The sequence below is a fragment of the Trachypithecus francoisi genome, unplaced genomic scaffold (genome assembly GCF_009764315.1).
Source record: "Trachypithecus francoisi isolate TF-2019V2 unplaced genomic scaffold, Tfra_2.0 Lachesis_group3, whole genome shotgun sequence".
Classification (NCBI taxonomy): domain Eukaryota; kingdom Metazoa; phylum Chordata; class Mammalia; order Primates; family Cercopithecidae; genus Trachypithecus; species Trachypithecus francoisi.
Window position 1 is genome coordinate 32,316,311 of NW_022681468.1, and position 70,205 is coordinate 32,386,515.

General features: G+C 48.5%; 2 protein-coding genes, 1 long non-coding RNA gene and 1 pseudogene across 4 annotated transcripts in view; 1 reads left to right on the plus strand and 3 right to left on the minus strand.

The window, feature by feature from the left end:
* Positions 1-2,030, minus strand: part of LOC117069325 — an 8,252-nt gene extending 6,222 nt beyond the window's left edge. The window contains exon 1 of the long non-coding RNA XR_004431504.1: positions 1,995-2,030. This is a non-coding gene — a long non-coding RNA (uncharacterized LOC117069325). The remainder of the gene's footprint in view (positions 1-1,994) is intronic.
* A 13,412-nt stretch (positions 2,031-15,442) lies between these two features.
* RPS6KL1 (ribosomal protein S6 kinase like 1) lies at positions 15,443-34,386 on the plus strand. Of its 2 annotated transcripts, XM_033187418.1 has the most exons (12): positions 15,443-15,657; positions 16,347-16,490; positions 17,260-17,544; positions 18,792-18,916; positions 20,159-20,251; positions 27,367-27,414; positions 27,818-27,950; positions 29,325-29,930; positions 30,267-30,356; positions 30,524-30,606; positions 31,927-32,022; positions 32,338-34,386. In XM_033187418.1, the coding sequence occupies exons 3-12, from the start codon at positions 17,280-17,282 to the stop codon at positions 32,446-32,448; spliced, it is 1,650 nt and encodes a 549-aa protein (XP_033043309.1). In that variant the 5' UTR covers positions 15,443-15,657; positions 16,347-16,490; positions 17,260-17,279; the 3' UTR covers positions 32,449-34,386. The 2 variants fall into 2 exon arrangements, with proteins under 2 accessions (XP_033043309.1, XP_033043310.1); XM_033187419.1 differs by lacking the exon at positions 20,159-20,251.
* Positions 34,387-35,979: 1,593 nt separating this feature from the next.
* Positions 35,980-59,097, minus strand: DLST (dihydrolipoamide S-succinyltransferase). Its single transcript, XM_033187420.1, has 15 exons — positions 58,949-59,097; positions 58,321-58,354; positions 54,667-54,715; positions 51,190-51,245; positions 50,994-51,068; positions 50,439-50,494; positions 49,218-49,329; positions 47,380-47,532; positions 46,941-47,017; positions 45,958-46,055; positions 41,551-41,681; positions 39,738-39,811; positions 39,363-39,446; positions 38,510-38,677; positions 35,980-37,549 (listed from the first exon to the last, which is right to left on the minus strand). Exons 1-15 carry the CDS (start codon positions 59,009-59,011, stop codon positions 37,415-37,417), a joined length of 1,365 nt encoding a protein of 454 aa, XP_033043311.1. The 5' UTR covers positions 59,012-59,097; the 3' UTR covers positions 35,980-37,414.
* Positions 59,098-66,265: 7,168 nt separating this feature from the next.
* On the minus strand, positions 66,266-67,439 carry LOC117069516 (annotated as a pseudogene).
* Positions 67,440-70,205: the final 2,766 nt, after the last annotated feature.

Genomic DNA, 70,205 nt, shown 5'->3' on the forward strand with positions numbered 1-70,205 from the left:
CACTGTGCCGTTTGATTTCCTTGACGCACAGAATCATGAAATACTATAATAACAAATTGTTTTGAGGTAGTTTGTTGTGCAGCGATAGGAAACCAGAACAGAAAATAAGGAAAGGTGAAGAGAGAGCATTGCGGGGAAGGTACTCTAGGTCAGGAGGTTGTGGATAGTATATCTGTAGAGATGACATTGATGGTAAAGTTTGAAGGACAAGAAGGAGTTGATCATGTGAAGATCAGGAATAAGAGCACTCCAGAGGGCACAGCTGGTGGAAAGTGCTGGAAGGAACCCCAGTGTGGCTGGAGCATGATGGGCAGGGAGCCGGGATATGGGATGTGATGTTGGAAGTAACCAGGGGCCAGACAGTAAAGGGCTTTTGCAAGTCAGAGTAAGGAGTTCAAATGTTGTTATAATGTGAGATAAACCACTGCAGAGTTTCAAACAGGGGAATTAAATGACATTAGGTACATTTTTTTCTTTTTGAGACAGGGTCTCACTCTGTCACCCATGCTGGAGTGCAGTTGCACAATCTCCGCTCACTGCAGCCTCCACCTGCTGGGTTCAAGCAATTCTCATGCCTCAGCCTCCTGAGTAGCCAGGACTAAAGGTGCACACCACCACACCCGGCTAATTTTTGTATTTTTAGTAGAGACAGGGTTTTGCCATGTTGGCCAGGCTGGTCTCGAACTCCTGACCTCAAGTGATCCACCCATCTCAGCCTCCCAAAGTGTTGGGATTACAGGTATGAGCCACCACACCCAGTCATTAGGTACATTTTTGAACACTCACTCTGCCCACTATGTGGAAAATGGTCTGTAAGAGTGCAAAACTCAGAGTACAAATACCACTTTGAAGGCTGTGGAGAAGCCAGGCAACCAATTTATGGTGGTTTGGTCTAGGGAGAAGTAATGATGATAGAGTGAAGTAGATTGTTTGGTCTTAATTATGCATGTGGGCTGGTAACCCTGATCGTTTATTCACTCGAGCATTTTTTGAGCCTACAAGGCCTGGGTATTTTGTAGAAAACACATGTATGACAGGGCAAAGTATATTAGCATGCAAAAGTCTTCCCTACCTACTAAAGAAAATTCTATTCTGCAATAAATAAGGAGAATAAGGAGAGAGATCATAGCTGGAGAGGCTAAGATGGTCTACCTAAGAGCTAGGAAAGAGAAAGCAAGCAGGCAGGCAGAGGGAAACAAAAGGCCTTGGGGCTGGGACTAGAGAAGGAGTTTGGGGCTTTGCTGTGGAGTCTATATAAGACAGTTTGGGGAGTGGAAGAAGGGCTTTGAGGATGCACTGTCATGCTCCCTAACATTGCAGGCCTGAATGTTCTTTGAGATATGCCCACTCAGTGAGACACTAGGCAGAGACTGAACCCAGGGGAGCACCTCAATTAGCTAAGGTTACACAGAGAGAAATAAGACATTGTCGCTGACCTTAAAAAGTTTGTCAGCAGAATCGGATATACACAGGTGATTAGAATAGAAGGAAAGCAGGCCATGTAGTTAAACGAATGCAGCTGAAGCGCTGCTAAAGACACCTGAGATGACCTGCAGCTGGGGAAAATCAGAACTGGCTTTGCAAAGCTGGTGGCATTTAAGCTGTGACTTGAAGAGTAGGCAAGATTTGGATATGGGAAGATGACTGGGGAAGCCATTTAGGTGGAGGCAACCCGTTAGCAAAGACCCCAGAGCTGGCAAAACCCCAACCTGTACAGGGACTCTCCCACGGTTCAGTTTGGCTGATGCTTAAGGCAGGCAAAGCAGAGGGTGACGGTTAAGGCTGGGAGGCAGGCTGGGCCCCAGGTGCCATGCTGGGGAGTTAGGGCTGTGCTAGGCTGAAAGAGGCATATTTTTTAAACAATAATGTGGCCAGGCACAGTGGCTCACGCCTGTAATCTCAACATTTTGGGAGGCCAAAGCAAGAGGATTGCTTTGGCAATCGAGGTCTTTACAAAAAAATTTAAAATTATGGCTGAGCATGGTGGCTCACACCTGTAATCCCAGCACTTTGGGAGGCCGAGGCAGGTGAATCACTTGAGCCCTGGAGTTTCAGACCGGCCTGGGGAACATGGTGAAATTCCTTCTCTACAAGAAATACAAAAATTAGCTAGGCGTGGTGGCACAGGCCTGTAGTCCCAGCTACTCAGGAGGCTGAGGCTGGAGAATCTCTTGAGCCTGGGAGGTGGAGGTTGCACTGAGCTGAGATCGCACCACTACACTCTGGCTTGGGTGACAGAGTGAGACTCCATCTTAAAATTAAAAAAAAAAATTAGCCAGGTATGGTGGTGCACACCTGTAGTCCCAGCTGCTTGGGAGACTGAGGCAGGAGGATTGCTTGATCCCAGGAATTTGAGGCTGCAGAGAGCTATGATCATGCCACTGCACTCCAGCCTGGGCAACAGAGTAAGACCCTGTCTCTCAAAAAAAAAAAAAAAATTAGAAATTAAACAATAATGTGATATGATCATGGAATTTAGGGTTGAAAGAAAATTTACAAATAATCCATTCCACCTTTTCATCTTATAAATGAAGGAGCTGAGGCCCAGGCTGGTCCAAAGTCATGTAAGTTAAGTGAGTCAGAATTTTAAAATGTACCACAAGTGACTGGGGTGGAATTGAATCTGAAGCCTGTGCTCACTGGCCATCAGCACCTCACCTCCTCCTGAGGATGGAGGGCGAGAAGGGGAGGTGGGGCGGTAGGGAAGTGAGCTGGGGCCGCTCCCAGTCTGAGAGGCAGGCCAGACCATCTGCGGGTGGATTGGGTGGGTCAGCAGAAGAGGCCCCTCTGAAAACTCTGGTGGGAACTCAAGGCTCCAGACAGGGCGGTGACAGGCCAGAGCCTTGGTGTGGAAAGATGGCCGTCTGTCAGGACCAGATCCCAGCAGCTGTTTCCCTAAAGAAGCCGGACCCTTCCTTTTCCTGAGGGAAGCCTGGGGCGCTCTCCTTCCCCCGACCTTGGCTGTGACTGAGGCCGAGGATGCCCCACCTCAGAGGCTCCAGGCCAAAAAGATGGTTCTTTTCTAGTCCCTGAGGTAACCTTGTGACCTTGGAAACCCTCAGGCAGGCAGGTCAGGCCGGGAGGAAGTTGAGGGCTCCCTCGCAGAGGTGGGTTCCCCGAGAGGTGTCGCCTGGGTGGCGGGGGAGAGTTCTGCCATTCTAGTAACCTCCCCGCACCGCTCTGTGCAAGATTGTTCCACTCCCTGTCCTCAGTGGCCTCTCCACTGCCACCCCCAGCCCTCAGTCTTCCCCTTCTCCTCCTCTCTTCTCTGAGGCCCTGCCCCCGCACGCCCAGCCCGGGCCACCCAGGAGTCACCACGTGGGCCACACGCTGGCTGTTTCCAGACATGGGCCACCTGACGCCCACAGCGGGGGGGCTGAGGCTCAGGCTGGAACAGCGATATCCTCCCTCCTCCTCTCCCTTTCAAAGCCCTCTCTGCCACAAGCCTCTCCTGGGGCCTGTGAAGCCCTCTCACTTGCCAGACCTGCTGGAAGGAAGTCCTGCGAGGGTGAGAAATCTGCCCGAGGAATTCCAGCATCTGGGAGGAGGTGGCGGCTGACAGCTGGCCACGGCTGTCGTGCAGAGAAGCCGAAGTTGAGGTCTTGGGTTCACAAGTGATGTCAGGCACATCAAGGTCCGACCCAGGGGGTCATGCAGGTCCCCAAGTCAGAACCCAGGGTGCACCCTGGAGCTGTCGCTCCTGGATTAGCTGGAAATACAACTTCTCTCCAGACATGGGGGAGGAAAAGGAGGTCACAGGACTTTCCTCTCACATCCAAACCCAGGAGGCTCAGGGTGCCTGTGGGATCCTTCCTAGGAACCAGTCCTGACCAGTCAAGATGAGCTCCAGCAGCGGAGGAGACACATGGGCTGCTTTGCTGAGACGGTCCTCTTTGTGTGTGTGTAGAGCTATCTGACTTCCCCTTCTTCCCCCTAGAATAAAACATGCCCACCCTCTCAGGAAAAGACTAATTGGTATGTGGCTGTGATACCAAGTGACTCTTAGAACCAATTATAAACCTGGTTGATATGGCCATGTGTTTCAGTAACTGTGCTGCTGAAACCATGCACTCAGTCAGGACTAGCCCCACACTTCTGAAAATAACCAGTCGGCAGCAGCCGCATGCCAATGACTGTGCCAAAGATCAACCAGCACACGCTGACCCATCCTTGAACCCCACACTTCCCAAACCTATATGGGATCAATCCTCTGCTTTGCTCAGAGATGCTGTGCCTTGCAAGTACAGCTCTCCCTTGCTTAAGCATGCAATAAATTCAGCCTCTTGTTTCAGATAATGAGTGGTTACACCTTTCTTCAATACCCCCCAAAAAACTTTCTTATAATCTGTCACAAATTTTCCAAAATCCAAAGAATGAGCAACACTTTTTTCCAGGTTTGGTACAAAATTGGGACCGGAAACTCCTTCCCCAGTCTCCCTGTCTCTGATCCCTCTGCCCTCCTCCCAGGACCCAGCTCGCTCCTGGGAGATTGTGGTGGACCCTCGTGTGTCCCCACGTGGTGCACCTACAAAACAATACAATTCCCTTTTGATAAAGTGGATCACATCTCTTGGCATAATTTTTATTACGGTGCATTATTTCCAAAGACCCCACTACCACCATCACCACCAGGGATAAGGACAGGGAAGAAAGGAAGAGGTGAAGGAGACACCCTGTTACATATACTCAGCTTCCCATACCAAAATGAGATCGTAATAGATTTGTTATTTTATAACTTGCTTTCTAAACTTAATACATGGTACACTGGCCGGGTGCGGTGGCTCATGCCTGTAATCCCAGCACTTTGGGAGGCCGAGGTGGGTGGATTACCTGAGGTCAGGAGTTCAAGACCAGCCTGGCCAACATGGTGAGACCCCCCCCCGCCAAATCTCTACTAAAAAAAAAAAAAATTAGCCGGGCGTGGCGGCAGGTGCCTGTAATCCCAGCTACTCGGGAGGCTGAGGCAGGAGAGTCGCTTGAACCTGGGACTCGGAGGTTGCAGTGAGTTGAAATTGCGCCACTGCACTCCAGCCTGGGCAAGAAGAGCCAAATTCTGTCTCATACATATGGAGTCGTATTTCCCTTCTGCTACAATATGATTTTTAAGTCTTGAGTTGTACGGCATCATTTGGATATTCCATAATTTGATTAAAGGATCTATTGTTGGATATGTAGGTCCTCTTTTTTTGTGTTGTTTTAATAAATAATGCTGTGATAAACATCCTCGTGGATATGTCTCTGTGTGAAGAGGTTTTTCCCATCACAGAAATAGGAACGGTAGCAAAAAAATCAAACCCATCCTTCGATTGCACATTCTCCGTCCAGGTGCCTCTCTATCCAGGGCTTGTGCTTTAGAGCAACACGTTTTGAAAGAGATGTGTACACTTTTAGTCTCTTTGTTGGCAGCTCCAGTCCCTACTGTAACACAGCCCCTCCTAAAGTGACTCTAGGGACCTCCCTGGTGCTGATCAGCATTTTCCGTTTTCATCTTACTCAGCAGCACGTGTGGCTCTTAGAATATGCTCCCAGTCCTTTCCTCAGCCTGGAAGACTCCATGAAGTCTGGTCCCTGTCCTCCTTTGCAGCCCCGTCTCTTGCCATGCCCCCTCTTTCACTAAGGGCCAACACATTTGTCTTTTTCTCAGTTTCTGGAATCTGTAGTGCCCCTCAGGACCTTTGCTCACACTGTTTCCTCTGCCCGGAAATCCCTTCCCCCTCCCACACCCAATCCCTCAACTCTGTTGACTAACAGACACACATCATCTGGAACTCAACTAAAAGGTGCTTCCTCAGGAAAGCCTCCCTAACATTCCTCCGTGTCACGGTGGGTCTGCTCCACCACTAGAGACTCAGGGAACTCTGTCTACTCCCGTACAGCTCTCCTCAGTATATCATGAAAAATAAGTATATAATCCCAAAAATATATTCGATTTTTTTAAAAAAAGAAAACAAGGTTTTACAGGCTGGGCGTGGTGGCTCACGCCTGTAAACCCAGCACTTTGGGAGGCCGAGGCGGGTGGATCACTTCAGATCAGGAGTTCGAGACCAGCCTGGCCAACATGGCAAAATCCTGTTTCTACTAAAAATACAAAAATCAGCCAGGTGTGGTGTCACGTACCTGTAATCCCAGCTACTGGGGAGGCTGAGGCAGGAGAATTGCTTGAACTCAGGAAGCAAAGGTTCCAGTGAGCCGAGATCACACCACTGCACTCCAGCCTGGGTGACAGAGTGAGATTCTGTCAAAAAGAAAGAAAGAAAAAGAAATAAAGAAAGAAAGATAAAGAGAGAGAGAAAGAAAGAAGAGAGAGAGAGAGAGAAAGGAGGGAGGGAGGGAGAGAGAGAGAGAGAAAGAAAGAAAGAAAGAAAGAAAGAAAAAGAAAGAAAGAAAGAAGAAAGAAAGAAAGAAAGAAAGAAAGAAAGAAAGAAAGAAAAACAAGGGCTTGCTACATTGCCCAAGCTGAATTCAAACTCCTGGACTCAAGAGATCCTCCCACCTCAGCCTCTCCCCTCAGCCTCCCACCTCAGCCTCTCGCCTCAACCTCCCGCCTCAGCCTGTCACCTCAACCTCCTGCCTCAGCCTCTTGCCTCAGTCTCCCACCTCAGCCTCTTGCCTCGTCCTCCCGCCTCAGCCTCTCAAGTAGCTGAGACTACAGGTTTGAGTCACCATACCTAGCTATTCCATGTATAATTTTTAAAAAGTGATTTAAACATTACGAATTTCATGCCAGTATATTTCTTGTTTAAGAGCATAGAACAACTACAGGTGTTATAAAGCTCTGTTTGACCGCTGCCCACTCTCTTCCCCAAGAGGTCCCTTCCCCTACTCCCTGCAGAACTCCACTGTTAGGGGCTTAATGTAATCAGTATAGCAGTCCGAACTTGGGTTCCGCAGCCAAACTGCCAGGGTTAGATTCCTAGCGCTCCCAATTCCTAGCTGTGTAAGCTTAAGCAAGTTACTTAATCTCCCAGTGCCTCAGTTTTATCATCTGTAAAGATTAATAATAATAACTAATAGGCCGGGCGCGGTGGCTCAAGCCTGTAATCCCAGCACTTTGGGAGGCCGAGGCGGGCGGATCACAAGGTCAGGAGATCGAGACCATCCTGGCTAACACGGTGAAACCCCGTCTCTACTAAAAAGTACAAAAAACTAGCCGGGCGAGCTGGCGGGCGCCTGTAGTCCCAGCTACTGGGGAGGCTGAGGCAGGAGAATGGCGTGAACCGGGAGGCGGAGCTTGCAGTGAGCTGAGATCCGGCCACTGCACTCCAGCTTGGGCGACAGAGCGAGACTCCGTCTCAAAAAAAAAAAAAAAAAGAAAAAAAAAAAATAACTAATAGTGTGGTTTTAGGATTTCAGTAAAGCCAGGCACTGTGGCTCACGTCTGTAATCCCAGCACTTTAGGGGGCTGAGGCGAGTGGATTGCTTGAGGCCAGGAGCTTGAGACCAGCCTGGGCAACATGGCAAAACCCTGTCTCTACTAAAACTACAAAAATTAGCCGGGCGTGGTGGCACATGCCTGTAATCCCAGCTACTCAGGAGGCTGAGGCAGGAGAATCTCTTAAACCTGGGAGGCAGAGGTTACAGTGAGCCGAGATCATGCCACTGCACTCCAGCCTGGGCAAACAAAGACTCCAGACTCTGTCTCAAACAAAGCAAAACAAAATACACACCCAGAACGTCTGAAGTGGCTATTAAAATACTCCTCCCTTATCCAGCCACATCTCTGTGTGAGGCCAGATTTTCTTCACCTACTTCAACCAGAACAACTCATCATAGCAGACTGAACACAGAAGCAGACATGAGGGCACAGCAGTCTTCTATCCCTAAGGTCAGCATTAAAGAGGTTTTCAAAAAGGAAAACAATTCTACTCCTGTCACCAAATACTTTAAAAATATTTTCATAAAACATTTATGTTACCATATATTGGATGTCTTGTTCTTTTTTAATAATGAAATATCCTTAAGTGTCTTTTATAATTTCTAATACAGTAAATATCAATACTAAAAATACAAAATTTAGCAGGGTGTGGCGGCCCATGCCTGTAATCCCAGCTGCTCAGGAGACTGAGGCAGGAGAATGGCGGGAACCCGGGAGGCGGAGCTCGCAGTGAGCCGAGATCGTGCCACTGCACTCCAGCCTGGGCGACAGAGCGAGACTCTGTCTCAAAAAAAAAAAAAAAAGAGTGGTAAACGTCTCAGAATCTTACTAGATGGGACCATGGTTTTCTGCCAGTCCCTGTCACAAAGCTCTCTGTGACACGGGGAAAGAAATTCCTCGTGAGTTATCAGGGTTGTGCCGTGGTGCCCACAGTGTGCAATGGCTCACTGAGTCTTAGGCCAGTTAGGCTATGAATTTGTAGATCCTTTTAGGTTGTCCTTCAAATTTAATTATTAGATTTTTTAAACATTCTGCCTTCCTTTCATGAAGTTTTCTAAAAACCATGAAGCATTTTAAGCTTCATTTGATTTTGACAATTCTTCTATTACCCGGACACTAAGAAAGGGGGCCATGGAATGTTTAAGATCACTTAGTCAGAAAGTCTGTTTAAAATTCTGGTGTCAAGTAAGTACTTTGTAAAGAAAAGAGAAATGGTGAAATTATTTTCAGCTGTTCTAGTAGGATATGCAAATGCAGCGGCAACACAGCTGCATGAACATTAGTGCTGCACTGTCCTGACAGCCAGTCCAACCGGCAGATCAGAAACATGAAAATGTGAATGGCGGCCAGGTACAGTGGCTCACGCCTGTCATCTCACCACTTTAGGAGGCTGAGTGAGGAGGATCACTTGAGCCCGGGAGTGTGAGACCAGCTTGGGTACATCATGAGACCCCCATCTATACTAAGAAGTTTAAAAACTAGCTGAGCATAGTCCCAGCTACACTGGAGGCTGAGGTGGGAGGATGACTTGAGCCCAGGAGGTTGAGGCTGCAATGAACTGAGATTGTGCCATTGCACTCCAGCCTGGACGACAAAGCAAGAACTTGTCTCAAAAACAAAACAAAACAAAACCAAAACCCACAAATCCTGCATTTCTGGACCTAACACCCACACGCTCACACACGCTTCCTGCACCCACAGACACGGGGCACTTGCTCTTCCTGCTGCTTCCACGCCCTGCAGTTGTGCTGGGGCATGAGATACAGCTTTATTTCCTGTCATCTCTGTGGTTTCCTGAGTTTTCAACACACATCGTATGTTTCACTGACACAGTTTGGATTTGTTGCCATTGAGCATACAAGTTTCCTTTGGGTAGATATATTGTTTAATGAGAAAAAGCAAGGTTCAACACAGTGTATAATATGCCCAGGAAAAATGGGAAGAATTCATTGAGTGAGCCCCAGTAAACTGATAACTGCACCTGGTAGTGGGTCCTGAAGGCACAGAATAGAATACAGACTTTCCTGCACACCCTTTAGAGGGTCTGGATATTTTTAACTTACATTTATTCTCCTTTTTAGTTTGTTTTGTTATGAAATATTTCATATATATAAAATAATACAGGCCGGGTGCGGTGGCTCAGGTCTGTAATCCCAGCACTTTGGGAGGCTGAGGCGGATGGATCACCAGAGGTCAGGAGTTTGAGACCAGCCTGGCCAATATGGTGAAACCCCATCTCTACTAAAAATAATACAAAACTTAGCTGGGCATGGTGGTGGGAGCCTGTAATCCCAGCTACTTGGGAGGCTGAGGCAGGAGAATCGCTTGAACCCGGGAGGCAGAGGTTGTAGTGAGCTGAGATCACGCCATTGCACTCTAGCCTGGGCGACAAGAGCAAGACTCTGTCTCAAAAATAATAAAATAATAATAATAATACGATGTTTACATCGGCATAATGATTAATAAAATAATAAAACAATTTTTAAAGTATAGATATAAATATAAATGGCATCATATTGTAGGTAGCACTTAGGAACTGACTGTTTTTACTCGGGAATATGCTTTTGAGATCTGTATATATTCATGCACATAGATTTGATTCAGTTTCATTCTTTTAAAATGCTGAAAATAATAATTTAATATATGAATTTCCCACGTTATTCATTTCATATTGATATTACTTATGGTATTGTATTAGGAATTTATTCCATTTCTTAATATTGCTAGCAATGTTGCCATAAATATCCACATATATTCTTATGTATCTGGGCAAGCATTTTCCTAGATTAAATATCTAGAAATAGAATTGATAGATTATGTGTACAGGTTGAGCATCCCTAATCTGAAAATCCAAAACCCAAAATGCTCAAAAATCTGAAATATTTTGAGCACAGACATGACACCACCAGTGAAGAATTCCACACTTAACCTTATGTGATGGTTGCAGTCAAAACACTTAAGGACCACCTGTAATCCCAGCACTTTGGGAGGCCAAGGCAGGAGAATCGCTGGCCTCACCAGTTGTTGCTGTTGAGTTTTCCAGGTGGATGATCACATCACCAGAAGCTATGACAATTTGGCTTCTTCCTTTCCAATGCTTAAACCTCTTGTTTGTCTTTAAAGTTTTATTGCATTAGTTGTAACTTCCAGTACATTGCAGAAGAGTAGAAGCATTGGTTCATTTCTGACTACATTGGATGTAAATTCAGGATAGGTCAAGGTATATTACAGTAACAAACGATCCCAAAATCTAGTGGCTTAACACAATAGAAATTTATTTCTCATTCACATTTCGTGTCCAACATAAGTTATAGGGCTGAGGAGGAGTCCCCTTATTGTTGTTTCTCAGGGATCCAGCCTAATTGAGGCTCTGCGCCTCCATGGCCAGCTGCTTCCAGGATCACTAAGGCAGGAGGAAGGAGCGAGATGAATTATGCACTGGCTTTGGAAGCTTCCACCCTAAAGCAACACTTATTCTTCTGTTTACTAGCATTTCAAAGAAAGGGCCATGGCCAAGCCTAACTTCTAAAGGGGTAGAGGAGCAGGATCCTTCTAGACACCAGAAAAATAGTTGGACTGTGGCAATGTTTCCAATGCTGCACCATTACATATGGTGTTTGCTTTAAGTTTCTGGTAGATAACACTTTATCAAGTTAAGAAGTACATTCATGAGCTTGTTTAGTTTGTTAAGCAAGTTAAGAGGTTGTCTTTATCACGAACGCATGTTGACTTTTATCAAATGACTTTATGCCATCTGTTTGATGAGCAAATGTTATTTTTTTCTCCTTTAGTTTATTAAAACATTTATACATACTGTTTCACCTCCCTGAACATTTCCTTCCACTGCCCTCTGTAACCACTTTTCCTGGTTAATTCCTTCTCATTCTTTAGTGTTCACTCACTCATTCAGCAAATATTTATTGAATAATACTATGTGCCAGATGCTGTTCCAGGCACTTGGGATACAGTGATGAACAAAGCAGACAAAAAAACCCCTTGCCCATGTGGATCTTACACTGGGGGTAGGAAATGAAAGAAACATAAAAACAGGCCGGGCGTGGCGGATCATTCCTGTCATGCTAGCACTATGGGAGGCCAAAGCAGGAGGATTGCTTGAGCCCAGGACTTCAAGACCAGCCTGGGCAACATAGTGAGACTCCCATCTCTACCAAAAAATAAAAATAAATAAATAAAAATAAATTAGCTGACACGATGGCATGTGCCCATACTCCCAGCTACTCAAGAGGCTGAGGTGGAAGGATTACTTGAGCCCAGGAGGTTGAGACTGCAGTGAGCTGTGATTGTACCACCGTATTCCAACTGGGTAAAAGACTGAGACACTGTGTCAAAGAAAAAAACAAATAAGTTATATAGCATCAATAGTAAGTTATGTAGCTAACAGTGTTAAGTGCAATGGAAAAGAAGCAGAGCAGAGGGAACGAGGGGGAATGAAGGTGTGGTGGGTGATGTATGGTCAGAGTAGGTCTCACAAGAAAGTCACATCAGGGCAACGCCTCAGAACAGGGGCCAGGCGTGGTGGCTCATGCCCATAATCCCAGTACTTTGGGATGCCTACACGGGTGGATTACTTGAGGTCAGGAGTTCGAGACCAGCCTGGCCAACGTGGTGGAACTCCATCTCTACTAAAAATACAAGAATTAGCCAGGCGTGATGGTGGGCGCCTGTAATACCAGCTACCTGGGATGCTGAGGCAGGAGAATCGCTTGAACCTGTCAGGTGAAGGTTGCAGTGAACCGATATCGCACCGTTGCACTCCAGTCTGGGCAAAAGAGCGAGACTTGGTCTCGAAAAAAGAACAACATAAAAAAAAGCCAGGGGCGGGGAAAACCAGACAGATACCTGGTGGCAGACGATTTCAGCCAGAAGGCAGCTGCTGGGCAAAGCCCTTGGGGTGAGAGCTGCCTGGTGTATCCCAGGAGTTGCAGTGGAGTGAGTGAGGTTGGTGAAAAAGAATGGAGAGGGGCAACGGGCTGTGCGAGAAAATAAGAGAAATAGGGATGGTTCCAAAATGTTCGGCCTGAGCAACAACAGGATGGGCAGATTATCAGAATGGGCTAGGAAAGGCTTCAGGTGGAAAAGGTTTCGGGGCAGGATCAAGAGTTCAGGCATTGTTTTTTCTTTCTTTTTTATTGTAATTTTTTTATTGAGATATAATTCACATACCATAAAATTTACCATTTTATTTTTATTTTTATTTTTTTGTTTTTGAGACGGAGTTTCGCTCTTGTTGCCCAGGCTGGAGTGCAATGGGCGCGATCTCAGCTCACTGCAACCTCCACCTCCCGGGTTCAAGCAATTCTCCTGCCTCAGCCTCCTGTGTAGCTGGGATTATAGGCATGCACCACCACGCCCAGCTAATTTTTTGTATTTTTAGTAGAGACAGGATTTATCCATGTTGGTCAGGCTGGTCTCCAGCTCCGGAGACTTCAGGTGATCCACCTGCCTCAGCCTCCCAAAGTGCTGGGATTACAGGCATGAGCCACCGCACCTGGCCAAAATTTACTTTTTAAAAATATACAATTTAGTGGTCCTTAGTATTATTCACTAAGTTGTACAACTCTTACCACTGTCTAATTCTATAACATTTGATGACCCCAAAAAGAAACCCCATATACATTGTCCCCTCTCTGACGTGAATTTTCTGTCTCTGGAAACTTCATATAAATGGAAGTATACAATATGTGTCCTTTTGTGATTGGCTTCTTTCATTTAGTATAATGTTTTAAAGGTTCACCTGTGTTGTAGCATGTATCAGCACTTCACTCTTTTTTATGACTGAATAATATTCCATTATACAGATACATCACGTTTTATGCATGCATCAGGTGATGGACATTGGGTTGCTGCCACTTTTTGGCTATTATGAATAATGCTGCTATCAACATTCATATGCAAGTTTTTATGTGAACATATGTGTTCAATACTCTTAAGTATACACCTAGAAGTAGATTGCTGGGTTATGCGGTAACTCTATGTTTAACTTTTTGAGGAACTGCCAAATTGCTTTCCAAAGCATCTGTTCCATTTTACATTCTCATCAGCAATATGCAATTTTCTCCAGATCCTTGCCAACACTTGTTATTATTGTCTTTTTTGTTGTGGTCATCCCAGTGGGTGAGAAGTGGTCTCTCCTTGTGATTTTAATTTGTATTCCTGTAATGACTAATGATGTAGAGCATCTTCTCGTGTGCTTATGGCATGCATTTGCATATTTTCTTTGGAGAAATATCTATTCAAATTACTTGCCCATTTTTAAAATGCGTTGTCATTTTATTGCTGAATTTAAGAGTCCTTTATATATTCTAGATACTAGACCCTTATCAGATATATGATTTCCAAGTATTTTTCTCCCATTCTATAGGATACATTTTAAAAGTTTACTTTTGGGCCAGGTGTCATGGCTCACGTTTGTAATCTCAACACTTTGAGAGGCTAAGGTGGGTGGATCACCTGAGCTCAGGAGTTTGAGACCAGCCTGGGTGATATGGTGAAACCCCATCTCTACTTAAAAAAAAAAAGAAAGAAAGAAAATTAGGCGTACTGCAACCTAGGGTGGTAGATAAAGGAAGAAGTGAGGCCTAGAGTGTATTTTGATTTGTTTTCTTGTTTTTTTTTTTTTTTTTTTTTTTGAGACGGAGTCTCGCTCTGTCGCCCAGGCTGGAGTGCAGTGGCGCAATCTCGGCTCACTGCAAGCTCCGCCTCCTGGGTTCCCGCCATTCTCCAGCCTCAGCCTCCCGAGTAGCTGGGACTACAGTCGCCCGCCACCGCGCCCGGCTAGTTTTTTTTTTTTTTTGTATTTTTAGTAGAGACGGGGTTTCACCGTGTTAGCCAGGAGGGTCTCGATCTCCTGACCTCGTAATCCACCCGCCTCGGCCTCCCAAAGTGCTGGGATTACAGGCTTGAGCCACCGCGCCCGGCCTTGTTTTGTTTTTAAGAGGGGAGAAACAGCATTATGTTTGTATCAGAAGGGAATGATCTAGTGGGAGAGACGGGAGAATCGCTGGAGTGGTGTCGCTAAGGTGATGGCATGGGACTGATGCCCACCTGGAAGGGTGGCCTTCCATGGGGCACAGACAGTGACCTGTGGAAAAAGGTTGGAAGCAGAGTGTGGGCACAGCCCCGCCCGCGAGCCCAGAGCAAGCCTGTGGGAGTCTGTGCGCCACTGTTGTCAAGGGAAGGATGAAGCAACAGCGCTGGCTGAGAGTGAGGATGTGGGCATGGGTGGGAGCCAGAGGGGGAAAGTATGAAAGGGTGTCTAGGGTAGAGCAAGTGCATCCGGGGGACAGGGTGAAACCAGTCAGCACTGAACCTGCAGGTGAGATCTGTGTCACAGGGTCTTGCCCCATCACCCAGCCTGGAGTGCTGTGGCATGATCTCGGCTCACTGCAGCCTCAACCTCCTGAACTCAATCCATCCTCCCACCTCAGTCTCCTGAGTAACTGGGAACACAGGCACACGCCACCATGCCCGGCTAAATTTTGTAATTTGTATAGAGATTGGGTCTACCTATGTTGCCCAGGCTGGTCTTGAACTCCTGGGTTCAAATGATCCTCCCACCTCAGCCTTCCATACTGCAGAGATTACAGGCACGAGCCACCGCACCCGGCCTATGTCTTGAATTTTCAGCTCGGTTCCAACATCAAAAGCCTTCTATTGCTGGGTTCTTTACTCTCGGTAGCCCTCACTAGACTGTAAGCTCCATGCAGATGTGAACAGAGCTGTCTAGTTCACGGCTGTATCTCAACACCCAGCTCCTCATGCATGGTAGACTCTCAATACATAGCATTGAATCGTTGAATAAAGGAATGAAGTAATGAATGAGAAAAGTACTAGAAGTGGCACGGTCTAGATTTCTGAAGCAGCCCCTTCCGCATCCCTGGATGATTCTAGACCTGCTCTCCCCACCCACCCCACATCCCATCCCACCCTCCCCCCTCTAAGCCGCCTCCCCCGCACCCCCCCGCTATCCTCCCCATCCCCGTCCCGCCCCCTCCCAGCCCCCTCCCAGCCCCCTCCCCGCCCCCGACAGCCCCGCAGTGCAGACCCTGTGGCTTTAAGGCCGGCAGGAGCCGAGCCGGGCGGTGATTGGTGGTTTATTCTAAGGCTCAAGGATGAGCTCATCCGCAGCCAATGGCCGCGCTGCACCGGCTGGCCCCGCACGCTGGATGCCGGAAAGCCTTGGCGGCGGCGCGCTCTGGCGTGAAGGGCCAGTGGCGTCAGGGGGAGGCCTGGCCCGCGGACCGGGCTCCCAGCTCGGGCAGGTACGGTGTTTTGTCCGGCCCCTCCTCTACCCTCCCAGGCGAGGGGCCCCCTCGGCCGTCCCTCCACCCTGGGACCGTGCACCTTGCGGTTGAGGCCCCGCGGGTTGCACGCGCCGCTTTCTGTGTCCAGGCGGGGACAGCGGCTCTGCCCAGCAGGACCCGGGCCGGCGGGGTGGCCCCTGAAGCCAGTCCCACCCGGGCACCCCCGAGAGCAAGGTCTCATAGCCTCAAGTTCCCCCTGGGCTTGGCCGAGCAGAGATGGTGCGGCCTCCCTCCGCCTCCTGGCCGCATCCTGGCCCGGGTTCAGCTCCCCGCCGGCTGAGGCTATGGGTCTCCCTCCCCGCCCCACCGCCCATCCTTCTCTCTCTCTCTCCAAAAGACCTCAGGTTGTAAGTTCCGGGCCGTGCCCATTCCCAGTGAGACCTGGGAGAGCAAAGGCGGGGCAGCTCCGTGGGCCTCTCTCTGAGCCCATTCCTTTCCCGCAGCCACGGCTCTCATCCCTTTGGCCGCCTGGGTCACACATTGCTCAGGGAGAAGCTGCTGTCAGATCCTTGGAGGCCACATGGCCTTCTCAAAAGTAAAGCCGGGAGGACAGAGAGACCCTCCCTGGGGTTGGGTCACCCTGCCCTCTTCTATCCCCATCCAACGTGGCACCGAGTCTGCCATTCAGTCATTCCGTCTGCCAACAGGTCTTACAGCCCAGCGCTGTGCTTAGCTCTCTGCTGGCTCCAGGAGGGGTCCTCACTCGCTGACCACACCGACCTCAGGACCAACGGAACAAACACAGCAGGGGCAATCCATCCTGTCCACGGAGAAGTGCTAAACCCCAAAGGGTAAATTAGATTCCCACAGGAGGAGCAGGGAGGGGAGAACAGGCAGGGTGGAGGGAACAGCATAAGGAACAGCATTTGAGATCAGCGTGTGTGACCTCCATGTGCTGAATGCCTACTAGATACCAGGCTTGCTCCATGGAGGCCCTGTGAAGGTGGCTGTGGATCACAGATATCCTCAGCTCTCTCCAGAGCTCAACACAGTACCGGATACTCCAGAAATGTTTGCTGAACTGAATTTGATTGGAAAGGAAAACAGAACCCCAGGCGCACGCAGTGGCTCACGCCTGTAATCTCAGCACGGTGGGAGGCCGAGGCAGGCAGATCACTTGAGGTCAGGAGTTCAAGATCAGCCTGGCCAACATGGTGAAACCCTTTCTCTACTAAAAATACAAAAAATAACCGGGTGTGGTAGGCGAGTGCCTGTAATCCCAGCTACTTGGGATGCTGAGGCAGGAGAATTGCTTGAACCCGGGAAGTGGAGGTTGCAGTGAGCCAAGATCACACCACTGCAATCCAGCCTGGGTGACAGAGCGAGACTCCGACTCAAAAAAAAAGGAAGAAAACAGAGTCCCAAGCTGGTTATGATTCTATCATTACCACCACTTATGAAGGACCTGGATCCATGAAAAGACCTTACCCACTTTAGCTCTGACCCCTTCAGTCTTTGGAGGTGAATATTAGTCTCCCTGATATTCAGTGGAGGAAACTGGGGTGCGGATAGGGGTGTTGCGCCCAGCTAGGTCCTCCCTAATGCATTTGCCCATTCCAGGTCCCAGCTGCAGGGCAGCCATGAGCCTGGTGGCCTACGAGTGCCTGCCCAGCCCCGGCCTGGAGCCTGAGCCTTGCTCACGAGCACGGTCCCAGGCTCGCGTGTACCTAGAGCAGATTCGCAACAGGGTGGCTCTGGGGGCATCTGACATGACAAAACGTGACTATCTGGTGGATGCGGCCACGCAGATCCGGCTGGCCCTGGAGCGTGACGTTGGTGAGGACTATGAGGCGGCCTTCAACCACTATCAGAATGGCGTGGACGTGCTGCTCCGTGGCATACACGGTGAGGACTGGGGCTGGGCAGGGCTGGGGTGAGTGGGGAAGGGCCAGTGCAGGGCTCCTCCTGTCATCCATCTGTCCTGTCCTCTGTCCATTTGTACTGGGTGAGCAGGGCACTATGCTGGCCTGCAGGGCCTCTGTGAAGGACAGTGATAGTTGGCACTTATTAAGCTGTTTCTACGTGCCAGGCACCATTCTAAGGGACTTCATGTAGATTCATTCATCTGAGCGTCAGAGTAATAGAAATTACCGTATATGTTGTTGTATGTCGTTCCAAGTACACGGAACCATTTTTTAAATTCTCGTGTTCCAGATGAGGAAGCTGAGGCATGGGGCAGTTCAATAGCTCGCTCGAGGTTCCACAGCTATCAAGTGGCAGAGCTGGGGTTTGACTTCACAGGCTGTGTACTTGGCCTTCCACATCTGTCTGTCCCTGGAGCTGGGCTAGGCTCCTGCCCTCTGGGAGTTTGCATTCTAGTGGGGGGAGACTGATGAGTTGATTTGGACCATTATAGTCTCAGGTAGGAAGAGGATTAGGGGGGAAGTGAAGAGAGGAAAGAGGGAAACTGAGGTCAGACTGGGCTGGTCTAGAGCATTTTCTAGATGTTAGATCTCTAATCTGAGCACTGGAGAATGGTAGGTGCATTATCCAGCTGAAGGACTGGCTAGAGTTCCAGAGAGAGAACAGTCAAGGCCTAGAGGTGAGAGGGGAGGTCCTTCCAGGGCCGCATGAGGAACTTCCATGCCAGGGGAGAGGCTGGTGCTGAGGCCAGTTCGAGACGCCTGTAGGCCCTGGTGGCCAGCCTGGGCTTCCAGTCTGTCCAGTCCATTCCTTTTTCCTGGTCCCCACCCTAGCCTTCTTCACACTGGGCATCAGAGATGGAAGAAGCAATGTTCTCTGGAATCTTCTGTCCCCTCCTCTGAAAAAAATGGATGGGGAAATCCCCACCCTGTCCCTTTCCAGGGCGTGACAGCTGCCAGCAAGGCGGTGGGTGCTAACGGTGAAGTGTTGTCTGCTGAGGAGTGACCCTGGTTCCTAACCTCCTCCTGCCAGTTCCCTTCCTCCTCCTTCCTGGCTGGTCCCCCACCCCAGAGGAGGGGCTCACGAAGCAATCTGGGAACAGAATCTGCCAAACCAGGCTTAGAAACAGAAGCTCCCTCCTTGGGAGAGCAGAGGGCAGGCAATGGGAGCTGGAACTCCAGTTCTCCGAGGCCGTGGCTGGGGACCCTGGTGACCCTCGTCCCCCACAGTTGACCCCAACAAGGAGCGACGTGAGGCTGTGAAGCTGAAAATTACCAAGTACCTGCGGCGGGCAGAGGAGATCTTCAACTGCCACCTGCAGCGGCCACTGGGCAGTGGAGCCAGCCCCAGCACGGTGAGGAGACCCCCCCGCCCAAAGGCCTGAGCAGGAGAAGGGCTCTGAGGGGAGACTGCGGAGGCCCCGACACCCACAGGCCCGCCCTGGGCTGCAGGGCAGAGGCTGGCAGTGGAGATCGTTAGTTGGGCTGGAGTGTGCCAGGGAGGCCCATCATCTTCTCCTCCTGGCTTCCTCTCTCTCCCATGCCTCATGGCTCATTCATTGTCAAACAACTCACTGAGTCATCTCCAGTCCAGTCTGCCTCCCTCACAGAGCACTTGCAATGCGTGCACATATACATCTGCCAGCCTTGCACACAGTTCAATTTACACGCTTATGTGTGTCCACACTCAGAGTCTCCTGATTCTGTCTCTTGTGAACTGGTGTGCAATTTGGAACAGACCCTGACACCCATGTGTGCACACACACACGTCTGTGTTGTGTGTATGTGCACACACACTCTCCCCACATGGCTTTCTCTAAAGCAGTAAGTGCTCAGTGAGGGTGGAAAATGCATGCGCGCTTCTTACCCCATGGACGCTTGCACTCACACAACCCTCCTTGGCTCACTGCATCTCGTACGGCTGCCTTTCCCCAAAGTAGGTGCTTGGTCTACAAGGCATGTTCTGTGAGGCTCACAAGTTCCCAAGTTATTTCCCTACCCCCTCCTTGGGAGCTTCTGCATTTTTTGAGATGGAGTCTCGCTTTGTCATCCAGGCTGTAGTACGGTGGCATGATCTTTGCTCACTGCAAACCTCCACCTCCTGGGTTCAAGCGATTCTCCTGCTCAGCCTCCCAAGTAGCTGGGATTACAGGCAGGCGCCACCACGCCCGGCTAACTTTTGTATTTTTAGTAGAGATGGGGTTTCACCATGTTGGCCAGGCTGATCTCAAACTCCTGACCTCAAGTGATCTGCCTGCCTCGGCCTCCCAAAGTGTTGGGATTACAGTTGGGAGCCACTGCGCCTGGCCTAGATGGGGCTTTTGAGAGGGGACTTCTGAAGCCCAGAGAACTTCATGGCCCTTGGGCGGGCTGAGCAGGGAAGTCGGCTTGACCACCCTGGACCAGTAGGGGTACCTGTTAGTTGAGGCCAGCTTTCCCACCCAGCCTGCCCCTGTGGGGTGGGGCCTGCCTGTACCCCTGCCCTCCCTACTGCTCTCCTTGCATCCAGAAGCTCCTGCTTGATGCCTGGTGAGAAGGCCATGGCCAAGGAGGGCTCGGCCCTGAGGCTGCGTGTGGCCTGTCTCCCTCCTCTGCAGGGTTTCAGCAGCCTGAGGCTCCGGCCCATCCGCACGCTGAGCTCTGCTGTGGAGCAGCTGAGGGGCTACAGGGTGGTCGGGGTCATGGAGAAGGTGAGTGAGTGACACTCGCCCTGCAGGAGGGAAACGGGGTATGCAATTTGGGGTGGTAGTGGGGAGAGATGTGACGTGCTGAAAGCAGGTTGTAGCAGTGGCCCCCACTCCTCCAGAGGAGGTGGGCAGGGTCAGAGGGGAGTGCAGTTGTGTCCAGCAGTTCCCACCTCTCCCCTATCCCCAACACACATGACTCTGGTCCTGGGTCCTGGAGAGGAAAATACAGGGAACGAGAAGAGGCCAATTGGCCAGGCACAGTGGCTCACACCTTGAATCCCAGCACTTTGGGAGGCCAAGGCAAGAGGACTGCTTGAGCCCAGGAGTTAGAGGCCAGCCAGGGCACCATAACAAGACCCCATCTCAAATAAAATAAAATATGAAATTAAAATAAAATAAAATATAAAAAGAGGCAGACAGGCCCTTTCCACAGCCCTGCAGCTCAGACCCAGAAAACCTGCTCCTTGGGAGAGTTGGGACAGAAACTGCAGGAGGAGCGAGGAGCTGTGCCCAGGGCGCTCTGCCAGCCCTCGAGGCCGTGCTCACACCCACTTCCCGCTTCCCACAGCACCCCCACCACACTCACCCTGAACCCCAGGGCTGCAGCCAAGGCACTCCACTGAGCACAGCTGGGGACTTCCTGCAGCTGGGACGTGCTCAACTCCAGAAACCTGTCCAGAGAGGGCCCGCACTAGCCCTTCCTTGCCCAGGGCCTTGGCAAGTCTACCCTTTTTTACTCTCCTGACCTAACTGTAACTTTACCCTGTCTCAATCCCATCTCGCATGCTTTGTCTTATTCAGGGCAGACAAGAGGATAGGAGGCGACGTCTCAACCCTTACTCGGGACACTCATTGTTAGAGTGAGGAAATCAGAAGGACAGAGAATGAGGTCAAATGAGAGTCCAGCCAGTATGAGGTTCCCCTCTTCCCTGAACCCTGGAATAGTCACCCAAGAAGTTCTTTACCAAGCTGGCTAAATGGAGAGCTTCCTAAAAATACAGATGCCCAAGAATCTGTTATTTAACATACTCTCTGGGTGATTTTGGTGGATCTAGGGGCCCGTAGAGAAAAGGAGACAGTCCTGTGCTTCCCACAGGCAAGAGGATGACATGCTGCCTGCGGGAAGGCCCCATGCTGGCCACCACCCCGGGTGGCCACAGGCAAGCCCCCTGCTCTCTGAGCTGTGGTTTCATCCTCTGGAAAGTGAGATGAGAATTCTCTGTCTATGGGGTGATCTGGGAGGTAAAACAATTTTGGGGAAAGACCTGGCACATGCTATGACACTGATTACATGTTTGATGGCTCTAAATACAAGTGACAGGAGTGAGCTGGGAGGCATGCACGCCCCTGTTCCCAGGCCTTACTCCGGCTGCTTCTCCTGGGTCCCTGGGGCAGGCCCCAGACTGTCAGTGCAGGCCCTGCCAGCTTCCATCTGCCACGGTCCCCTCCCCAGTGCTCGAGTGTCAGTGGCCACGACCCAGCCTTGGCTGAGCACAGCCGCTCCCAGGGACTGGCTGGGAGGTGACTGACACCATGCCTCCCAGTAAGATCCTGCTGAACCATACGTGTTACGGCAAGAGGGGTTCTGAGCTGAGTATGACAGGAAAACAATGAGTTAAAGTTATGTTGCTTTGTTTTTTTAATGATAGGAGTTCTTAGAGTTTGTAGATGCAGATGTACACTATGACACAGAATTCCCCAAACTTGTTTAGCCTCGGGAAAGTGGTTTAGGAATCTGGTGTTTCGAGGCCCCTGCAGATGGAAAGCACAAATTAAGGCCAAGCCCAACCATTCTTTTTTTTTTTTTTTTTTTTTTGACAGAGGGTCTCACTCTGTAGCTCAGGCTGGAGTGCAGTGGCGTGATCTCAGCTCACTGCAGCCTCGACCTACCACCTCAGCCTCCTGAGTAGCTGGGACCACAGTCTCAAGCCCTGCTAATTTATTCTATTTTTTGTAGAGCGATCTCGCTGTGTTGCCCAGGCTGGTCTCAAACTCCTTGCCTCAGGTGATCCTCCATCTCCGTTTAGGCCTCCCAAAGCGCTCGGGATTACAGGCATGAGCCACTAGCCCGCCCCATTCTATTTCAGGACTGCCCTTCTGTTTTTTCTTTTTTATCCTGTCTCAGGTACTCAACTTAAGGACTTCACGTCCCCCCTGAGATCCTACTTCCTTTCCCTGTGTCATGCCCAAGCCATCACTTTCCCCAAATTAGGAAAAGTGTTACTGCCCCTGGGCCTGGGTCCCTGCAGCCAGACTTGGATGTACTGTCACCCTTGTTCCATTCCACAGCTCTGCCCAGACAGATCCGCGGAGGTGGGCAGTGCCAGCCTGCAGCAGCCCTCAGGCCCAGGGAGGAAGCAAAGGGCTTGCTCGGGATAATGCTTGAGTGATCCCTAACGTGTCCGGCTGTTGGGATAACTATAGGGGCTGAAGAGATGGTGGCAGGGAGCAATGAGGTGGGTGGGTCTGGACTTGGTAAGCAGCCAGAATACCCGAGGGCCTGGCCTCAGAGCCTGGGGGCCAGGGAGACATCACCAGTGTTTGCTGAGCCTCGTGCAGGAGCCAGGCTCTGAGATGGGGTGGAGGAAGAAAAAGAAGGTCATCCAAGTCACTTCTTTTATTTGACTTAAACACAGGGTGTTTTTTTGTTTGTTTGTTTTTAGTTGTTACCAACATTTAAAAATGTGCAGATTCTTATAAAAGTCCAGATTTCCTGCTTCTCTTGAAAAAATCAGATCTGGAAATGCTGGCCTCCCATTCCCCTGTGGCAGCAGGGAATGAAGGAGGATATGCTTGCTTTAGACGGGGCACCAGCCCTCCCGTCTGTGCCTCCACCCTGCCCATTTGCTCACATGCCTGGCCCATGTGGGCCTTTGAGTTTAAGAACTTGTTTGAAATCTTTAGGCTTGTTTGTTCCATGGGAGATTCCTCCTGGGATTTTGATACTTTGTGCATATTTAAAGAAGAGAGAATTCAGTGGGTCTGTTTATTTACAACAATTGCTCTTTTTTAAAAGGTGAGAGAAAGCACTCAGAACTGCCTTCCATCTTCCCAAATGGAAGGCTCACCCAACAGTTGTACGGAACCTTCTCATTTACAGAGCTGTGGCCTCACAGTCACCATGGGGGAGCGAAGCCTTATATGGTGCTGTTCGACACGGTAGTCACTAGCCACATAAGCCTCTCTGCATTCATAGTCATTAAAATGAAGTCATCTGTGTCTTAGTTGCACCAGTCACATTTCAAGTGTTCAATGGCCTCATGTGGCTACTGGCTTCCATATTGGACAGTGCAGACATATAATCCTGCCATCATGATAAGAAGTTCAATTGAACAGTGCTGTATTTTAATAATTGTCCTACAGAGAATTAAACTGAGGTTCAAAGAAGTCAACGGGGCTGGGCTCTGTGGCACACACCTGTAATCCCAACACTTTGGGGAGCTAAGGTGGGTGGATCACCAGAGGTCAGGAGTTCGAGACCAGCCTGACCAACATGGTGAAACCCCGTCTTTACTGAAAATACAAAATTAGTTGGGCGTGTTGGCGCATGCCTGTAATCCCAGCTACTCGGGAGGCTGTGGCAGGAGAATCGCTTGAACCTGGGAGGCGGAGATTGCGATGAGCTGAGATCATACCACTGCACTCCAGCCTGGGCAACGACAGTGAAACTCCGTCTCAAAAATAAATAAATAAACAAACAAAGAAGTAGACTGGGTGTGGTGGCTCATGCCTGTAATCCCAGTACTTTGGGAAGCTGAGGCAGGTGGATCACCTGAGGTCAGGAGTTTGAGACCAGCCTGGCCAACATGGCGAAACCCCGTCTCTACTAAAAATACAAAATTTAGCTGGGCTCGGTGGTGCATGCCTGTAATCCCAGCTACTAGGGGGCTGAGGCAGGAGAATTGCTTGAACCTGGGAGGTGGAGGTTACAGTGACCTGAGATCACGCCACTGCACTCCAGCCTGGACAACAGAGTGAGACTCCATCTCAAAAAGAAATAAATAAATAAAAATAAATAAATAAGTCAAGGGACTAGACAGTCCTCCATCCCCCAAACCCCTGAGTAAAAGGGGTTTCTTGTTTGGTTGAATGAATGGGAAAATGCCCCCTACTTTGCTGCCCTTTTGAAATATAATGAAAGAAAAAGGAGAAGAAAAAAAATCCCCTGAATCCTACCTAACTCCAAGATAATCACTGTTAATGTTTTAGTCTAATTCTTTCTGGATACTGAGGTTGGTTTTAGTATGTTTTTAGCAGAAATCTTTCAATGTATGGATCGAGGTTTATTTCTGGCTTCCTCAGCCTTCCCTCCTTCGCTGGGTTTTTTGGACTCTGTCAATTGGAGGCCCTTGCCCGGGACAAGGTGGTGGGGAATCCCACTTGGCAAAGGACGGTGGGGAATTATCCAGGGTGTCAGGATTTGTGGGAAACTCTGTTCTCCTAAATGACTCCAGAGTTTTCTTCCTTGCTTTTTCAAATATTGCACAAGTTTGGTCAGGGAGCCAAGCCCAGGCTGGACTCAGTCTCTGGCTGTTGGAGGAGAGACCTCTGGTGGTCGGAGAGGACACCTTGCTCCTGCTGCTAAAAGGATCCTGGGCGCTCATGTAGCCCACTGCCTTCCTTTCACTGGTGATGGAGAAACAGGCTCAGGAGAGAAGGCCCTTGCCAAGGTCACTTGGTTGTGCCCCCAGTTCCAGTAAAGTCTGCAGGGCTCTGGGATCAACCTGCCTGGGTTCAAGTCCTGACTTGACCACTTTTTAGCAGTGGGACAGTAGGCCACATAACCTCTCTGAGGCTCAGGCCTGAATTTTGGCAGGATTGTGGGGATAAAGTTAACCTATGTAAAGTGCTTGGCACAGAATAAGCACTTTATAGCCAGGGTGGGCTTCCCCTCCGATGACACTGGTAATGATCACGACAGGTTGTCAAAGGTGTGCTCTGTGGCAGGCACAGGCTGCTGCTGTGCCTGAATCGCCTGCTTTAACAGACTCCTCTTCATGACCCCCTGAAGGAAGTGCTGCTATGACCCCATTTTGTACTTAAAAGGAGCAAGGTTCAGAGAGGCCATGTGACTTGGCACATGTGATCCCTGACATTCTCACAGCCTTTCCATTCACCAAGGGCTTTCTTGGTTTTTTGTTTTTTGTTTTGTTTTGTTTTGTTTTTGAGGTGGAGTCTCTCTCCGTTGCCCAGACTAGAGTGCAGTGGCATGATCTAGGCTCACTGCAACTCCACCTCCCGAATTCAAGTGATTCTCCTACTTCAGCTTCCCAGGTAGCTGGGATTATAGGTGGGCACCACCACGCCCAGCTAATTTTTGTATTTTTAGCAGAGATGAGGTTTCACCATGTTGGCCAGACTGGTTTTGAACTCCTGACCTCAGGTGATCCACCCGCCTTGGCCTCCCAAATTGCAGGGATTACAGGCCTGAGCCACCACACCCGGCCCTCACCAAGGGCTTTCTGTATGGTTTCAACAATCCAGAGATGTAGGGAAGGTGGGCATTTGGAATTCCTGGTTGGTAGATGAGAAAATCAATTCAATTTGCCCAAGATCGAAGCCACTGCAGTGCCCCTTCCCCTACCCTGATCCCAAGCTATGGCCTTCCTCACTGCCCAGTAGCCTGGCCTCAGGGCCCAGTTCCCACCCCCCATCGTGGCTGGCCACAGCCTCCCTGGGGAATGTCCGCAGGGCAGGTCAGCAGCCAAGGAGTCACAACCCCAGGGTGCAGGCCTTGCCTCCACACGCCCTCACCTGGGCTGAATCCTCTGTTCCCGCCCTCGACGTACCTGTGTGCCTGCTCCTCCTGCTGGGGCCCGCCCCTGCCCACCACGCAGATGAGAAAATGGCCCAACTCCAAACACGGCCCTGACCTTGCAATTGACAGCCTCTGCCTCTAATGGAGACCAACACAAGAAGGAGAGGCTGCTCTCCAAGGAAAGCCTCCCGAGAGGACTTTACTTATTTGTTTATAATTTTTATTTGCAGTCAGGAGTACATATGCAGGTTTTCACATAGATAAACTTGCATCGTGGGGGTCTGTGTAAATGAAGGGGGTGGAGTGGAGTGGGGAAGAGGCCTGAACGCAGCATGCCAAGCCCACACAACTTGGCTGCGCTGGGGAGACCTGGAGTCACCTCAGAGCTGTGGCTTCCTCAATTGTAAAGCAAGAGATCAGAGGCCGGGTGCGGTGGCTCATGTCTGTAATCCCAACACTTTGGGAGGCCGAGGCCGGCGGATCACAAAGTCAGGAGATCAAGACCATCCTGGCTAATACAGTGAAACCCCGTCTCTACTAAAAAATACAAAAAATTAGCTGGGCGAGGTGGCGGGCGCCTGTAGTCCCAGCTGCTTGGGAGGCTGAGGCAGGAGAATGGCGTGAACCCAGGAGGCGGAGCTTACAGTGAGCCGAGATTGCGCCACTGCACTCCAGCCTAGGCGACAGAGCGAGACTCCGTCTCCAAAAAAAAAAAAGAGAGCAATCAGAGGAAGTAACTGGCTCTGAGGTCCCTTCCAGCCGTGACACCTCAGACCCTGCAGGATGGTGGGGCTCTGGCCAAGGCCTTGGGTGAGGGGTTGATCTCTGGGGGTCCAGGTGGAACAGGGCTTCTCAGCCCTCCCCTTAGGTGGTGTGAGGCTTGGCTCAGCATGGGCAGGGAGAGGGCAGGGCGTTCTTCTCGCATGCCCACCACACACACAGTGAGCCGAGGCTCGGGCTGCTTGCAGTGTGTGTGTCCAGCACCTACTACATCCCTGCACTGTGCAGGGCTCCAGGAATACAGAGCCCACAGTCCAGTGGGGAGACAGATTAGACAGTGTGAAGATGCTCTCCTGAGGGTGAACTATGAGAGCGTTGGAGACTGATTAGGGACCCCAGCCCCTGTAATCTTGGGAAGGCTTCCTGGAGGAGGCAGCATCTGAGACCACAGGTCTAGCAGGGGTGGATGAGCAGGATAGGATCGATGTCCGCTTCAGGAGTGCCACCAAAGCCCGCCCTCCCTGCCCTGCCACTGGAGTGAGCCAGCCTCAGTGGAGGAACCTGGAAGAGGGTCAGGCTGGGGTCACGGAGCCCCAGGAGCTAGCACATGCCTTAACCAGTGCCTCTTGGACTTTGGCAGGTGCAGCTGGTCCAGGACCCGGCAACCAGAGAGACCTTCGTGGTGAAGGCAGGTGCCACCCTGCCCCTGCCACTCTGCATTCCCCTTGGATCGTTCTCAGGGCTCTTGGAAACTCCTACCCAGAACCTGCATTAGAAGCCTGCACTCCCTCCCCCAAAAGCTGCTTGTTCTACCCGAACATGCCCGGCTTTCCAGATGGACACACATGCACATACACACAAATACACAAACACACACACGCACACACACACGCACACACTGCCCCCTCTTTGGCTAGAGGGTGGAGGACCCGGATTCTACAGGGGCAATGGGGGTAGGGACAGGTCAGGAACTGAGGGAGGCATTTGCTCCACTCTCATTCGGGTGCCCCTGAAGCCAGGGCTAGGAGGTCCCCTAACAGCAGCAGTCTCTGGCCTGTCCCTGGCTGATCTGCCTGCCCTGCCCCTCCCAGAGCCTACCCAGGTGCCACATGGTGAGCCGGGAGCGGCTGACCATCATCCCACATGGAGTCCCCTACATGACGAAGCTGCTCAGGTACTTTGTGAGCGAGGACTCTATCTTCCTGCACCTGGAGCATGTGCAAGGTGAGCAGGCCTGGGGACCCCTGTCAGCTCCCCAGGCCTTTGGGATATGTTGTCAACTCTTAAAAGGCTGAGCCCTGGCAGGGCGTGGTGGCTCATGCCTATAATCCCAGCACTTTGGGAGGCCGAGGCAGGCGGACCAACTGAGGTCAGGAGCTCCAAACCAGCCTGGCCAACATGGTGAAACCCTGTCTTTACTAAAAATACAAAAACTAGCCAGGTGTGCTTCTGCGTGCCTGTAATCCCAGCTGCTTGGGAGACGGAGGCAGGAGAATGGCTTGAACCTAGGAGGTGGAGGTTGCAGTGAGCCAAGATCATGCAACTGCACTCTAGCCTGGGCAACAAAGCAAGACTCTGCCTCAAAAAAAAAAAAAAAAGCTGAGACCTGGAGAGGGGCGGAACTTGCACCAGATGTACAGCACAGACCAGGGGACCCGGCCTTTCTGGAGGCCAGTCAGGCTGTTGTGGGCCTGTGTGCGGTGCCAAGGGGGCAGGGGACATCCTGGGGAGGATGCCCACATCGTGGGTGGGCGTGAGAATTGAAGCTGTCTCCTCTGTCGCTGTTTCCTCCCGCGTTGGCTCTTTTCATTTTTCTGGACTGTGCCGATCCCTTGGGAGTGGCCAGACAGGGTGGTGGTGACTGAAGTTATGATTGTATTGATGACTTTTTAAAGTGAGGTGCACATCTGGGGTCATGACACATAGTCATCATCAGTCTCTGCCTGGCCTTCTTTAAATTTCTTTATATCAGTCTCCCTAAAAACAGTGTTCACGGCCGGGCACGGTGGCTCAAGCCTGTAATCCCAGCACTTTGGGAGGCCGAGACGGGCGGATCACGAGGTCAGGAGATCGAGACCATCCTGGCTAACACTGTGAAACCCCGTCTCTACTAAAAAATACAAAAACTAGCCGGGCGAAGTGGCGGGTGCCTGTAGTCCCAGCTACTCGGGAGGCTGAGGCAGGAGAATGGCGTAAACCCGGGAGGCAGAGCTTGCAGTGAGCTGAGATCCGGCCACTGCACTCCAGCCCGGGCGACAGAGCGAGATTCCGTCTCAAAAAAAAAAAAAAAAAAAAAAAAACAGTGTTCACATTAGTGAACCCACCACCCAAACCACAGACACTGGCCGTACTGGACGTCTGTCGGTGGTGTGCCAGTTCATGAGGCTGGGCCCGCTTTAGGTGGGTCAAGAGGAGGGCGGAGGGCATTCTAAGCTGAGGGGTGGGAGGGAGCAGAGGTGAGGGGCTGAACTAGGCCCGGACACCCAGAGGCAGAAAGTCTGTGCCCAAGACAGGGGAGGCAGGAGTGGGAGCGGGCCCTGGCATCCATGCTTTTTTTCTCCCTGTCCCCACGCTCACCGCTCCCTCTGCATGGCCCAGGAGGCACTCTCTGGTCCCACCTGCTCTCCCAGGCGCACCCCCGACATTCTGGGCTCAGCTCTGGCTCTACCCAGGAGAGGATGAAGGCTCAGCTCAACCCCCACCTCAACCTCCTGACCCCAGCGAGGCTCCCCTCAGGCCACACCCCTGGCCAGGACAGAATCGCCCTGGAGCCTCCTAGGACTTCTCCGAGCCTTCCCCTAGCCGGGGAGGCCCCATCCACCAGACCCCAGAGGGAGGCTGAAGGTGAACCCACAGCCAGGACCAGCACCTCTGGCTCCTCGGACCTTCCAAAGGCCCCAGGTGGCCACCTGCACCTTCAAGCTAGGCGGGCTGGCCAGAACTCAGACGCTGGGCCCCCTCAGGGGCTCACTTGGGTTCCCGAGGGGGCCGGCCTGGTGCTAGGGGGCTGTGGCCGAGGCATGGATCAGAGCTGCCTGTCAGCAGATGGGGCCGGCCGGGGCTGTGGCAGGGCCACCTGGAGTGTGAGAGAGGAGCAGGTGAAGCAGTGGGCGGCGGAGACGCTGGTGGCACTGGAGGCACTGCATGAGCAGGGGGTGCTGTGCCGGGACCTCCACCCCGGGAACCTGCTCCTGGACCAGGCAGGTAGGTGCCCTCCCCACCCCTCAGGGGGGCAGCCCCCAAGGCCTCCTCAGGCAGAGGACGAGAGATCCCCAAAGTCGAGGGGACCTCCAAGGTTGTCTTCTCCTCCCTGGCCCCAGCCAGCCTTTCAGTGGGCCTAGGCCGGAGTCTGTTGGCCGAGGCTCCTGGGAGTACCCTGTGGGCTCTGTGGGCCTCAGGGTGCTGTGCCCCTGCAGAGGTTCTGCCAAGCAAGGCCATTGGCTCCCACCGCATGACTGTTGGGGGAAGCCCTGGAACCCCCTCCCCTATGTCAGCTGTCCTCAATCTTTGTCCCCTCCTTTTTCCTCCTACACACTGGAGGTCACATCCGGCTCACATATTTTGGCCAGTGGTCAGAGGTGGAGCCCCAGTGCTGCGGGGAGGCCGTGGACAATCTCTACAGTGCCCCAGGCAAGAACGGGGAGGCCGGGGTGGGCCCTAGCACCCGGGTGCCTTTGTGTGGGTTGCGCCCAGAGTCTGAGAATGACAGAAGGGGTGGGTGGTGTCTGGGTAGGCTGAGGAGAACGGAAGAGGCCCTCTTGGGTGAGGCTGGGACACCTGTGTTCTTGTTCCCACAGAGGTGGGTGGGATTTCTGAGCTGACAGAAGCCTGTGACTGGTGGAGCTTTGGGTCTCTACTGTATGAACTGCTGACAGGAATGGTGAGTGGCTGGGCTGGGTGTAGTGCTCTGGTGGGTGCCACTGAGTGTAGGATGGGCCAGGCTTAGTCCAGTCAGTCAGTCTGGGCAGAGACTGCCTGGCTGTCCTGCCAGCACAGCTGCCCCCAAAGCCGGGGACACACTTAGCACTCCCAACACATTAGTTGGCTGTAGCTAAGGAGACTGTCAACTTCTGTGAATGAGAGTAGAGTGGGGTGGTCAGGGAAGGTTTCTGCCAGAGAGAGCCTGGGCCCAGATGGTGCCAGATTTGGAGGAAGCGCAAAATGTGGCACAGCCCTTCTTCCCTGGAAGTCTGTTCAATCCTCCTGAGCCCACTGTTCACGTCTCCCACCCATGCCCTCATGGGCTGTCACTCCCAGACCTTAGCTGGAGGATGGGAGAGAGGGGCTCTTTCACCCAGGCAAGCAGCTGCCCTGTCCAGCCTGGGTCAGCCAAGAGCTCAAAAGATCCCCCTGCAAACACTCCGGGAACCTGTGTTTGCAGGTTGCAATCAGGGCAGGCACTCTTGGGAACAGTAGATGGCTCTGCCTTCTATCCTCCTCACTCATGAGCTCAGCACTACAAATGAGACCAGTTTTGTAGGCAACAAGGGAGAGGCCAAAGTGCATTTGCGCAGGCAATAGCCAGAATGGATGCAGTGTGAACTGAAGTCCAGATCTGACCAGTCCATCCGGGCTCCCTCCTGCTTTCGTCCCATGGCACGGGGCCCCTGAGAGTCCTGGTTGCAATTTCCCCCAGAGTGGCTCTCTCCTTCTTGTCTTCTCTCACCTCTCCAGCCCAGAGCTCCTGGCCTTCCTCCTAGGGGTTCCTGGAAGTCCACACTTCCCTCCAGACAGACCCTCTGCTCCCCAAAGCTGTGCCTTTCTGGGGTGTGGAGAGGTCCTATTTTATTTTATTGCCACGCCCCTGCCTTGGCCCCGATGGTAGCATGCTGTGACCTGCTGCCCAATGAAGAGCCCATGTGGATTTTTTAAATAAGGAGAAAAGTTCCATCACTGTTCTCAAGAGTGCCTGCCCTGATTGCAACCCAAGATAGTTGCTTCTAGCAAGCTTGGAGCCAAGACCTAGGTTCAAACCCTGAACTCGGCACAAGTCCCTTTACCCCTCTGGGCCTGTTTCTTGCCTTTCATGGATAACGTAAAGGCACTGCTTAGCCCTCAGGCAGTGTCTGGCCCTAGCAACTATAATTATTGTCATCATCCTCATGGGATGTGCCATGGGGAAAAAAAAATCCTAGCTGCCACTGTAATGTAGACAGTCCTGGGGTCGCCTCCTCAGAGGCCCTTCCCTGTGTCCTCCCAGGCACTGTCCCAGAGCCACCCTTCAGGAATCCAAGCCCACACCCAGCTCCAGCTGCCCGAGTGGCTCAGTCGTCCGGCGGCCTCTCTGCTGACTGAGGTGAGGTGTAGCCCGGCCAGAGGAAGCAGCTGCCTAACCTGAGGAAGGTGCTGGGAGGGGCACAGAACTGTATCTGCACCACGTGTGCTTCGTGCTCAGTGTCTGATGTGGATGCAGAGGACAGTAGAGTCAACACATTTCTACATGTTGGTGGCCAACCACCACTAATGTCCCCAGGGTAAAATGTGGGTTCCACGGGCCAGGTTGCCAGGGAGCAGGCCCCCTAGGGGCTATAGTGGTTGGAGTCCCTGGAGGTCACCTCATGCCTTCGCAGCTGGAGTGGGGCAGGCCAGCTGACTGGGCCTCTCTCTGCAGCTGCTGCAGTTCGAGCCTACCCGGCGCCTGGGCGTGGGAGAAGGTGGTGTCAGCAAACTCAAGTCCCATCCCTTTTTCAGTACCATCCAGTGGAGCAAACTGGTGGGGTAAGAGGGTAGAGCGGGTGACGGAAGCAGCTGGCCTGGTCTGGATCGCCTCTCCTCCTTGCCTGACACCCAGGGCTGGTCCTCTATCAGCGGGCTTCGGGCGAGGAATGGAGGGCACTGCCTGTCCTACTGGGCTCCCACTGGGACCTCAGAATTATGGCCACCACCCAGGAAGGGCCAGCTCCTGGAAAAGCTGGAGGTGGGGGCAGTCAAGGCTTGCTTTGCTAAGCAGCTTGAACCTTCCACCCATCAGTCAACAGACCTGTTGAGCATGTGGACTCACCATGTTAAAGGCTGCCTTCTGTGGCATTGGCGCTGAGCTCTTGACCACCTGCTGCACCCTACTGTGAGGTGCTGTGACTCACTCACTGCCATGTTGTGCCCTACTCAGGACATCTCTGGAGACTCATCTCAGGACACTGATCCACTGGCTCAGTGGACCCAAACCAGACTGTCCTGGCTAGTCCTCTTAGTCACACAACGAGTGGGCCTCTTCCACCAGAAGCCGTTACTGCAGCTGGGGAGGCTCAGAAGCAAGGATGCCATCTGTAGTGTGGGGAGGGGACAGGAAGACCCCCCCATTCCTGACCATGCCCCCATCTTGTGATTTCAGACTTGGGAGAGCAAAAGGGAGGGGAAGAAAATAAGAGGAATGGGGGAGGAAGGAATGCACGGCTCTGCCCCTTAGAGCAAGTCTGAAACCAGAATCAAGAACCCTACTCCCCGGTGGGGCCAGCTGTGTGGGGGGAGAGGGCAGCCTGCCCCAGGGGTGCAAGAGGACAGCAATTCAGCCTCCAGGCCAAAGCAGCTGAGACAAGATGTGCCCATAAGGATCCCCTCTCAGGCTTTGGCTGTTTACCATGTCACTGCCTACTGTGACTTCACATCCTTTTGGGATAAGAAACCACAAAACGCATGGAACAACTATCCATGGCTCTTAGCCAGAAACATCTTGCTTCTGGTCTCTGAAAAACTGGAGTGAGTGGTTGTCCCAAAGACAATCGCCCCCAGTTTGGGGGCTCCTCTCAGGGTTCACCCTGTCACCGGGGCGTGGGACCTGGGAAACTTCCACTAGACTTTTGCCCCCAGCTCCTCCCCGCCAGCATCCCAGTCACCACCAGGTGGCGCTTCCTACATGGTCCACCTGTCTGGCTCTGAAGGCCCAACTCTGTCAGGCCAGACTCTTGTCACTCATGGTGGGGAGACCTGACTTCCCTGGGCTCTTCAGGAGACTGAGACAGAGAGGACAAGCGAAAGCGCAGCCTGTATGTGACTCTCCGCGGTTCACAACCTGCCTCTCCCTGGGGTTCACCTAGCCCCAATAAAGCCTGCTCTGGTCTACGGTGTTCGTGCTTCTTCCATGCAGTGACCGCGGCTCATTGGGGCAGGTTGGAAGGCTCCCCCATAGAACCTCCAGAGTGAAGTCAAGAGTGAGCTTGGGGGCTGCCAGGAAGTAGGACGCAGGGCTGGTGGTGAGCAGCATGCCACCTGTGCCCTGGGCCGCAGGGGAAGTGGTGGGGTCAGGAGGAGGACCAGGCTCTGTGGGGAAGAGGATGAAACAGCCTTGGAAGAGGCTCATGGTGCCTGGGGGAATACCAGTTTCATCCTCACAGTGACCCCTTGCAACAGATGGTAGCTCATGAGAAAACTGAAGCTCAAAGAGGTTAAGGACACAGCCTAGCCAAAGTTGCAAGTTAGTGTTCCTTCTGCTACTCTCCCTAAGTCAGGCTGGACCACTTCCAACCACTGCTTCATGAAACACAAGTCACTTCTGGAACTTCTGTGCTTCATCCACCCAACGCTACATGTCTGGTACCTTGTTGGGCCCTGAGTTTAGAATACTGTGGGTCCCAGCTCTTACAGTCAACCTCCTTTCGATAGAATGGGGCAAGCAATGCCTATTTTGCAGGTTTACCAGATAAATTAAAGCTTCTAACACCAAGTCCTGTTCTTCCTTTCATTCAACCTAATTTGTTTTTCTATCTACTAGAGCTCTGGTTCTACCCTCTGGGACCCACTTCCCTCCCGTGAGACCTTCACAGAGGGATGGCCTCACTGCAAGAGAGCTCAGCAGACAGGGACTGTGGAAAGGCAAGGCTGTGTTTAAGCCTGGAATCCATCACACCTGCCACCTGCAGTCTAGGTTAGCTACCAACCCTGTATACTCACTCTCACTGACCACTGCTCCTAGGAGGTCATCAACTCTCACCTGTTCGTGTGTATTGACCTTGAGCATCTTGGTACACGAGGTAATCAAATCCAAATGAAATGAGATGCTCCCACCCCTCCCAAATCCATCACTGAAATAATGTAAGCCCCCACAAAAAATGCAAGTCTACTGGTGTTTTGAAAGGGCTTCACAAAGATGGTGACCCCAAATTCTCTAGAGTATGGCTTGATGGGCTCAAGGAAGCTGGGCCCATCATAAGAGACCATGATGCTTTTGAAAATTAAAAAAAAATAAAATCCTGGCCGAGCGCGGTGGCTCAAGCCTGTAATCCCAGCACGTTGGGAGGCCGAGACGGGCGGATCACGACGTCAGGAGATCGAGACCATCCTGGCTAACATGGTGAAACCCCGTCTCTAATAAAAAATACAAAAAACTAGCCGGGTGCGGTGGCGGGCGCCTATAGTCCCAGCTACTCGGGAGGCTGAGGTAGGAGAATGGCGTGAACCCGGGAGGCGGAGCTTGCAGTGAGCTGAGATCCGGCCACTGCACTCCAGCCTGGGCGACAGAGCGAGACTCCGTCTCAAAAAAAAAAAAAAAAATAAAATAAAATAAAATCCTAAGCCCCCCAACCATCTGTATGGACCCCTCCTCTCAGTCAAGGGCATTCCAAGTTAACCTGAAAAGCTAGTTTGGGCCATGGTGGGAAGAGGGAGCCAGCCATGCCTCATTATACCCTATAACAGGCTCCTTAATTCTGATGAGAAGCATTTAATCTATTTTCTCTGAAGCCTGCTGGCTGGAGGCTTCATCTGTGTAAAACCTTGGTCTCCACAACCCCTTATTGTAACCCAGACATTACTTTCTATTGATTCCAGGTCTTTAGATAGTAACTCTTTCAACAAATTGCCAATCAGAAAATCTTTGATTCTGCCTATGACAACACCCCTAGGCCTTGAGCTGTCCTCCCTCTACAGACCAAACCACTGTACATCTTACATGTATTGACTGGTGTCATGTCTCACTAAAATGTATTAAATGTGTAAAACTAAGTTGGAGCCAGACCACCTTGAACACGTTCTCAGGATCTCCTAAAGGTTGTGTCACAGACCATCAGTCACTCACATTTGGCTCAGAATAAATCTCTTCAAATATTTTACAGAGGTTGACTCTTTTTGGCAACACTTTCCTGGCTGGCAGTCAGGATTCTACCTTCTGTCAAATTAGGACAGTGTTAACTTCCACATAAGGGATTTCTGATTCCAAAAGATAAGCAACAGGACCTTAAGTGGTTTTCAATGATGTCAGTGCAACAGTGCTGGGGACTTGTACCACCTCGGTAGCCAAAAGGAACACAGATACAGGAACCCTGTTTGAGAACATCTGCCCTTTAATTTGCATTTAAAATCAGTTTCTTTAAATACTTTAGTTACAAGTTCTGAATAGTGAAGACAGAGTAGTAGATGCTGCAGGCACTCAGTATTGGCTCCCACCCCTTACCCCTCCCCCACCCCCAGGCCTCACTTCTTGGCTCAAGATACAAAAGGGCACTCTCTACTGGCCCTGGTGCCAAATGCCAGCAGTCTCGGGCCTGGATGCGGTTGGATACAAAGCCATGAATCCCAGTAGCTTTCACTCGCATTTAACCATGCTCCAAGGAATTCCAACGATTGTGCCCAGATCCACGGGCAACACACCTTAGAAATGACCTCATCCATTTCACTACTATGTACTAACACCCTCAGGGTGGTTTCCTACCCCAGTCCATGTCCTCCAGATCTGTGTCCTGCAGAGGAAGAGACAAGGCCCCACTATAACGCAGGAAGGAATAAGAACTACCTCCTCAGCCCATGTGCTTACAGCAACTTAATTGAAAAGCTCAAGTCAATCTGAGTCAGTCTAGAGGAGACCTCCCTTCCCTAGTCTCTACCAGGCTCCGGCCCTTCCTCAGGACCACGCTCGGTCCCACTGCCATGATGTGCTAGAATCTGCTCTAAGTAAGAACAAGGTGCTAGAATGAGGCCCAGCAACCAGGAAAGGGTTTGGAAAGGGTTGCTACAGCCCCATCTGTGTGAGATTGTGCCAAGACGAGTCTTCCTGGTGTAAGCCTATGATGGAGAGCGTCCGCCCGGGCTCTCCTATGGTGATTACAACATGTGACCTCAGGGGACCTCTGCCCTCTCCTCCCACTCACACACCCAGATCCCCTGGCCTGTGCTTCCTGGAAGAGGTAGAAGAGGCATCTTGAAGTCAATGACAACGGAGAATGAAGGTGCCACTGAAGAAGCAAAGCAGCACCTCTTTGCCTGTGTTCAATCCCTCCACACAAGTGGAATCAAGGGAGAATGTGCACAGCCAGGACAGAGGCTGCTCTGAGCTTGGGAGGCACAGCATCCTCCTAAACATCTCTGCAGAACAAACTTTGAAAAGATAGGAACTTAATAACATGGTCCCCGGGGGTTTCTCTATAGTATACCAGCACTAGGGAGAAGCAAAATCATCTCTGCGGAGGGTTGATGGAAGAAAGGCAGGAATATGGATGAGCATCCATTAAGGCTCTCTCTCTCAAGCCTAAGGAATTAAGATATTCGAGGGTATGAGACAGGTGCAGAGAGGGAGAGAGCCTGGCAGGAACACCAAGAAAAGACCTGTGACTGCTGGTTACATAGTGCTCTGCTTCCTTGCTTGAGGCCAACAGCATGTGCCTGCCTGTCACCAGGCTAACCCGGGACCCATGACGGGACAGGGAGAAGACTGATTTTCAGTTCCTGCATGATCAATTTATAGGGTGTGTGGGTTCCTCCTAAAGATCCAGGAGGAGGACTCTGGGATCCTCTACCGCTGCCTTGATTTTGCGGAGGAAAGTCACAGCCTCTCTGCCGTCAATCAGCCGGTGGTCGTAGGTCAGTGCCACGTACATCATGGGCCGCACCTCCACCTACAGAGAGGAAAGGTCAATAGGTTTGTCCCCAGCAAGCCACAGCCAGCCTTGCTGAAGGAGGAGATTCAGCACGGCCCATAAGAAAGTTCCTATTTCCAGAGCCTTTCCTATTGATGTTGCCTCTGCATATTTACAGTATTTTCAGTATTTCACCAGGCCTTACCCTCAGTGCAAAGCTTCCCCACTCAGAAACAAAGTTTGCCAAGAAAACTGTCCTCTCACAACTGTCTTTTATTTTTTAAAAACATACTCTGCCCTCTAATGCATCTGCTGCCTACAAGGAAAGTTTTCCCTTCAGTTCTGGCTGCCTGTACTTGCTTCTCTGGGGTTAGAATTAAAAAAAAAAAAAAAAAATTAAGCTGGGGTCTACAAATTCTGGAATTATATGTGTAGTTGGGTGTGTGGGCATTTTCCAGGAAGAGCTACGGATTTTGGTTTCACACAGGATTCAGTAACCCAAAAGGATTCTAAACACAGGAGTTCCCAGAAAGCTTTTTGATATCAACATATCTTCTAAGGGCCAGCTCAAGCCCCTTTAATACTTAATTCTCTGAACTCCCGGGAAACTTCCAAGCTTTATCATACAACTTGCCAGTTCATAGACTGACATGCATAAATGTCATCTGTTTCCCAGGGGCAAGGGACCACGTCTCCAACTATATCTCCCACTCCATAGAAGCAAACAAGCCTTCTCAGCTCAGTGGTTCTCAAACTTGAATATGTATCAGGATCATCTGCACTTCTTAAGTCTGGGATGGGGTCTAAGAATATGCATCTCTAACAAGGTCCCAGATGATGCTGATCCAGACCACAATTTGATAATCAGTGCCTTAGCTATTAGAAACTAAGAAATGGAACTTAGGCCTGAAATTATAGTTAATGTTTTGCAATTAGCATTTAGTTGGATTTCCCCTTCATCAAGACCTAGCCACTAGGACCTTAGAAGTGAGTTCCTACCTTGCCTCCTACAGCCACTGGCCTGTCAAAGATGGCATGCATCCCCAGGATGGCAGACTGAGGGGGGTTAATAATGGGTGTTCCAAAGAGCGAGCCAAAAACGCCTCCATTGCTAATGGTGAAGGTACCGCCATCCATATCTTCAATGGCAAGTTCATTCTTTCGGGCCTAAAAACAGATTTCGTAATTGAAATATTAAGCCAACCCAGCTTCCTTCATCTAAAGTCAGTCCATAATCCCAGCACTTTGGGAGGCTGAGGCAGGAGGACTGCTTGAGGCCAGTTCAAGGTCAACCTGGGCAACATAGTGAGACCCCACCTCTACAAAAAACTTTATTAGCTAGGCATGGTGGTGCACACCTGTAGTCCCAGCTACTCAGGAAGCTGGGGCAGGAGAATCGCTTGAGCCCAGGAGTGCAAGGCTGCAGTAAGCTATGACCCTACCACTCTACTCCAGCCTGGGCAACACAGTGAGACCCTGCCTCTAAAAACAAAAAAGCGAAGGAAGTCCAGAAAGCTTGTATCATGAGATTGATGGCACAAGCGCCAGCTTCCGTGTGACAGTTGTCCGGCTGAGGTGTCTATGACCAGGGCTCCACCAGAGAAAAGGCACAACTTCATAGAGCTGAAGACTTCAAAGATCTTTTCTAGCAGGTCTCATCTGATGAGATTTCAGTTACCAGAGCACGGTGAACTCCACCAGATAGATAAAATACTTAGCTCTCATGGGCCACTGCTCTTCTCAGGGGCTATGCACTTGACGTTCCATGAGCACTGCTCGCTGGCGAGCCCAGCCTTCCGAAGGCTCTCTTCCCTCGCCTGCTCAGTAGCTTGTATACATCTTTCTACTTTACCTTCTCTCCCAGTTCAGTGATGGTCCGTTCAATATCTGCATAATTCATAGCTTCCACATTCCTGATGACTGGAACTACCAGACCCTGAAGACGGTGAAGAGCTGTTTTCAGTTGCAAATTAACATTACCTTTTATAGTTACAACTCCCTTGATTCAACCAGTGGTATCCCCTCCCTAGAATACCTTCATTACTCAATGTGATTAACAGAAAGTCTTAAGATAAAAGAATGTGGCATGGTTTAAAAGAAAAAAAGTTACTAACTCCTTCCTAAAAATACAGAATTAAAGAAATGATTTCTCTTGTGTGATCTCCTTCTTCACACAGATAAGGTGAGGGTCTAAGACCAGCGTTCCCCATCTCCTGCCCCAACATACCCGTGGGGTGGCCACTGCAACACTGATGTCAATATAATCCCTATACACCACCTCTTTGGTTGTATCGTCAATCACTATGAGAGAGAAAATACATGTTACACACAACTCCCCAGGCAGGCCAAGGCTAATGAGGTAATATCTGCATTAACAGAGTAAAAATCTGCAGAGCTTGATACAGCGTGGGCGGACCAACCACCATGAACACCATAGCATTATGCAAGGCAGCTGGCATTCCACTTACTCCATCCCAACCAAGCGTAGTATCTCCCAAGTCCCCTGACTGAGCCTGGGCAGAGAAGCACCCATTTCTTTGGCAGCCCTAAGAAGGGCTCAACACACTGGCTTACATAGGATAGGTATGCACTAAATTCTCGTTAAGTAGCTCTATTCAAGCTCTCCCTTTGCAGAGAATGACTATGGTTAACAAATGTTCCAAAAAAGGGTAAATTTGGAAAGGAAAAGGGGTACAGAGATGCTACACATTCTCTGCTTCCGACTCTCAACAAGAGGAAGGGGGGAGATCCAAGAGTAAGCGGGGTGATCTGGCTTTGAAATATGCTACCTTGAGAGATGGCAAACCAGCATCTGAAAATGTACACCTAGCACTAATGGGAAAATAAAGGCTTGGGAATCATTTCCACAGAAAGTCCAGGTTGTATTGTTAGATAAGACATCCAGAGGAGGCCGGGCGCGGTGGCTCAAGCCTGTAATCCCAGCACTTTGGGAGGCCGAGACGGGCAGATCACGAGGTCAGGAGATCGAGACCATCCTGGCTAACACGGTGAAACCCCATCTCTACTAAAAAAAAATACAAAAAACTAGCCAGGCGAGGTGGCGGGCGCCTGTAGTCCCAGTTACTCGGGAGGCTGAGGCAGGAGAATGGCGTAAACCCGGGAGGCGGAGCTTGCAGTGAGCTGAGATCCGGCCACTGCACTCCAGCCTGGGCGACAGAGCAAGACTCCATCTCAAAAAAAAAAGACATCCAGAGGAAGCATGTAACGTGAAAAAGAGGCCATGAGAACTTTTGAGAGCCGCCTACATGTGTGGGCAAGCAGAAGGGGCCCACTGAAAAAGACAGCATCAGTCAGGGAGGCATAAGAATGGGAAAAACAAGAAGAGGTATACATATGGGCAAAACAAAGATGGCCTTCTACCTCCTTAGAGCACACTATTCAACAGGAGGGACTAGGGCTTCTGCTTCTAGACCTTTAGGGCCCCTGACATTGCTGAGGATGGCAAAAGTATCACTGCCCCCTCTCCAATCTCCCAAGGAACAGAGAAGTGTGTCAACAGGAAAGCAGAGTGCTTGTTAGGTCCACACTACAATGACATAGGTGAGTAAAAAGGAAAGAAAACGAGCACCAAGTCCATGAAAGAGAGGCCAAGCCCAAGCTCCCAGTGAGGCCCATCGACCTGAGATCGAAGGTCAGCCAGGAGCCTACACCAAGTGTGGAAGTCAGGCCCCAAGGTAACAGGGCCTGTGGAGCTGGGGAAGGGGAGGAAGCAGGAACACGAGCTTCCACCTTGACAGGAGACAGCATGGAGAGCTGGGCTATCCCAGAACTGCCTGCTGCCTGAGCAGCTGCCAAGCAGTACACTGGGAAGAGAAACTGTTCTGCCCAGCTGGTGGGGAGAAAGTAATCATGATGCTGCTTCAAGGAAGTGAACCAATAAATCCCTGGGGAAGATACTCATATTTCTATAGGTAGCAAATAAAAAGCCTTGGTCTGTTGATCCTCTGCATGTGGGAGCAGGTCTGTGCTCATACACCTACCTCCCAGGACCTCTCCAATTCTGGCCACAAGCAACTCACCTGCATTTACAACAGGCTGTTCCTGCAAGGCAAAGGCTGAGGCCTTCACAAATGCCGACATGAAGCCTAGTTTGAGGTTATGTTTCTTCAAAAAAGCCTCTTTGTGCCGAGCCCTCATCTCCTGGATGTTACTGTGAAAACATTACAAAACAAACTGACCACAAAGCCTGTATTTTGACTTTCACACAGGTTTCTCACTCCATATACACAATCAGGTGAGAGCTTTTCCCTCACTCTGGACCATTACCTTAGTTCAAGTTTTGAAATAGTCTACCTGAGGTTAACACAGTAACTCTGTTCTTTTACAAAGAAATATAAAGGAATCAGGCCCAATCTGTCTTTAAGGTGGGTTGAGCTCTTTACAGGGCTCCTTCATGGTCTAGAAGTCAGATTTCAGTGACACATCATATGAACAAGAGATCACACAGCACACCAACATCCTTCCCCTGAATAACTGAGCTATCCATCTTGAAAAAAAAAATTGTTTTAAAGTATAAACAAAATCTACAAAATAAGCAATATTCTTTTTATTTATTGTTAGAATACAAAAAAAAAAACCCACCAAATCTGAGTGTAACTCCCATGTGATACTCCTCCTATCTCTTGATTAGTGGAGACTAAAATAAACACTTCACAGGTGCATGAGGCTCCATGTGGGAAAAAGCAGTCATGACTATGCACGGAAGGGTATAACCCAGTGTTCTTTCAGACTCATGGAAAGTCATATTCATTCTTCATCTTTCCAGAGTCAGCAGTTCCATCCACTTATTCTTTCAAACAGGCACTAACACCTACTACATGTGAGGGTCAGGGCCAGGCACCAAGATACAAAGCTAATTAAGACATAGCTCTTGCCCTTAAGATTAGTTTAATGGCTGTGATTTCTTGGTATTTAGAAAAGTGGCCACCTGTGGTTTAGGCTGCTCCCCTTCAGATGAAGCGGCAAGTCTTCTGAAAAGCCTTTACAACATGAACAGCCTTTATTCTTTTGGGACTGGTTTTTTTCAAAGACACATTGCAGAGTTAATGGGAAATGGCTTTCCCATCACTTTGCTGCAGAAACCTCAGTATTTATTGGAATGCAATAATGCAGTTCTACGATGAAAATTGAATTTAACTTTATCTCAGGGCCAAATGATCAGTTCTCCCTTTCTCCCTCTAATGGCCTAATTAGACATTAGCATGAAAGGTAAGATGTGGTACAATTTTAACAGCCCCCTTCAAATCTTTTGTTTTTGAAAAAGGAAGTTTTTCCAAGGGGGACTGATTGGGTTTAAAATGCTTGTTTTCCTGATTCTAACCTTATTTAGTGCTAGGATTACCGCCCTAAACACATTACTGGTTCCCAAGACACAAGAGCTGCAGAAGAGGGAAAGGGATGTGATCAACATCTCTGCTCTCAAACCTGCCCAAACGTTATTGTCTGGTCATTAAGTAGTTTCTATTTCAGAGCTCTGCCCTTGGAGGCAAAGGCTGGGACAATAGGGGAAGGGAGAAGGTCTCAGAAAGGTCCCTTATGGGTTAGCTGATCAGCAGAAGACCCAAAGGGCACTCGATCTAAACCAAATTAGGCTGCAGCAAGACTGCAAGCCATTGTTAAGTGACACCTTGATTAGCCGCTGAAAGGAGATCCAGCTATTATGCTTACTTTCCAATCAAAGCTGTTGGGCCAACTGCATCTTTCAGGGCCACAAATATTTACATGTTTTGTCTTAAGAAATTGGGTAGAATTTCAAAGTCCAATTCAATTTGTGTACAATTTGGCCCTAATGCACTGAAACATAAGCTGCAGCCTTTGTGATTCATTAGTCAAGGTCCTTCCCCTACATCCTATGAACAAGAGAGAAATCTTTGGCTTGAATGTCATCCAGTCTCTTCAGAAAGTTTCCCAATAGAATGGATGACATCTAGTAAAACAGGTCACAGAGCCCTACTCTAAACAATGCCACAGCAGACTATCAAGAAAACACTCCCTTCTCCCTATTTTTCAAACTCTTTCCAAAGAAAAGCAAATTTCTCTAATGAAAAGTAGATGTGAAGACAAAACCCTCAGGACAAAAAGAAACAAAGAGATGATCTGAGACTTGATTTGCTTCCTGACTTAAATATAAACTCCTACCCTGGCATTCAAAACGCTCTGAAATAAGGATCCAGCCTTCTTTACCATTCTTTGCTATACATAATCCTCACAACAGAAATTATTTTTGACAATTTCTCAAATGTGTCTTCCACTTTCCCATCTCATGGTCTACACTGTTAACATCGTCTGGAATGACCTTTCTCCACAAGGCTGACAAAATGCTAGCCATTCTTGAAGACCTGTTTAAAAATTCTTTTCTGGCCAGGCATGGTGGCTCATGCCTATAATCCCAGTGGGAGACCAAGGCAGGAGGATGGCCTGACCCTAGAAGTTCAGGAGACCAGCCTAGGCAACATAGCAAGATCTTGTCTCTACAAATACTAAAAAAACTGGCCAAGCCTGGTGGCACACGCCTGTGTTCCCAGTGGTCCCAGTCATTTGGGAGGCTGAGGCAGGAGGATCACTTGAGCCTCCCAAGTAGCTGAGACTATAGGTCCACGCCACCATACCTAATTTTTTTTCTTTGAGATGGAGTCTCTTCTGTTGCCCAGGCTGGAGTGCAGTGGCACAATCTCTGCCACTGCAACCTCCTCCTGGGTTCAAGCAATTCTCGTGCCTCAGCCTTCCCATTAGCTGGGATTATAGGCATGTGCCACCGTGCCTGGGTAATTTCTGTATTTTTACTAGAGGCAGAGTTTCACCATGTTGGCCAGGCTGGTCTCGAACTCCTGGCCTGGCCTCATGTGATCCAACCACCTTAGCCTCCCAAAGTGTTGGGATTACAAGTGCGAGCCACTGCACCCAGCCCTCACTTGGCTAATTTTAAAATTTTATGTAGAGACAGTCTCGCTATGTTGCCCAGGCTGGTTTCCAACTCCTAAGCTCAAGCGATCCTCCTTCCTTGCCCTCCCAAAGCTCTGGGATTACAGGCACGAGCCATGGCGCCCAGTCTATAACCCCACTGAATTCCACAGTACAGTACTCTGTATACAGTACACACTCAAAACATGTTTGTCAAATTTCTCTTCCTGACAGTGCTGATACCTGAACACATCAAAATCTTGAAGAAAACAGGTGAGTCAACAATTAGCTCACTATAGAAATGGGCATACCCAGTGAATTAGTACCTTTGGTTAGCATTCTAAGGTTCTTTAAAAACACAACTTGTTTTCCATTTCACTATCAAAACTGGGTAAAATGAAAGACAAGCCTAGCCTATCTTTGCCTTTTCATCTACCTGATTCTGAATCACTTAGGAAAACATGTAAGGAGCAACCCCTGTGTGAAAGAAGGAGGGTGTGGTGCCCGGGCTCTTGGCATGCTGTCAAGGCTTCTCCACCCCGAGTGGGAGACCTTTGCATAAACCACGTTGGCCTGGTTGTCCCATTTCTGTTTGGCAACCTAACACTAGTCAGACTGTACAACTATGACTACTCTCATTTATCAGAAATCACAAGATTCAGGTTTAAAAGTCTAAAATGCTAAGTTGTTGGGTTTTTCTTGAGACAGGGTCTCAGTCTGTCACCCAGGCTGGGGTGCAGTGGCATGATCTCAGCTCACTGTACCCTCAACCTCCTGGGCTCAAATGATCCTCTCATCTCAGCCTCCCAAGTAGCTGGGGCTACAGGTGTGCACCACCACACCTGGCTAATTTTTGTATTTTTTGTCAAGGTGGGGTTTCACCTTGTTACCCAGCTGGTCTTGAACTCCTGGACTCAAGCAATCTGCCTGCCTTGGCCTCCCAAAGTGCCAGGATTATAGGTGTGAGCCACTATACCTAGCCAAGGCTAAGGTTAAGGTCATGGAGAAGGCAGGCATAGTATCAGGAAAGCCAATTAGAGAAGAAGCCAGTGGGTTGCTCTGTGAAAGTTAACAATAAACAGGCCGGGTGCAGTGGCTCACAACTGTAATCCCAGCACTTTGGGAGGCCGAGGCGGGTGGATCACGAGGTTAGGAGATCGAGACTATCCTGGCTAACATGGTGAAATCCTGTCTCTACTAAAAAAATATAAAAAATTAGCCGGGCGTGGTGGCGGGCGCCTGTAGTCCCAGCTACTCAGGAGGCTGAGGCAGGACAATGGTGTGAACCCGGGAGGTGGAGCTTGCAGTGAGACAAGATCACCCCACTGCACTCTAGCCTGGGAGACAGCGAGACTCCGTCTCAAAAAACAAAACAACAAAAAAAACAATAAACAAAGCAAAGAGATACCTCTTCCCTGACAAGTTAGTTTTAGAATCAGCACTAGATAAAGAGATAAGGACGGGGCAAGTTCAAGTGTTCTCTAACAAAAAAGGGCTTAGGGGATAAGAGGGGCTAGAGACACTACCTCATGTCAATCTCGTTAAAAGTTGTCAGCATTGCACATGTATTCTGGGCCTCCTTCAGACGCTGAGCAATGCGCTGCCGCATCCTGTTCATTTTCTCCTGAAAGCGAGAGTGGAACAAGCATTGACAATCTGATCTCTCTGGGTCAAGCATTCCCCATGTAGTCAGAAAGAACATGGCTTGCCACGAGTGGATGGCCAAGGGCTATAGTATCTAAGTAAAACAAGAGCTCTAGGCTTCCCTTTCCTGTGGTGGCTCTTTCTCCTCCAAGCAAAAACATGCAAACACAGGCCAAAACTACTCATTCAGATGTGCCTGAAGCTTGACCAAGAATGAAGGCTCAGAAACGGTGATTTAAAAACCAAAACCAATTTATGAAAGAATGTAGTGTAGTCTAGCCAACACAAGAATCATAAGAAAAAGGGCACTTTCTATTGCTAAAGACTTGCATGACAATAGCTATTTGTGGAACGGAACCTCATAAGCAACAAACTTTTGAGGCTATCATATTTTTAGGAAGTATTCTCAGGCAGAGGAACCACACTCTTGACCATACTTCCTTGAGGTTTTATGTCTGCACCTGACAGCTATTGCTACTGAGTATTATCCCTTAGCTACAGCTACGTATCCCGGAAGTATAGGAATAGAGCTCACTAAACCACCTCTCGAAGTGTGTGACATCGTGGGAGGAAGGGGGTGAGTTACTAAGCTACCATCCCCTACAAATATTTAACTTACCCAAGGCTTTCAATGGTAGCATAATATAGCAGGAAAGCCACTGAACAAGCGTTCAGAAGACCTCGGGTTCTAGTCCTATCATTTGATGGTGATGTGACTATGAAGAAGTTATATCCTAAACTCCCTTTGTCAAGGTTGAGGGAATGAGTTGCCAGCCATTCAAAGGTAGGCACCACCACACCCATACTCCACTAATCTCAACACTTCCCCCTGCCTCTTTCCTGGAAGTGGTCCGCAGAGGCTTACCCGATGTTCTGAACGCAGACCTTTGCCAGCTCCTGGCTCAGCTAGTGGTGGGGCAGCAGTGGGTTTCACTGCAGACACTGAAAATGAAGAGAGGATAAAGTGGCATCAGACAAAGAAAGAAACATCTACTGAGTTTGTGCCAGTGCTTTCATATGTACTGTTACTTAACCTTCAAGATATTCTGAGGTGTATTAGTATCACTCCAACTTCACAGATGAACAATCTGTTCAGATAAATTAAGTGACTAGCCTAAAGACACACAGCTAGTAACAGAAAGCTGAGATGCAAAACAGAACTTCGGATACAAAGTCTAGAATTCTTTCTACAAAGCAGTCAACCTGGCCTGTTCAGAACCATGATTAGTCTTAGAGTTTACCCTGTGAGGGAACATATTAGACGAGATGTTCTCCCACATGACACGTGGGAGTTGGAAGCCTACCAGGTTTGCTAGAAGGAGGTTGTGAGGGTGAGGGCACTGGTGGCATCTGAGTGGGTATGGGTGCTGCAGGGGGAGGAACTGGTGCTGCTGTAGGTTCTGCCTTTGGGGCTGCAGCAGCAGGAGCTTCGGCCGGTTTGGCCTTAGCAGGAGCAGCTGAAAAACAAGAAAAGTAGATGCCACTGGCACTATCTGAAATGGAAAGCAACCAAATCACAGCTACTAAGCCAAATTTAGTGGCAAAAACTCTAGCTCCAATCAAGTAACAAATGTCTACTGGGTATCTGCAATATGCAAAGCACTATGAGACACACACACAATGACATAAGGCACTATTCGCTATTCCTCAGGGTCCCTAAATGTCCGTCAGATAACTGGCTCAATTTAGCTCCCTTCTCGATTTCACAGGTTTCTACTGAATAAATTCAGCAAGTACTTTCAAAGCACCTACCAAGCCCAAGAAAATGTAAACTTCCAAGAGAAAAAAAAAAAGTCTAGGCAATTTAAAATATTGAAATGCATACCTAAAAGTATTTCTAATTACTGATATTCTCCATCCTCTATTCTAACATTATATATGCAAGACTACTACTAAAAAATAGGCTGGGTGCAGTTGCTCATGTCTGTAATCCCAGCACTTTGGGAGGCCAAGGCAGGCGGATCACGAGGTCAACAGATCAAAACCATCCTGGCCAACATGGTGAAACCCCGTCCCTACTAATACAAAAATTAGCTGGACATGGTGGCACGCACCTGTAGTCCCAGCTACTCAGCAGGCTGAGGCAAGAGAATCACTTGAACTCTGGAGGCAGAGGTTGCAGTGAGTCAAGATCAGGCCACTGCACTCCTGCCTGGGCAACAGAGCAAGACTCCATCTCAAAAATAATAATAAATAAAAAAAAAATAAAAAATAAAAATTCATCGAGGGCTAACTTAGGCTTAAGAAAGTGCTTCATCCAGGATGACGCATACATCACTGAGGACAAGTAATAATCTCACAACTTTAAATGAAATGTTTGTTTCTATTTTTCACCCATCTGGACATTATATCCAGGATTAGTGCTAAGACAAACTTCTGCAACAGGAGGACTATCCTTATTTCCTAGCCTTCTACCATATATGGTTTCTACTCTGAGCTTCTGGTCTTGCCTGATTAACCTCAATCATGTGGTCGATCTGCCTTATTAGTGTAACAATGAAAAAGAAATAGACATTTGTGACTCGTTGGTCTACGAGTATGATTCTCGCTTAGGAAAAAGAAATAGAGTTTTTAGTGGTTATGAAATTTCACTAAGAGTCAGATAAACAGTTATTAATCTCTAATCCTATCAGGTCTAGTACAAAGTATTTTGTTTCTCATTTCTTCCCAAAAGAAATACCAACCCTTCCTAGAGATATGAGAGAATAGATGTGAAAAGAAACAACACTGAATTCCCCATAATAGACAACGAGCATTTCCTTTGAGCATTACGTCAGCGCTCAAAAAATTCTGAAGCATTTCAGATTTTGGATTTTCAGTTTTGGAGCATTTTAGATTTTGAGTTTTCAGATTAGGTATGCTCAATCTGTATATCTATAAGAAAAGGTTCAGTTTCTCAGCTCCTGCTAAGAAACACCCATGGAAAGAACAGAGTATAAGGTTCATTTTTTTAAAAATAAACTTTTCTTCTAGAATTTGACATTTAAAGTTCACACTATATATAAATTTACCCCTTATTCCCTCAACTAAGGGCAGCTGGAATGATAGAGTCTTTGACATATCAGGGAATTAGCACATTATGCTCAGTCCCAATCCCAAGAGGGAACACTGGAGACCTTGACCACCAGGAGAACTTCTTTACCACCAGTTTTCCTGAGTGTGAAAAGTGGAGTGCCTCCTTCGACTTTTCCCCCATCAGGTACCAAAAGAGCTTCAATCACGCCATTTGCTGGTGATGGAACCTGCACAGATGTCTGGAAGAGGAAAACAGATGGAGAAAGTCCAAATGTTTATCCAGCATTAGAAAATTAGCTGTATAGAATCTCCAACGAAGCCGGGCATGGTGGTTCATGCCTGTAGTCCCAGTACACTGGGAGGCTAAGGCAGGTGGATCACTTGAGGTCAGGAGTTCAAGACCAGCCTGGCCAACATGGTGAAACCCCATCTCTACTAAAAATTACAAAAATATAATCCCAGCTACTTGGGAGGCTGAGGCAGGAAAATCGCTTGAACCTGGCAGGTGAAGCCAGTATCGCGCCATTGTACTCCAGCCTGGGTGACAGAGCGAAACGCCATCTCAAAACAACAACAACAACAAAAACCTCCAATGAGTCACAAGAGTTGCAACACAATATATAAGGCCCTGCACACAAACACCTAAGGCCACAATTTCAGAGCAAGGGTGATGACAAGTCAACGCTATTGTGAAGATTCACTCTTTCTGTCCTTTCTCAGAAACATTCAGGCAATATTCAGTTAATAGGTTTCCAAGTGATACAGGAAAAACTGGAAACAGCTTACTTACCCTCCTCACCCCCTCACCACACACTACAAGACTAAAGCTACTAAATGAAGTACATAGTACACACACAGCAAACAATTCAAACAATTTAAAGTTAAATGCAGGTCAGGCGCGGTGGCTCACACCTGTAATCCCAACACTTTGGGAGGCAGAGGCAGGCAGATCACCTGAGGTGAGGAGTTTGAGACCAGCCTGGCAAAACCCTGTCTCTACAAAAAGTACAAAAATTAGCCGGGTGTGGTGGCATGCGCCTATAATCCCAGCTACTAGGGAAGCTGAGGCAGGAGAATCGCTTGAACCCGGGAGGTGGAGGTTGCAGTGAGCTGAAATCAGGCCACTGTACTCTAGTCTGGGCAACAGAGCAAGACTCTGTCTCAGAAAAAAAAAAAAGGAAGTTAAAGGAAGTAAAAAGTTTTTTTTTAATTGAACGAATCCAATAATTTTACAACTGAGGTTAGAGCTAGTTAAAAATGATCTCTATACAACGGTTAAGTCCCTGTTTCTTTCATTAGGTTAACTAAGGGAAGCCCATGAAAAACTGGTAATATAAGATAAGCCTACCTTGTCAGTTTCAATCTCACAAACCACTTCATCTTCTGCAACGGTGTCTCCAACAGCTGAAAAGACAATCAAAGTCTACCTGTTAGCGGGGAGCCTCCAGTATGTTACAAGAACCCTTTCCTACAGGGCCAGCAGAAAGTACGTATGTAAAGAAAAGGGCAGAGCTATAAATTCTACAACTATCCTTGGGGGAGGGGAGAATTTTAGAAAGCACTTAAACTTAAGAAGTGAGAGGAGCCAGGCACAGTGGCTCACGCCAACACTTTGTGGCAGGCCAAGGCGGGCAGATCACCTGAGGTCAGGAGTTTGAGACCAGCCTGACCAACATGGTGAAACCCCATCTCTACTAAAAATACAAAAAACTTGGCCATGCGTGGTGGTGCGCACCTGTAATCCCAGCTACTCGGGAGGCTGAGGCAAGAGAATCACTTGAACCTGGGAGGTGGAGGCTGCAGTGAGCCGAGATCATACCACTGCACTCCAGGCTGGGAACAGAGTGAGACTCTGTCTCCCAAAAAAAAGAAAAAAAGAGAGAAAAAAAGAACTAAATCTCACCTTTCTCCCACCTGACATCTCCCTCTGTGACAGACTCTGCAAATGCTGGGGTTTTGACTGTAACCAAGTCATCCTCTAGGAAAAATGCAAACAAGAAAATCACAAGTAGTTCATTTTTCATTATTTTTCTTTAATTAAACTCAATCAATTGTTGCTTTTCCCATAAAATTCCATTCCCAAGAAGGCAGGTACTTACTGCATACAGCTGTAGTTCTGAAGAAGCGAACACTGAAGACACTGTTGTTGTTAATGCTACAAAAGAAACGCACGTTAACTCCTTTAGCAGGTGAACCACTCACACTTTAGTTAAGGCCTCATGGGTCACCTTTCCCTTAAACAGTGACTCTTGACCAGGGGTGTCCATCAGTGTCACTTGGGGAGGAACTTTTTCAAAGTTCACATGTCTAGGCCTCTCTCCCAGGGATTCTGACTCAGCAGGTCTGGAGTAGAGCCTAATGACCCAGGTACCTTAGACGGTGAGCTCCCCAAGTATGCCCAGGCCCCTGTGTTGCAATGCAATGCCAGCTCTCACAAAACACTTACATTTGGTTCTTTAAAGAAAAAATAAGCACCTTGGTCCTTTGTAGACCAAAAGGACTTAGAATCTTGATTTGGTTTTTTGTTTTTTAAGAGACAGAGACTTGCTCTGTCACCCAAGCTAGAGTGCAGTGGCATGATAATAGTTCACTGTAACCTCGAACTCCTGGACTTAAGGGATCCTCCCACCTCTGCCTCCCAAGTAACTGGGACTACAGGCACATGTCACCCAGCTAATTTTTTTAAATTACTCTTTGTAGACTATGGACTTCATTGCCCAGATGGGTCTCCAAGATCCTGCCCAAAGCGCTGGGATTACAAGAGTGAGTCACCATGTCCAGCCAGGTCTCTTTCTTAACTAAATCCAGGATAGATATATGGCTTGCCCAGGGTACAAGCCATTGTGCAAGGTATAATGGAATTTCTGCCTTCAAGATAACAGATTCAGATCAGATAAGGCAGCAAGATTAACAAGGCTATCTTGGGAGTAAAACAAGGTGTTATGCCAAAAAAAAAAAACAAACAAACCCAAAAACAAAAAAAACCACACACAAACTCCATATGGTATCTCCTACTCGGTTCTCTTGCTAGAAAGCAGCACATCAATACATTCTGGACTCATTCAAAACGAACCTCAAAGACCAAGGCATTTACTAATATGGCCTTTACAGTAAATAACAGAAACTGGAGAATGAACTCACCCTGTATGCACAAAGCCATTAACAGTGGTTACCTCTGAGGGGTGAGAGATGTAGACATACATGGTATCTCTGGTTATGTGTTGCACACTTACACCATTTGGGAGAAACATTTGGATTGATGGGGACTTTCACTTTTTACACTTCAGGATTGTTTGAATATTCTACAACAAGCATTTTTATAATAGAAAAGTAAAATAGATTTAAGTTGCCTTTAGGTATTTTTACTTTCATAATGTCAAAATAACTGTAAGATCTATGTATAACCAAGAAAAAAATGAAGATATTTAAAAACTACAGAATACAAAATGTTCTACATATAGTTTGTAACCATGTAAAGTACATGCCTACAGGCAAGAACTAACAGGTAACATGCAAGTGCAGAGACTGCTCTGCAAGTCATCCAGGAACCCAGAGCGGTGGCCACCACTACCAAGAGGCATTCGGGGGGCTAGAGAACAAGGATAAAAAAGTCTTCTCATGGACACCCTTTTTACTTTTTGAATTTTTAACCATGTAAATATAATACTATTAAGTAAAAACATAAAACCAAAAATTATTTTACAATAAAAGATTTCTTAAATAAAGTGGGTACCTTATTCACAGAAAAGGCACAACACACACAAAGATACTGGAATAGGGTGACATAATTAGGGGTGATCCCACACACAGTTCACTTTTTCCTCATTATTTACTTTCAAATATTTAGTGTATTTATGGTAGAGATTCATGATTGTCCCAATTTTCATTTAATTGCAGATGAGTAATACATTTTGAATATCTAAATAACTATTTGTTCACTGCAGAATATTAGAAATAGCAAAAAGAATACTTACAATGGGATCATACCACACAGTAGAAAATGAAATCATTTTGTAACCTGCTTTTTCCCACTTTTCATAGTGTGAACATGTGAACGTGCTACAGTTTAGCCAATCCCTTGCTCTTTGCCATTTTGAGATAAATCTGGTTATACCAGTTCTTTAGTATAGATTCCTAGAGATGGAATTGCTAGACGAAAAGGTACACACAGGCCAGGCCATGGCTCACACCTGTAATCCCAGCACTTTGGGAGGCTGAGGCGGGCGGATCACCTGATGTCAGGAGTTAGAGACCGGCCTGGCCAACATGGTGAAACCCCGTCTCTAGTAAAAATACAAAAATTAGCCAGGTGTGGTGGCGTGCGCCTGTAATCCCAGCTACCCAAGAGGCTGAGGCAGAATTGCTGGAATCCGAGAGGCAGAGGCTGCAGTGAGCTGAGATCGCACCACTGCTCTCCAGCCTGGGCGATAGAGCAAGACTCCGTCTCAAAAACAAAACAAAACAAAACAAAAAAAAACAGAGAAAAAAAGGTACACACATTCAAAGACTTATAACTATCAAATTGTCCACCAAAATAACACAGGAATTCATATTTCTAGTACTGAGTGCAACATTTACTCAATTTAAAAAAATCAGCCAGGCACCGCAGCTCATGCCTGTATCCTCCACTTTGGGAGGCTAAAGCAAGTGGATGGATTGCTTGAGCCCAGGAGTTTGACACCAGCCCGGTTATCATGGCGAAACAATCCCATCTCTACAAAACATACAAAAATCAGCCGGGCATGGTGGCACGTGCCTGTAGTCTCAGCTACTCAGGAGGCTGAGGTGAAAGGATCTCTTGAGCCCAGGAGGCTGAGGATGCAGTGAGCCAAGATCAGGCTACTGCACTCCAGCCAAAGTGGCAGAGCAAGATCCTGTCTCAAAACAAACAACAACAACAAAAACCCTCATTGTGATGTACAGTAAGAAGCTCATCCGCTGACCCCTTCACTTTGAGGATTCTCCCTGTAGAGAAAGCAACCTGACAGCCGTTGAACAGGTAAGTAGAGAGCATTCTCTTAGCATCACCACGAAAACATCTGGAATGCAAAGCAGCATTTAAGCAACATTCATACGCAGAAGTTAATCTGAAACACACAAGGGTGGCCTTTCTCCAAACTCTGCATTATGCAGTAACAGCATTCCCTCCAAACTAGTCAGTCCCAGGACTCAACCAGTTTTAAGCTTTTACTGTTTTTAAAAAATGCTACTGAGAGGATGCTCTCAATCTCCACAATAAATGTAACCTCGAGCCTTTTAGCTGCACTTACATCCAAATAGATTATCTAGGAGCACCCTTCTATATCCCATAGAAAGAGGGTTCCAACTTAACTTTCATTACAATCTAAACACCTGTGGAGAGCAGGCACACTCCTAGTTCAACACCTGACATGGAGCTGATGTTCAAGGAACATCACATGGGAAAAGTGAACATCGAGGTTAGTCTAAGGACTCAACATAATCACCTCAATTTCTAGGTCTGGAGGCCAGTGAAGAATTCAGATGGTCAAATTTAGAACTTTATGTCTTAATAAATAACCCGTGGCCACATGTCTGTACTCCCCAATGATACTTACACAACCTTCCTGCTGTTAGGGTAACCTGGTCCCTGGCATAAGGAGACCCCTGCAAGAAACAAAGTAACTCTTAACCAACAACTCTTATCTCACAAAGGATACATGCTGGGAATGGAAAAGAGGTCTGCTCACCCCCAACCCTGAGACAGAGCAGGATCAACGGCAACAGATATAATCTTTATCATAGAGTCCTGCTTCTCAAACTTTTCCAAAGTAGCCTTAGTGGCAGAGAGCAACTGGGTATGTGAGATTGAGTGGGAATGTGTTTGGCCGGGGAGGAAAGAGAAAAAATTTGATGGCACAGCCCAAAGTAATTATATAATCTCATTTTCCTTAAAAAGTCAGAACTTTTCATTATTCCTGTATGTTTTCATAATAAAATGTCTCTACTCGCCAAGTCTTCAAATACAACTGAAGCCTGAGAAAGACGGGATGGCTTATACTATGACTATACATAACCCAATTTGAGAAGCAAGGAGGATATTTGGTACGGGTTTGAAAAGACTGGGTTGGAAATCTTATCACCCGAACCCTAGTAGTAAAGATTTGGCTACTTTAGGTTCAGGGTCTCCAGCTTGTCCTAGGGCTGAGAGAATCATGTCCCCATCTTTCAGTGTATTGACTTCCCATGCCATTCTGAAGTCTTCCGCCCTGGTCACTCTCAACAACATAAAAGCCGCTTTCTGCCCACCAGCTGTCCTTATCATAGTTAACTGCATGTCCCCAACTGATGACTAGTAACTACAGCTGCCTCTTCTGAATTCTTTCTATCTTTTTTCTTTCAGATTAACAATTCTTTCTGAACCATAGGCTCAAGAGACACCAAATGAGAGCTAGCTCTCTCTTATGCCCACTTCCTCACAAACAACCCAACAGGTAAGCCAGTCACCTCTATGTCCAGCAGCCAATGACTACGCAGTGCAAATTTTAAGCATAGTATGTTCTTGAACTAGAATAGCTGGTGCCCCACACTGATTTTGGGAACCTGGAGTCTAATTCAGAGTTCATCCTACAGCACATTTCATTTGTACAGCACTTTAGGGTTTATAAAAAGCTTTCCCATAATGACCTTACTTTGATTTTACAGTCTCACAACTCTCTGAAGTGGAACGACCATCTGCCATTATTCCCATTTCATATAAGTAGGGCTTCTGGAGGTTAAGTGACTAGCCCAAGGTGAATCCCTGAGCCTAAATGCAAATCCCCAAGTGCAAGGTGCTTTCCATTGTCCTGCCCACCTATAAAGTGGAGAAAATGTTCACTGAGATTGTTCAGGGTTCCCACTTGAAAAATATATATATATATACACACACACACACATACATATATATATATATATATATTTTTTTTTTTTTTTTTGAGACGGAGTCTCGCTCTGTTGCCCAGGCTGGAGTGCAGTGGCCAGATCTCAGCTCACTGCAAGCTCCGCCTCCTGGGTTTATGCCATTCTCCTGCCTCAGCCTCCCGAGTAGCTGGGACTACAGGCGCCCATCACCACATCCGGCTAGTTTTTTGTATTTTTTTTTTTTAGTAGAGACGGGGTTTCACCATGTTAGCCAGGATGGTCTCGATCTCCTGACCTCGTGATCCGCCCGCCTCGGCCTCCCAAAGTGCTGGGATTACAGGCTTGAGCCACCGCGCCCGGCGAAAAATATATGTTATTGAGAGTCCACTACAAGCTGACATTGTGCTAGGTGCCTTATGTTCTCATAACTCAGGATAAAGTCCACACACTTTACATGATACTGTACCGTCCAGCCCACTCTATCTTTCCTGCCAGACAGATTTCTTCCCATGTCTATCACTGGTCAAGCCTTTCCTGTCTGAAAACCTTTGCTCAAGCAATTCTCTTTGCCTGGAATACATTTTCTTAGCTCTTTTATACTCAGGTCTCAGTTAAATGTCACTTCTTCAGGGAAGCCTTTACTGACATTTCCAACCCTCCCAAGCTGGGCTACATCATCCCACCCTCTCATCACACCCTTTATTCCTCTCTGGTAGTAACTACAATTTAATTATGCCCTTGTTGGAGCATAACTGTATACTTGCTCTCTCTCTCCAGCTAGCCCATAAAATCTCGAGGCTAGAGTCCATCTGTATCCCTGTTACCTAGAACAGTGGCTGGCATATAGTAAACACTCAATAAATGATCTGTTGAGTCCATGAGTAAATGAAAGCGTGGTGGGTTAAGAGTTCAGGCTGGGTCAGGTAGACCTGGCTGGATCAACAGCTGGGTGTGTGATCATGGCCAAGGCTTTTAAGCTCTCGTCTTGGGTTATGCACTTGTAAAATAGAAAAAATACTTTTTACTGTTTTGTGATGATTAAAAAATCCACAGAAAGCAGTCATATAAATGCTTGGCACAAAGAAAGCCCACAAGATCAACTCATTCAACAAATACTTAAGCTAGGCATATAACAGAAAATAAGCTATGGATGACACATTTTTTTTTTTTTTTTTAGCTATTGGGATAAAATCTAAACTCCTTCAAGTCTCTATACCATCTTCTATCTCATGCCACTCTCTCCGTTAACCAAAATACTCTGGCCAAATCACCTTTTTTCCAGTTCTTAAGTTCTGCCAACCTCTTTCCTTCCTCAGGGTCTTTGTACATGCCATTCTCTTTCTCCTGGGTTTCACTGGGTTAGCTCCGTCACATCCTGCTGGCCATAACTTTTTTTTTTTTGAGACGGAGTCTCGCTCTGCCGCCCAGGCTGGAGTGCAGTGGCCAGATCTCAGCTCACTGCAAGCTCCGCCTCCCGGGTTCACGCCATTCTCCTGCCTCAGCCTCCGGAGTAGCTGGGACTACAGGCGCCCGCCACCTCGCCCGGCTAGTTTTTTGTATTTTTTTAGTAGAGACGGGGTTCACCGTATTAGCCAGGATGGTCTCGATCTCCTGACCTCGTGATCCGCCCGTCTCGGCCTCCCAAAGTGCTGGGACTACAGGCTTGAGCCACTGCGCCCGGCCAACTTTTTTTTTTTTTAAGACAGAGTATCGCTCTGTTGCCCAGGCTGGAGCGCAATGGTGCGATCTCGGCTCACTGCAAGCTCCGCCCCTCGGGGTTCACACCATTCTCCTGCCTCAGCCTCCCGAGTAGCTGGGACTACAGGCGCCCGCCACCATGCCCGGCTAATTTTTTGTGTTTTTTAGTAGAGAGAGGGTTTCACCGTGTAAGCCAAGATGTCTCGATCTCCTGACCTCGTGATCCGCCCGCCTCGGCCTCCCAGAGTGCTGGTACTACAGGCGTGAGCCACCGCACCCGGCCATGGCCATAACTTTTAAGTCACCTCCTCAGAAATTTCTGGGCTCTTCTGTCCACCCTCACATGTTTCCTTCTCAGCAGTTACAAAAATTTGCCTTTGTTCGCTTGTTTAGCAATTGACACTATCCAACTAGCCAAGGAGCTCCACGAGGGCAAGAACTGTACACTCCTGTATCCCTAGTGTCTAGCACAGTGCCTGACACAGTAGAAACTCAACAACTACGAGCTAAATGAATAAATGATAGCTCATGATTATGTAGCATTGTGTCTCACTACTCTCTGAACCGAACTGTCTTTAGGTATTACGACAAACACAGGCACTCCCGAGTTCCTCACAAACTGCTCTGTCCAGGAGCAGGGCATTTTAGGTGACGGCAAGGGCAGAACTTACCAGGCAGGGAACGTCTCCCTAGAGGGCAGTTCCCCTGTTGAGAAAGAAGACATTATCGACGTCACCCAAGATGAAAAAAAAAAAACAAAAAACAAAAAAACACCCAGCTTTTTCTTTTAAGTACACGCTCAAAGCTGTACCAGTGGTGGTGACAGGTGAATCTCGTAACTCCGAAGGTGAATGCAACACACCGTGCTGGCAGTCCCAATCAACACGCTGGGCCTGCCAAACTATCTCAACTTCCCAATGGGACTCACTAATACCCACTGATTTTAGCAGAGCAAGAGAAGACGGGCGCCGAATCCCGCCAGGGGACTCCGCCGCGCCTCCTCCTTAACTCTGAGTCGAGTAACTGGACGGGCGCGGCTCCCCAGCTCCAGCGCGGAGGGTGGGGTACAGCAGGAAACGTTCCCCGCGGGCTGCCTGGAGAAGGCAGGGGGCCGCTGGGCTCCGCAAAACGGTCCCGAGGGTAACCACGGCCCCGGGCCGCCCAGACCGCGCGGCCTCCGCGTCCCAGTGCCCTTGGTGCACGGTCTGGCCGGCGCGCCGCGCCCCTGCCTTCCAGGCCTTCTGTCCGCCCGCCAACAGACTCCTCACCCGTCGGGGCCCCGGCTCGGCCAGACCGTACCTTCTGGAAGGCAGAAAGCGAGCGGCTGAACGCCCGGGACACACAGCGGGACCGCGACAGCATCGCGGCGGCGGAGCCGAGGGCGGGCGGACACCGGATATAGGGCCCGGCAACAACCGGAAGTGGGGCGGGCCGCAGTACCCGCTGCCCGACGAGGGGTGTTCGGAGCGAACCACTGGCAGGGGGTGGGCGCACGGCTGCGCCCAGTTGCCCGCGCTGCAGCCCAGGAGTTCTGCTCTCTGGAGCAGGCAACCCTAAGGCGCTCTCGGGACCCTCTGCACTGCCTGTCAGCCTGAGCTGGTTCTCCTGAAGGTGTCTACGACTGTCCCGCCACCAGATTGCCCCCGGAGTCAGGCCTCCCCCTACCCTTCCACAGAACTGGCTCTGAGCTTGGCGCCCTTCTCTTTCGGGACCCAATGGCACCGCGCCGTTCCTCCTCTGTACCTTGGGAAGAGAGCGAAGGAGAGGCACGGACTTTGAATTGAAACCTTGTCAGACATGCATGCCTGATCTTACACTTGTGTGGCCTCGGGCAGATGACATTGCCCACCACCTCCAGCATCAGGTTCCTTAACTATTAAAAAAAACAAAAAAACAAAAAAGCACTTGTTACTTCCCTGTCTTCCTAACCCCGAGTCAAAGAAACAGAATCCCAGGAATTTCTAAAGGGCTCCCATTGCCTTTTTACGAGCCGCATATCTTCACCAACTATAGCCTTACTTCTCAACAGCTTCTGATTTTCCCCCTACGCAAATTCCAGCCAAACTAATTGTTCACCATACATCTTGTGCATTTTGGAAGTTGTTCGTTTGTCACCCTATCCCTAGAATATAAACTCCCAGCTTTTTTTTTTTTTTTTTTTAAAGAAACCAGGTCATAGTTCACTGGAGCCTTGACACCCTGGGCTCAAGCGATCCCTCTGCCTCAGCCTCTGGAGTAGCTGGGACTACAGGTGCCACCATGCCAAGGTGACCTCCCCACTCTAAGTGTGCCATTCTTCCCACTGACTTGAAGTGAAAGCACATAGCATGAGTATTCACCTTTAAGGCTCACTTCCTAATTTTAAAAAATGTTCTTTAAACCTCTGGCTGAATTAGTAACACATAAATGTACGAATGAAAAAATTAACCACTTGGTGCCTGTTCATGATGGTTTCTTTATCGGAGGCATTTTGCCTGGCCCTCAGGACCTTTATTTTTCTAATTAATTTATGTTTCAATATAAATCGAGATGGGATCTCACTATGTTGCCTCAAACTCCATCAGGACCTTTACAGTGCCTTCACTCACCTGAACCCTGAAAGCACTGCCACTAGAATTCTGGAAGGATGGGCCAAAGTCCTACCTAGAAATAGAGAAAACAGCTCTGCCCTGCTGCTACTTACAATCGACTCCTCAGTAGCTTTCACCTGAATTATTTGAAAAGCTCCCTAAGCAGTTCTAAGCCTCCACTCTCGCTTTCTCTAGCCCATTATCCTTTGTATCTGTGTCAAAGATCCTTCTGAGCCTGGTGCGGTGGCTCACACCTGTAATCCCAGCACTTTGGGAGGCTGAGGCAGGTGGATCACTTGAGATCAGGAGTTCGAGACCTGCCTGGCCAACATGGTGAAACCCCGTCTCTACTAAAAATACACAAATTAGCTGGGTGTGGTAGTGAATGCCTGTAATCCCAGCTACTCGGGAGGCTGAGGCAAGAGAATTGCACAAGGATATTGCACTGAGGATAAAGTACAAACTCCTCAACTTGACCAGGCACCTGGTCATCAGGCTTCTGATTATATTCTGATTCTCTCCCCACATTCTCACAGATTGTGAGCTTTAGTCAAACCACACTACTGGCCATAGCCTCACTGAGCTATTTGCATGGGTTGTTCCCTCCTCCTATTTGGGGACTCCTAGTTATCCTTTGAATCTCCTTCTGAATTCCTTCCTAACCCCTCTGGCAGAGTTAAAAGATAAATTTTCTATGCTTTCAAAGCCCTGTGTCTGGCTCTCTACATTGCATTGTATTATTATGGCCTGTTTACCTGTCTGTCTCCCATGCTGCATAGAGCAGCAGGTGGAAAGAGATGACTCTCTTTTCCTGAATCCTCCAAACACAACACCTGGAACACCAGAGTTCCTGGGACTCTGTAGGTACTCAATAAATATTTGTGGAATGACTAAATAATTCCATGTTTACAACATTGGTGGACACAGCTGAAGAATCCAAGAATAGTAGTCAGGGGCTATGGCAATTTCTTGCCAGCATTGCTGTTAATGTTTTTTTTAGAGAGCTACTCAGTTCTTTCACAGTCTTTTTTTTTTTTTTTTTTTTTTTTTGAGACGGAGTCTTGCTCAGCTGCCCAGGCTGGAGTGCAGTGGCGTGATCTCGTCTTGGCTCACTGCAATCTCCGCCACCAGGGTTCAAGTGATTCTCCTGCCCCAGCCTCCCAAGTAGCTGGGACTACAGGCGCGTGCTACCATGCCCAGCTAATTTCTGTATTTTTAGTAGAGATGAGGTTTCACTGTGTTGGCCGGAATGGTCTCCATATCTTGACCTCACGATCTGCCCGCCTTGGCCTCCCAAAGTGCTGGGATTACAGGCTTTCATGGTCTTTAACAATTTTTGAGATTCTTATAGAAGGTGTAGAGGCTTCAGGCCAGGCACGGTGGCTCACGCCTTTAATCCCAGCACTTTGGGAGGCCAAGGCGGGCGGACCACGAGGTCAAGAGAGCAAGACCATCCTGGCTAACACGGTGAAACCCTGTCTCTACTAAAAATACAAAAAATTAGCTGGGTATGGTGGCGAGTGCCTGTAGTCCCAGCTACTCCGGAGGCTGAGGCAGGAGAATGGCATGAATCTGGGAGGTGGAGCTTGCAGTGAGCCAAGATCGTGTCACTGCACTCCAGCCTGGACGACAGAGCGAGACTCCGTCTCAAAAAAAAAAAAAAAAAAAAGATGTAGAGGCTTCAAGGCTTCAAACCTGCTTATAATGTGGCAAAGCACTTCTGGAGTTTTAGTGATCACCCAAGTTAATCTTAGCTATTACTTAGTATTACTTATACTTAGTATACTTAGATATTACTGTCTTAAGACACCACACGCACACACACACTCGAGCATGGTTTCATACAAAATCCCTTTCAGAGGGTAAGAGTTGAAATTGATTTCCTTGAGATTAACATATGAGCTTCCATGGACTCCAAGCTGCAACCCAATAAGCTAGTGCACTCTTCTTCATTTAGAGCCTTCCAAGACACAGCACTATCTACTAGGGCCAGAGTTTATTAATATAAATTGTGGCAGGGCTCAAAAGAGAATTTTTTTTTTTTTTGAGATGGAGTCTCGCTCTATCGCCAGGCTGGAGTGCAGTGGCGCCATCTTGGCTCATTGCAACCTCCGCCTCCCAGGTTCAAGAGATTCTCCTGCCTCAGCCTCATGAGTAGCTGGGACTACAGGCACACACCACCACGCCTGGCTAATTTCTGTATTTTTAGTAGAGATGGGATTTCACCATGTTGGCCAGGATGGTCTTGATCTCTTGACTTTGTGATCCCCCCACCTTGGCCTCCCAAAGTGTTGGGCTTACAGGCGTGAGGCGCCACGCCCGGCCCAAAAGATAATTTTTAAAAACATTTTCATTATAAAATACATACTAAAAAGGATATAAAAATCTATGTGTTCAGTTTAAAAGAAAAATAATAAAAGGAATTCCCATACTTGCTGCCCAGCTGAAGAAATGAAAAAGTTCCCTGTGGCCTCCTCCATCATCACACCCAGTTAGCCGCTACTATACTGAATTATATATTAACCATCCCTTTGTTTTCATTATAGCTTCAATATGCTTATGTTCTAAACTATACACATTTTTGCCTATGTTTTTAAATTAAGAAAAAGATGTCTCCAGCCACTGTGGCCTGATATAGAAAAAAATAAAAAATGAAAATGAAAGATGTATTTACTTTCAAACTAAATAAAAAAAAAAGGTGTGTTTTTAGAAAGGATTAAGTAGCTCATTTACCTCAAATCCCCCGGTTGTTTTATGTGTGTTCTGAACCATACATTCACATCCTTGCCTACGTAGTTATGAATATTATTGGCCAGATAGTAGATGGGGCTATAGCCTATGCTTCCATCTTTGGGCTCCTTAAAATAGGGACTATGCCCTATATTCACTCCATATTACCTGTGATACCTAGATTCCATCTCTTTGTCTATCTCTTCTTTCAGTTGTAATTCAAAATAACGGACAGATGAATACACAATGGAAATCTAGACATGTTTTTGTGTGGGCATTTTTTTGGTCTTTTTTTTTTTTTTTTTTGAGACAGAGTCTCGCTGTGTTGGCTCACTGCAACTTCCGACTCCCAGGTTCAACCAGTTCTCCTGCCTCAGCCTCCTGAGTAGCTGGGATCACAGGCACCCACCACCATGTCCAGCTAATTTTTGTATTTTTAGTAGAGACAGGGTTTCACCATGTTGGTCAGGCTGCTCTCGAACCCCTGACCTCGTGATCCACCCACCTTGGCCTCCCAAAGTGCTGGGATTACAGGCGTGAGCCACCGCGCCTGGCCCTGGTCTATTTTTTAACTTAGTAGAAATGGAATCACAGTGCCTGTATCATTCTATAACTCATTTTTTTTTGGTTTTTTTTTTTTGAGATGGAGTCTCGCTCTGTTGCCCAGGCCGGAGTGCAGTGGCACGATCTCGGCTCACTGCAAGCTCTGCCTCCTGGGTTCATGCCATTCTCCTGCCTCAGCCTCCCGAGTAGCTAGGACCAAAAGCTCATGACACTACACCTGGCTAATTTTTTTTTCTTTTTTCTTTTTTCTTTTTTTTTGAGACAGAGTCTCGCTCTGCCGCCCAGGCTGGAGTGCAGTGGCCGGATCTCAGCTCACTGCAAGCTCCGCCTCCCGGGTTTACGCCATTCTCCTGCCTCAGCCTCCCAAGTAGCTGGGACTACAGGCGCCCGCCTCGTCGCCTGGCTAGTTTTTTGTATTTTTTAATAGAGACGGGGTTTCACCGTGTTAGCCAGGATGGTCTGGATCTCCTGACCTCGTGATCTGCCCGTCTCAGCCTCCCAAAGTGCTGGGATTCTTTTTTCTTTTTTTTATATATATATTTTTGGTAGAGATGCGATCTCTCTAGGTTGCCCAGGTTGGTCTTGAACGCTGGGCTCAAGTGATCTGCTGCCTCAGCCTCCAAAGTGCTGGGATTCTTTTTTCTTTTTTTTATATATATATTTTTGGTAGAGATGCGATCTCTCTAGGTTGCCCAGGTTGGTCTTGAACGCTGGGCTCAAGTGATCTGCTGCCTCAGCCTCCCAAAGTGCTGGAATGACAGGCGTGAGCCACCGAGCCCAGCCTCTGTGACTTACTTCTTTTGGTCAACACTGTATTTTGAGGATTTATCCATGTTAATGACTGGAGCTGTAGTTTACTAATTTTCATTGCTGTATTTCACAACATCCCCTCCACATCCCAAGCTGAAGGAAGAGGGGATGGCAAAATTTGGGTTACATTCGGGAGTAGGTGGGTTTGGCCAGTGAGTTCTCCCAGATCTGTCAGGGATGGGTGCTTTTGGCCCAGCGACAGCTTCCTCAGCAGTGTTCAGGCCTCTGCGGGAGGGAGGGACCACGCAACCTCTCCTTCCTGCAGATCTGAGATACCATGGTTTGCTGTTGGGCTGATTCCAGTCTTCTCAGGATGCTTGAGGGACAGGGAGAAAGATGTTCATGTTGGAGCTGCCTCTCTGGGGAATTTGAAAGCAGAAGTGAGGAGCTTCCCGCTGGAGGCCAGAGCAATGAGAGAAGCTGGGTGATTCAGTCCCCAAGTTTTCAAAGGGCTCTGTGGTCCATAGGCAAGGACAGAAGAGATGGAATTTCAGGAAGGTCCTCTCTGAGCTGGCTTTTCTGGGCACCTGAGTTGGGGTGGCAATGAGAAATGGCATGGGGAGCAGCCAACCAGCTGGCCTCTATTTGCATATTCATAAGCCCCCTATGCTGGTTGGCTGCACTAAGCAGCCCCCACTGTCCCCAGAGTTAGCGGCTGCAGCAAGACTGGGTCTGTCAGACAGTGCCTTGTGCTAAGAAGGGGCCAGAGGCTCCCCTTACTCAGCCACAGGCACCCGGCCTGCCTGGAGAGGAAGCAGGGAAACCAGAAGCACTTCCTGACCATGGCTCTGTCTGTCCAAGGCTGGTGAAGAGTGGGCTGCTTCGTCTTCTAGGGTGGTTGGCCCCAGCTGGCCACAGAGCCCAAGATAAAGACCTCCCGGAGGACCTCTTCCCTGTGAGTAACATCATCCTTTCCATTTACCTTGCCAGAGTACTTTTTACAAAATTATGGAAGATTATGAAAATTGTCAAATATGCAGAGAAGTAGACAGAGTAGCATAGCAATACCCACCCCTGTATTCATCATCTAGATTTAACAATTGTTCATATGTATTTGCTTATTTTTGTTGGCTGAAATACTTTCAGGCAAATTATAGACATAGAGACATTTCACTCCCTAATTCCTCACTCTATAATACCATGTATGCATCTCCAGAGCCCTTTCGAAGCTCTTCTTTCATTAGATTTTCACCCAAGTTCTGAATGAAGGGGTGATTATCATCTCTGTTTTATAAAAGGTGGAATGCAGAAAGTGCGACTTTAGGGCCAATCGCTGGGAGTAGATCCCAGACCTCCTAACTCCCAGCCCAAGTGCTTGGACAGCCACATGAAAGGATCTCTGATGCCCAGGGGTGTTTTCCTAGAGAGCAAGGAGGCATTGCAGCTGCTGTGTGACCTTGGGCTTGTCACCTTACCTCTCTGGGCTCCTGGTTCCTCATCCATAAAGTAAAGGCATGTCATGAAGATCCCAGGATCCCTAACCCTAGTCTGTGATATTTCCCTTGGTTTTTAGAAAAATGAGAAGACATTGTAAAGAGTTTTTCACAAAGCTAAACTTATTTGTATATTATGCGTTTCCCCCTTTTATTCTTTTAAAAACAAGGTGGTTAAGATTCTATTTTTTTTTTTTTTTTTTTTTTTGAGATGGAGTCTTGCTCTGTCGCCCAGGCTGGAGTGCAATGGCACGTCTTAGCTCACTGCACCCTCAACCTCCCGGGTTCAAGCAAGTCTCCCAGCCTCAGCCTCCTGAGTAGCTGGGATTACAGGCACATGCCACCACGCCCAGCTAATGTTTGTATTTTTAGTAGAGACGGGGTTTCACCATGTTGGCCAGGATGGTCTCGAACTCCTGACCTCAGGTGATCCGCCTGCCTCGGCCTCCCAAAGTGCTGGGATAACAGGCGTGAGCCACCCCGCCCAGCCAAGATTCTTTAAGAATTAAAAATCATGTGTCAGTGAAGGGAGATAAAAAAATTTTAAAAAGGAAATAAAAGTGATGGTAGATAGAGTCTTTTGTATACTAATTTTTGGTGCCTTTACCTGCAAAATAAAATGTCAGTAACTCTCAAACTGGTCCAATATCTTTCCTCTTCGTTTTATTTTTTATTTTTCGTAAACGAATGTTTTATTCATTTTAAATAAGTTTTAAACTACTTTTGTTTTGGGGGGGCTTTTAAAATGAAAACTGATTTAGGTCCACTCCAATGTCCACTGATTTATTTTTATGAAATTTGTATGGGCTGGGCGCAGTGGCTCATGCCTGTAATCCCAGCACTTTGGGAGGCCGAGGCGGGTAGATTACAAGGTCAGGAGTTCGAGACCAGCCTTGCCAAGATAGTGAAACCCCGTCCCTACTACAAATACAAAAATTAGCCCGGTGCGGTAGTGGGCGCTTGTAATCCCAGCTACTTGGGAGGCTGAGTCAGAAGAATCACTTGAACCTGGGAGGCAGAGGTTGCAGTGAGCCAAGATCATGCCACTGCACTGCAGCCTGGCAATAGAGTGAGACTCCATCTCAAAAAAAAAAAAAAAAAAAAAAAAAAAAAAAAAAAAGAAACTTGTATGATGCTGGCAGGTCATCCTGAAGCTCTGAAATCGTATCTATCTTGATTTCCCATTCTGCAGCTTTCTTTTCAACATGTTCTCTGAGGATTTGTATAAAGAATATACTGCTGTTCTTGCCATTTCCAAAGCAGTCTTTAGAAAAGCCATATCTATCCCTTTATTATTTTTGGTCCAAGGAGGATTCATAATTACTGTATCAAATGACTTGACATCCTGTTAGGTAACAGGCACACATCACATTGAACCATGTCAATATTAGTTAACTCAAACTCTTCCACATTCCTGTTAAATATTTCCAATACGTCTTCATCTCTGTCAAATCCAACACACAACCTTGCTCCTAACACTGCAGTTCCAATGCTAAGCATTCCACAACTACAGCCTAGATCTGCAAAAACTTCATTTTCATCATAAGGGTTATGGATTGCGTAGAGCATACATGCTGCAATGTGAAGCTTGGTGGGATACTGTTTTAGAAGTAGCTTGGCCTTTTCGAATCTATCCACTTATTGCAGGCAATTCTCTAGTTCCTTAAGCCTTAATTCCTTCATTCTGTTTTTTTAAAAATATGGACTCTCAGGGTTTGGAGGCACAGAATCTCAGGAGGCGACCGGCACCTTGGCCAGGGCCAGAAGACCTCTTCATTTAATTAATGGTTGAAATCTAAAAATATAAAAATCTGGAGACCAGCCACTGTACCAGATGCTCCTAAGCCCTTTCCAGCTCTAGAGTTCTATGGCTCTGGGGGCTCCTAAACCCGCCCTAGGAGAAAAGGAAACCAGTTTAAGGAGTGCCTATTTCCAGCACCAGAGAATGCAGGGCCCATCACATGTGATCCTCCCCACCACAATCCTAGGAGAGTGGCTGTTATCAACCCCCTTTTACGGCCAGAGAAACTGAAGGGAAAAAGGCAAAGTTAATTTGTGTAAGCTCACATAAGAGCTAACAACAGGCCGGATGCGGTAATCACGACTGTAATCCCAGCATTTTGGGAGGCCGAGGCAGGCAGATCATGAGGTCAGGAGATCGAGACCATCCTAGCTAACATCGTGAAACCCCGCCTCTACTAAAAATACAAAAAAGTAGCTGGGCGTGGTGGCACGTGCCTGTAGTCCCAGCTACTCGAGAGGCTGAGGCAGGAGAATTGCTTGAACCTAGGAGGTGGAGGTTGCAGTGAGTCGAGATCACCACTGCACTCCAGCCTGGGCAACAGAGCGAGACTCTGTCTCAAAAGAAAAAGAATAGGTAACAATTGCCCCCCAGGTCTAATACCTGGTAGATCATTCCATAGTGCACAGCCGTCATTGATGCAGACCGCCAGGGCTTCTGACTCCATTGTGTCTGTGTCTGTGATGGACAGGGCTGTGTGGCCTGGGCCTGTCAGGCTGACCCCCCTCCTCATTTGTGTCATCAGCCAGTGCAGTGAACAAAGCTGCTTAGGGCTGGACCAGAGATGGATGGGTGGCCTCCGATCTGCAGCAGAGTGGGGACAGTGCAGGGGGCCTCTCATCATAGAGAATGAAACAGGACAAGGCTGTATGTGAAAATGCCTTTGTAAAGCATACAAACGGTATGTGACTTTGAGATGTGCTACCCTAAACAAGTCTTCATCAGTAGCTAAAGTTAGCTCTGTCTGGCAAGTATTTGGATGGGAGGCTGTTCAGGAGTACAGTGGATAAGGCAAAAATGTATTCATATATAGGTGTGATTAAGTCATCATTATTATGAAATGCCAGTAGTGGGCCCTTAGATCCCATGATAAGTGTTGATGAAGGTAAAAGCAGTTGTTTCAGGATAAGGCATTTTCCTCCATACCTTTCCAATCATGTTGGGTGGTCATCTACTAAGCACATCCTGGTCCAGTTGGAATCCAACTGAATCTAGGAAATGAATGAACAAAATCCTGCAAAGAAAAACGTATTTTCCCATCAAAAACCACGCAGGAATTTTATCAAGGAAATAACAATAAAACTTCTTGTATAAATCTGATTTGAGCTTCAGTGACAGTGATGAGAATGAGTCAGCATCTCTTGGGCTTCACGAGGTACCTTTTACCTAAGGACTCTCCATAGCCCACCTTGCCTTATTGATTGGTTCTCCCATGACCCAGCTGAAGTGCATCAAAGGTGTTTGCTGTTCCCTAAATGTGTACACATTACAGAAGGGGAGACATGACCTGTGAGCTGCCAGTCTCACCTCAGCTGGCCCCATAGGCAGCCCTTCCCCTTTGTCCCACTCGGGCAGAGCTTCAGGAGCTCTCCAGGGATATTCCATGGAAGGGCACAGATCCACAGGGAGAAAGGCTGCCATGTAGGAGGTGATCTGTGCAGGTGATGATGCCACAGACACTGGCTATTCCTTTTCAGCTCATGTCCAGGTGCTCTAACACAAAGCTGAAAGGAGACAACACACAATTTCTCTCGTAGGTTCTTGTTTGTTTGTTTGTGACAGGGTCTTGCTCTGTCGCCCAGGCTGAGTGCAGTGGTGCTATCATGGCTCACTACAGCCTCGACCTCGTAGGCTCAAGAGGTCCTCCCACCTCTGCCTCCCAAGTAGCTGGAACCACAGACAGGTGCCACCACACCTGTTAATGTTTTTTATTTTTTGCAGAGATGGGATATGATATGTTGCCCAGGCTGGTCTCAAACTCCTGGGCTCAGGCGATCTTTGAGCCTTAGCCTCCCAAAGCGCTGGGATTACAGGCATGAGCTACCACATCTAGCTTTATGTCGTCCATTATATACTTGAAATTCAAACTCACCCTCATTTTACATTTTCCAGCTATAAAATCCTATGAACCTTCACACTATCTTATGAGCCCTGTGTTCTATGTTTGTGTTTGTAGCTAAATTTGCTTCTCCAGTGGGGTTTTTTATTTCTGGTACCCAGAAATATGTATCTCGAAAAGAGTCAATGAGAAAAAAGTGCAGTTTTTTTTAGAAAAATAGACTTTACTTATTTTATTTTATGTTTTTAGAGACAGGGTCTCACTTTGTTGTCCAGGCTGGAGTGCAGTGGCTATTCACAGGCGTGATCATAGTACACTACAACTTTGAACTCCTGGGCTCAAGCAGTCCTCCCACCTCAGCTTCCTGAGTAGCTGAACTACAGGCAAGCACCACCACATCTGTCTAGACTTTATTTATTTATTTATTTATTTATTTGAGATGGAGTCTCACTCTGTCCCCCAGGCTGGAGTGCAGTGACTTGATCTTGGCTCATGGCAACATCCACCCTGCTGGTTCAAGCAATTCCCCTGCCTCAGCCTCCCAAGTAGCTGGGATTACAGGCACCCGCCACCATGCCAGGCTAATTTT

Bases quoted from the DNA above. Each gene is read 5' to 3' on its own strand.
- DLST (XM_033187420.1), bottom strand. From the start codon at position 59,011: ATGCTGTCGCGGTCCCGCTGTGTGTCCCGGGCGTTCAGCCGCTCGCTT. The intron at 51,246-54,666 runs GTAAGTATCATT...TTTCTTTTGTAG, and splicing joins CCTAACAGCAGGAAGGTTGT to CATTAACAACAACAGTGTCT. The intron at 47,018-47,379 runs GTAGGCTTCCAA...CTTCATTTTCAG, and splicing joins ACCTCCTTCTAGCAAACCTG to TGTCTGCAGTGAAACCCACT.
- RPS6KL1 (XM_033187418.1), top strand. From the start codon at position 17,280: ATGAGCCTGGTGGCCTACGAGTGCCTGCCCAGCCCCGGCCTGGAGCCT. The intron at 27,415-27,817 runs GCAGGTGCCACC...TGCCCCTCCCAG, and splicing joins GAGAGACCTTCGTGGTGAAG to AGCCTACCCAGGTGCCACAT. The intron at 30,357-30,523 runs GCAAGAACGGGG...TTGTTCCCACAG, and splicing joins CAATCTCTACAGTGCCCCAG to AGGTGGGTGGGATTTCTGAG.